Source organism: Sylvia atricapilla, chromosome 5, assembly GCF_009819655.1.
Source record: "Sylvia atricapilla isolate bSylAtr1 chromosome 5, bSylAtr1.pri, whole genome shotgun sequence".
NCBI lineage: Eukaryota > Metazoa > Chordata > Aves > Passeriformes > Sylviidae > Sylvia > Sylvia atricapilla.
This window is the reverse complement of record NC_089144.1, coordinates 1,983,578-2,047,085: the sequence shown is the minus strand read 5'-3', so window position 1 is coordinate 2,047,085 and position 63,508 is coordinate 1,983,578. Positions and strand designations below refer to the sequence as shown.

The window sequence follows — 63,508 nt, the reverse complement described above, 5'->3', positions numbered from 1 at the left end:
AAGCTGGTTGATATTCAATCATTGACCAGCACCTCCATTTCCTTTTCCACTGGGCAGTTTCCAGCCAGTGGAGCTGCCTGGAGCTGTTGTGACAAAAGGAGTTGTTGTGACAAAAGAGCAAGACTCAGCACTTTCCCTTACTGAACCTCATACCACAAGTATGAGGAATGAAAATGTTCTCTGTATCAGACAGTGGAGAATACTGGGAAAGCTGACTGAAAATATCACAGTCAGAGTAAAGATACTGCATTTCTAGGAGAAGTCACTGCATTTTATCAGGAAAAGAAAACTGTCCAGCCAAAGGGTCAGTTTTTAATAGAAGTGAGTATATTCCTTAAAAGCACAGCTTGTATTTCAGAGAATTACTCAAAAGATGGTTTTAGAATCTGTTAGTAAAAAAGGCCTTTTGGGGCATAGATCCTTCTACAATAATCAGAAAAAAATGACTGCAAAGTGGCAGTACCTCTTCAAATAATAAAATGGGAGGTGAAATTCTAATCTTCATTCACTTCTGGTAAGTGGCTGAAGTGAGGAGTTTATCAGGTCTCTAAAATCGTAGCTTAGAGGTTGAGATCATGAGGAATCCACACTCCTGAAACATTCCTGAAGGGCTGATGAGAGCTGCTGGGATTGGCTCAGTTCTTTCCCAAAAACTCTCACTCCATGGTTCCTTCTGTCCTAGCAGAGACACAAAGCAAATCAACTCTTATTCTCTTATCTCACATTATTCTCTTATTCTCTTATCTCTTATATCGTGTCTCAAAGGAAGAAGAACTCAGAGTAATTGTTTTCTCCGATTCCCTGACCCCAAAAAGGTGTCCCAATGAGCAAAATATTAGGTTTCTTCTTAGATTATAAAATTATTGTGAACAGTGATAAAGCAGGATTCTAAATTAAATACATGATGGCAGCAAAGTAGTTGCTGACTCCCATTTGGAATATGGAAAATACTTTTCAATAAGAAATTATACTAGTAATGACTGAGATAAAACCCCAAATCATCCACATTTTGGGTTCTTTAAATTATTATTTACTTTTAAAGAGCCTAAATTTAAATATGTCTATTAGCTAAGTTTGGAAAAGTGCTTTAAAACGCTGCTGTAGTACCATGTTACTATGTTATAAACATGTTGCCTAAGGATGAAATTTGTGTGCCAAATGGATGGGAGTTGTTTTTGTTGTCTCTACACAGATAGTTCTCCTAGCTTATCTTGTACTGTCAATTGTCCTTATTACAACACTCATCCCTGGCATGTCTTGCAGGCCTAAAAATGCACCTTTATCATTCCCACTTAATTTGAATCCAAATGTTTTACATCAGGAATGTAGAATTCTGAAGCTGAGAGGCTTTGAGGGTTGGTTGGTTTGTTTAAAAGCAGTTCATTAGCAAAAGACATTAGGGTTCCTGGTACCTACTACATAGGTAGTCTTGGTTCTTTTTTCTCCAATTATTTTTTTTATGACTCCCATTTTTCAACTTCAGCAGGATAAGAAATACAGATGATGGGTGATAGGCATACAATTGTAAAAGAAAGCATGTAAAAATGCAGAGAAATGGATTGAAGAATGTATATACAGAGTAATATATCTGTTAATAAGATTATTTTACTTAAGTGGGGACACATGGTAATGGAAATATTTCCCTCTTTGTTGCCATTTTATGATGATTTCACGGTAGTTTGATTTTTAGTATTTCAAATCTATGTTGCATTTAAAAATATCTTCATGATAAAGTAGTTCTAAACCTGGACTCAGGATTTTATATGAATTTTCAAGGAAAAAGCCCCGTGGAAATGCAACAGTAAACTGTGTGTGCTTTTGTGTATACTGACACACATTAATAACAACTGGGTTTAGGTTCCTGCTTGCAGATAAAAAAAAAACCCCACTTTGATCTTGCCTAGTCTTAATTAAATTAAAGAAAATAATAATTTTGTTAAAAGCTCTTTGCAGTAAGTATAATTTTTTCTCATCATTTGGCAAAACCCCACTATTTTTAGGAGTGAAGACAAAAAAAAGGAGAAAATATATGCAGATATATTTGTGAGCGAAATTTACTAAGTGAATCAAATTAAAATCCCACTCAATAGGTTCTCCTCGTTCCTTTTTCTCAAAGCTTTCTTCACTTCAGTTGTTCCCAGAGCGTGCTTTGTGGAGAAATAATAAAAAAAGGAAAAGCCAGTTTGTTTTCAGCTAAAAGTTTGCTCCTAAGTGATATGATAATCTGAGAGAAAACCATCTGCTTGTGTTTCAAGGAGGTTTAAGGCAGAATACAGAGTATACCCAGCAGCTGTGCATCTCAGTTTTGTGTGTTGGAAGCTAGAGCTGTGAAGGGAAGGCAAAGCTCAGGATGTGGTGACAGGGCAGACACAGCTCCTGGGAGGAGTCCTGTGGTTCTGTGGCCATGGGGAGGAGCAGGATGTGAGCATATAAACCACGTGTTCTACTTGTATTGCCCAGAAATGTTCTGTACAAAGCAATACAGGAAATATTCCACACAGTGCAACTGCACCCAGTGGAAGGTCTGACCACAGTGCCACCAACAACACTCTGCATAATAGTGCTTAATAAGGTATAAAATGTACCTCCAGTTTGTACCTCAGTGGGGGATGAGAGTCTGACACAGAATTTTAAGGGACAAATTGACAGGCTTGTCTTTCTCGTGCCACCACAAAAAGGATGTCTTTGGTAAGTCTTGGGTCAGTGATGCTGAGTATTGACCCGGGAAATTGAAGTTGTGATCGCAGTTATATTGTTAATGTTATGTGTTCTGCAGTGACTGCATTTGTCACCAGCAATCCCAAAGAGATATATTCAATAAACCAGTGATTTGTGAACCAGCTGGCTCTTCTGAATGCCACCAGACACCTGCAGACTACTTTTGCGTCTGACCTAGGGCCTAGGGTGATGTTTTTGCAACAGCGTGTGAATTGGTTAGTCTATAAAATATTGTCCTTCTGCAAAATTGAGAATTCTTGGAAATTCTGCAATTCCTATATTATGTCCAGGGCCTTTTGTTTCTACTTCTGTTTTTGAGGTCTGGTTTGCTGTTTTACCTACGCACACCCTTAAATAGACAAACAAACACTGTTAAAGGGAGCAGATGGTATTTCTAATTATCTTTGAGAAGAGAAAAAAGTACAGTTAAAGGGTTAAATTTTGTGTCATGTAAAGGGAACATGGAGAAGAAAAGCAACATGACAGTGTTTTATTGCTACCCTTAAAATTATTTTTTTTCTTGACAAATCAGATTTCACATTGAGTTGATGAACAAATTGCCTTACATTAGGCACACTATAACAATATATTGTGATTCAAGGCAAATGGATTTAGCTGCTCTGGCTACATGTGCTCGTCTTCTGACCTCTATTTGTGTCTTCTGGTACAATTGTCACTGTGCTTCCTTATTTTTCCCCTTCTCGCAGCTCAGTTTAAAGCAGCTCACAACTTCTTTTCTATATGATCTCACACATCCTGCTCTGATGGGGAGGAGGCATTTGTGCCCAGAGCCAAACACAAAAAAAAAACTGTGCCAGAGCAATTTGCTTCCGGGCATGAAGGAATTCTCTAAAGATTGTTTCGATCTTACATGAGACTTGTGAAATCTTTGAAGTCTTGCCACGTTCTGAAGTGATTATAATTTGCCCCCGATTTCTGATATATTTTTTATTTTTTGATTTCTGGGATGGCATTGCTCCACGCAAAAGAGAGTTTTGAAACAACTCCGTGTTTCAGAGGCTCTGAACGTGCCATTTTCTCTCTCTCTCTCTCTCTCTCTCTTCCTTCTTGCTGAAATCCGCAGTTTGTTGCCGATTTCAAACCTGTCAACACCCAAATGAGCGACACCACATCTCAAAACACGCGAAAAAAAAAAAAAAAAACCAACCTAAACCGAGGGACGTGTTAATATGTAGCAAGGAGAAGAAGTTCGCAATTCTACAGAACATTCCGTGCAGAACGAGAAAACTTTTTCCGCGAACTCCATTTTGAAGTTCTGTAAGCGTTATCAGGGCAGGAGTTTGAACTTCACGACTCTCCCTTGCGCTCGGAGGTCAGAGAAAACGCTTTTACGAGCCGCTCAAACCCCAACCCTCCAAATCTTTTAAACACCGAATCCAAGCGAAGGGAGTCGATGTTTGAAGCATTCCCCCTGCTGTCGGAGGGCAGGGTGACTGGCTGGGAGCAGCAGAGGGAAGTGCAGCAGCGCACATTTGGCACATTCCCCGTGAGCCATGGTCCGGAGCTGCGCTCCCCGAGCGGCCGCGCTGCTCTGCGCTCTCACTGCGCTGCTCCATCACTCCTCTCCATCCCCTGCTCATGTGCCCGTGCTGCTCTGGTCAACTCACAGGTAAGGGATAGAATCAAAAAGTATCCCCTTGTTTGTGTTCTGCTCCATGCGTGTGTATCCTGCTATGGAATATGGCAACGCAGCTCCCGGTGATGAAAATTATCCCGGCAAAGAAATTGGCGCTTTGGGTATCGAGCAAGCTAACAGGTGATTTTTTTACCCGGTTTTTATTTGTGATTTTAGTGTTCTAAGCTGAGCAGGAAAAAGTTAATGGGTTTTGTAAATTAATCATCTGAAGTAGGTGTGTTTTATTCACCCTAAAGCATCTTTGAACTCGCTGTCGGAGATGTTGCAACTTAAAGCCACAACATAAGGCGGGGACACAAAAAGGAGCTGAGCAAAAACTCTGTGCCACTTTTTTTTTAAGCCTAACTTCTAAATTTTCACTTTAATGTTCTTTTTCATACAGGATCTTAAGTACACTGCTGCATGTATATGCAGCAGTTGTTAGAAAAAACCCTGCAGATCCATAGACACATGAAATTCAGGGGTTTGCACATGCTTATGAAATAAGACTTCGAAGCTGTTTTGAAAGAACCAGGGATAGACCTCTTCCTTTCCAACCAGGAATCTTAATTATGCTCACTTTAAGGATTTTGTACCATTCCTTGGGGTTTCCAGAAATACAGCAGGTTGGGCAATGTAGCTTCATGTAGGTACTGGATATGTAAAGTTGTGAGAAAAATAGGGTTTGCTTATTTACCACCTTTGCCATATGTTTCCTTTTCTTTTACTGATTTCCAAAACTGAAACTCTGTATATAGAAATCTGCAAGTTTTGAAAAAGCTTGATTTTATGGCTTTTCCTTTTTTATATTTTTTTTTTTGTTTCAACAACTAGGCAATTTTATATTCAAAATACTTAGTGATTCACCTCTATATGACAGGCACTCGTATGAGTATTAACCCATGTATTTAAAAGTAAATGAAACATTGGAAAGCACTGGTTTTAGTTTCAAAGTGATCCTAAGTATCTAAGAAAAGGCCAGGGCTTCCTTTGTCCTACATCCTGGTTTATATCAAAAACATACCCTCTGTATATATAAACAAGACCTTAGCACTTAATCCCATGTGGCCATAAAAGCAAACTTGCCATCAACATGCAATTAGAACCTTGTTCTACTGCAGATTTTTCTGGTTTATACAAATCTAGACCAAGAAAATCAGGATCCTGGTCTGAGTAAAGAGGTTCATGTCTCCAGGAGCAGAACCTTTTGTTGAGGAAGTGCTTCTCCAACCATGACATTTGCATTTTGAAAGGGGAAGTTCTTGTGGGGTCAAAATTAGTTCTGGTGAAGGTCTGTGAAACAACTGAAAAGAAGTTTTTCCTTATTTTATAAAATAAAGTAACACTAAAAACAACTTTCTATTGCTAACCCTTAACTCTGCTTTACATCTTGGTGCTTCACAGTGATGTGAGGTTTGCAATGAGTGATCCACAGGCCTATGAAATTTGGAAATAACTATTAAGAGTCTTAGGAAAGTTAACTGCAGAATTGCAGTAATTATGGATATTTTGGGGTACCTGTTCACTCTGTAGGAACATGTCCCACCAGTAAAAAAGTTTAATGATTCATTAATCAACAGAAGTTGGTATTCACTGATCCATTCCATCATCCTTCCCCAGGTTACCTGTTAGAATTTGGTATTGAATAATTGAAGCATACTACATTTTGTTCTGGTTTAGAACTGGCCAGTGTTTGCCATATGTCAGGGCAGCTGTATTCAAGAATATAACACTTTGGAGTATCTTTTATGCATTATTACTCTACTATAATCATGCTATTAAAATAATGTTAGAGGCCAGATAGAGGTGAAACCTTCAGCTGACACATACAGTGCACAAAGCAAAGGGAAGTGTGATATTAGTTCTCACAGAGACATTAGTAAATCAAATACCTCTTTCCTCTACAAAGAGAAATACAGAAAAGAAAAATACTTAGAGAAAAGTGGTGTTTTTTTTTTTTTAAACAACATTCTTTCTCACTTCAACTAGGGAACAGCTCAGTGTGCCACACTGTTTTTCACAAAAGAATATATCACTGGATATTCTTCAGATAACTTTGGCGTGGAAAATTTGGCCTTTATTTTAAATCAGCCTTTAAACTAATATTTTCTGGTTGAGTTTTTGAAGCAGGGAAGGTTTAGAGGCTCTTCTTGCATATGATACACAGAAAAAAAATTGATTTGGCCATTTTGAACCAGTATTCAGAAGAATTTCTTCTCCACAGATAAAGAAAAGGAGTTTGAGCAAATAAATTCATTAAAATTAGCTTTTGTGATTGCCCCCTCATGTGTTTGTTTTAGGAATGACTTTTTCCTACACTCTTGAAATATATTACTTCCTTTTTTTAACGGTATGCTTATATAGGGAAAATAATCCTTTTCTAGCAAACCCTAACATGAGAAGGGATTTTTTTAAGCTGTAATTTTATTGGATGCCTGTGGAGACACCATGTGCCAGCATGAATGCTATTTTACTGCCTCTGAGCAAGGGAACACATGATTTCTTAGATGGTAATCACAAGGTGACTGATGGAGACAACTGATAAGAATAACTTGTAGGAAAGAGTTCTGAAGCCAGCTACAAAGCAGAAAATGCAAGATCAGGAGTTAGACTGCTGGAAGTCTTGTTACCTTCCCATCAGCCTTTCTCGTTATTCCAGATGCAGGAAATCTTGAAATCTTCGCTTCCATCAACCTAACAGCTCAAATTCCAGAAAGAATACTCTTCAGGAAAGAACATAGTGTTGTCATGTCAGAGCAGTGAGGTATAAGAAAGAGGCAAAATACCAAGCTAAGCTTGTTTTAGGACATTGTTCGACTGTTGGAGGAAAGGGAGAACAGTTGAGTTTTAAGTTTCCTGCGGGGTTCAGTGGATGAGCTGCTCGGTTGTGTCCAGGGGAGCACATTGTCCATGTATCCCCCACCCCTTGGCACTCACAGGTCTCCATTTCCCCCCAGTTCACAGCAAAGCACCCAGTAAAAGGTGCTGCCCAGGCTGGAAATCTGGTGGGGGGCTGGAGCATGAGTCTTGTGAGGAGTGGCTGAGGGACCTGGGGGTGTTTAGCCTGGAGAAAAGGGGCAGAGGGGACACCACATGGCTCTCTACAACTCCCTGGAAAGAGGCTGTGGCCAGGTCTCAGGGAGGGTTTCCTCACCTGAGATTGAGGTGGTTTAAAGTCCTTGGCCCTCTAAAAACCCCGTTGGTATAAAAAAGCAGAGTCCTCAAGGTCTGTTTTCAGGTTTCTCGTGGTGTTTATTATTTGGTATCTCAGAATTTTCTCTGCTCCCAGCCGAGGTCTGGACAGCAGCTGGGACACGAGGTGACAGCCCACTGATGGGATGTTCCCTTACATTTATACAGATAACTACATATTGGTTATTTACTATTTTGTGCCAATGCCCAGTGGCCACACTAAAAGTGTCATTCCTACTTTGACCCAATCCACTCTAACTCCTTTGTGCCATCACCACCCCAAAAGATGGAGGACGAGGAAGAAGGAGAAGTACATGAGGTACCACCCAAATTCCACCATCTTGTCCCCGTTTACCTCTATTCTATAAACCCTAAAACTACTGAATTTTGTATCATCTACTGTGCTAAACTACTGTTTTCACATCCCAGTGGTTTATTATTCCTCTCTCTGTGTCAGAAAACCTCTCTCATGGACTAAAATCAAACCCAGTGTTTTCCTGGGCTCTGTGCCAAGGTCTCTGAGCCCCCTGGACCAGCTCCACACCCCCCTGTCCAGGGCTCAAATTCCCTTCCTCGGGTCCCAGGCCATCCAAGGGGATGTCCTGGACTCCAGCAGCCAGGTGGGGGTTCGGTCTCTTCTCCCAACTAGTGAGTGGTTGGATAAGAGGAAACATCCTCACGTTGCACCAGGGCAAGTTTGGTTTGTATATCAGGAAAAAATTCTTCACTGCAAATGTGGTCAGGCGTTGGAACAGGGAAGTGGTTGAGTCAGCTGGAAATGTTCTAAAAACAAGTGGATGTTGCACTTAGACACACGGTGGTGGACATGGCAGTGCTGGATTGACGCTTGGGCTTGATTTTAGAGGTCTTCTGCTGCCTAAATGTTTCTCTGAACCATGTTTCATGTCTGAACCATGCTGAGAATGTTGTACCAAGCAGACAGCATCAGCCCCCTCAGTGAAGGACACAGCCTTCCCTACTGCCATGCACAGTGCTCAGCAAAGTGTCAAAAAGAAGCAAAATAAAAGCATTCTTCTGTGTGAATATAAGTATTAGGCAAATGCTGCATTTTATTAGAATTATTACCAACTGATGTAGATTTTTTTTTTTTTTTTTTTTTATTTTTTTTTTTTTTTGGTGATGATGAAGTTACTAAAGTTGACTGTTTGAAAGTGAAAAAGTCTCACAAAAGGTGTTTTCAAGGTTAGGTAGCTAACAAGAACTGCTTCAAGGAATGGGGAATTTCTTAGAAGCAAGTATGCTTTAAAAGAGGATCATTAAACTTCTGAGGTTTTGAGTTCACAGCAAAAGCCTTTACCATTGTGCTGCTGCGAATAATTTTGTTTTGTTTGATGTGCTTTCTGTTACCTTTTATTCTTAATTGCAAGTCCCCAAAGTTCTCAAAAGCTTCAATTTTTTTTCAAAGATTAAGTATGAAATGGATTTTAGTTATTTTTAAAATAAATATACCAAGATATTCAGTGTCACTTTCTTTCACGCAAGCCAATTTTTATCATCTCTTAATTTAATTCTATCTGCTTTTTCTTTAGTATCATTAGTATTTTAATATGGCCGTACAAGGCACAATGTCAGTATGAAAGTCAGTTCCTGAAGAGTCATTAAGAATCTTTGGGACTTTCTGTGTTTTCAAATATATTCATTTAAAAGATTATACTTAATTTTTTGAAATGATGAGGTTTGTCTTCTCTGAAAAGTTGAGGCATGCCTGTTACCGTTTTTATAAATATAAGTTAATGTGGATTTCCAAGCACAAATTAACAAAAAAGTGAAGATGCTGAGTAAAACTAAGAAAATATCAGATAATTTCAACAAGTATAAACCACTTCCTTTATCTCAGCAAGATTTAATTCAAAAACATGTAAAGTGAGAGGCAAAAGTTCTACTGGAATTTAATTTTCACACCTCTGGGACATTGTCCTGAAGGAGTCTTCCACACAGGAATTTTGCTCTAACAATTTTCCAAACCCCAGTCTGAAGTGAGGTAGGTGTCATCTCATGCTGCAGGACTGAGCTGGTTTTATCTCTGCCATGGGTGCAGTTTGACACTTCCAATTTGCTTTCAGCAATCTTCTTTGGAATTGCAGGGAAGAGTGCAATTTAGATTTTCTTTATCCAAAAAACACATTGAACCCCACCTATGTGTTCCTTAGGCCTGTTCTGCCTCCATCCTAAAGGACTGCAAAGGTTGTCCTCATTCATAAAAGCTGTGCAATGGTCATTTGCAAATTGCTTTGGGTTAGAAAATTCAACTTTTATCTCCACTTGGTCAGATTGCAATCATATAAAAACTGATGCTAGAGCACCCAAAACCTGCCTATATTCGAGTATTTGTAATTAGAACCAGTTAGAGTGTCTGGAATACCTGTTTTCTCAGGTTTTAGCAATTGATGTTTACCTGGGTAAAGATGGAAAGTTATGCATCAAGTGCATGGTTTCCCACAGTTTTCATTAGTCAAAACACATAGGAGAAAAATGTTCATAAAACATTTCTTCCCTCTAGACCCGTGCTGCATACTGTTAAAATCCTAATGAGGCGCTGAAAGAATAATGCCACCTCTTGTTTTGCCTGTTTTCTGCGGCAGCAAAACGAAATGGATGAGTTATTTCTCTGTCCAGTCCTCATAATGACAGGCTGCCAAAAGAGTTGTGAGCTGAGTGCCTTGGGTCATTGCATTCAGAAGAGCTGCTGCTGCTGGAAGGGTGGGTTTTCTGAGCAGCTTCTGCAGAATGGCTCCTTCATCATGGAAACCTTAGGAGAGAACCTGATTACAATAACCCTAAAAGACAGTTCTACTAACAAAAGTTTTATCAAAAATATACTAGTTTGTGACAACTTGTAATCTAGCCTGAGTTATACTCCTCCTGACCTCCATCTGTCAGCACTGCAAAGTGTTTTGGGAGTTGGGATTCTGTCTGGGAATTCTCTCGGAAGGTTTCCAAAGTGTTCTTCTTTATTGCATTTAGTGGGTAACTTTCTTTTGGAAAGATGCAGCTCCGCTGCTGTACACAAACAAGAAAACAGAGAGAGACGTTATCCTTATTTATTCTTGCTTTAATACAGCCAATTTGATAGAGGCATGGATGAGCGAGTTCATTTTCTCTTGAGTAGAATGAAGGTAAGCTGAACTGCAGAGCTGATTTTAAGCTAAAGATGATGATTTCGTTACCTGCCGCTGGGTATTTAAAGAGAGAAGAGGTGCCATCCTTGGCAGCAAATCTTACAGAAAAAGGAGTTTTTCCTTTGTAGATCACAGTGGAATCCAGACACTGCTGTGCATGAAGGACAAGTTGTCTCAGCACAGGAGCTGAAGGTCCTCTTGCAACCTCTTTTTACCCAGAACTCCAGAACTCTCGTCTTATTCCTGCAAGATAGGGTATGTAAATCATTTTTTTTCTCACCAATATTGAGTCTTTAACTTAAATGAGATGCCATAGCTCCTTCTCACCAACCTACTCTCTTTGTTTTTCAGCTCAGCATAGATGATTTCACATACTTCAGTGAATCCTATGGCAACAGGAATCCGTTTCAAAATGTTCAGGCAAGCATTTATCTCTTTTATTTCTTTATGTGCAGTATTGAAAAAGAAAAATAAAGATGTAAGAAAGATGCAAAGAGACAATTACTGGGAAAAGGGCACTGAGTCGCAGAAGTTTTCCTATTTAAATTATTGAGATTATTCCAGTTTAAGAAGACATGTTAAAGGAAATAAACTAAATTTCCAGATACTTGATTTGTAGCTATTATGTTTTTAAAGACTGAGTTTTCACAATTCATCATAACTGACAAAATTGTTCTTTAATATGCTGCAATTTTCTGTTGCAAAAAACAATATAAACTTCAGGACAACATCCCAAAAAATTGTTTTGAAGCCATAGGAAGAAAAGAGCTTATAGGAACCAATAATTTTTTTCTTATTTTTTAGATTTTGATACCTATTTTGTTTTTTTACAGAAATCGAAGCTCATTCAGGGAGTTGACTGGTTTATATTTGTGTTAATATATCACTAGGTGCTGAATTACCTTAATCTTCATGAAAAAAATAATGCTAGTTGATTGGCTTGAAATAAACTCTAGGCACAGAACTTAAGATGGAATCCTCCTGAGTGAGGCAACAGCTTCAAATTCTGTCCTCACTGAGAAGATTTACAGATTTTGTGCAGAGCAGCTCTGCTTGTACTTACATGACAGTTTATTGAAATGTAATTAGACAAAACGTTCACTTGTGGAAATCATAAAAACATTCCTGGAGGCAGTGCAGGATGAATGTAATATTAGTATGTAAATGGTATCAGGGCACACAAGGAAGTGTAAATTCCCAAGCAGCACACAGCAAGCACTATATGTAATTAAATACATAAATATTCACATAATACTTGTCTCTACATCTGCACTGAGAATATTACATCTTCCTTGTGCAACTGGAAATATTCATCTCGTTGTCAGATAACAGAATTTCAACACTGATGCTGGAGGAGGAACAATTATTCAGAGTATCTACATGGGTTTTCTGAGGCATGAATGGGAATCAAAATCATCTGGGCTGTAAGGATCAGTGGTTGTGTCTGCACACAGATGCACTGGCTCTTCCCTGCTGTGCCTTATCTTCTCAGGGTTTAACATCTCTGCAAGACTGTGTCTGGAGCAAATTTCTGTTGCTGCCTGACTGCAAAACTGGTTTAATTTCAGCTCTTTGACGTGCATTGCAGTGCATCACATTGCAACTTCCTAATAATGTCTTATTTATAATGTCTTATTTAAGTAGGCCCTGGAGGTATAAGAGGCATACCAAAGTATTTAAAACATTTTTCTTTTGCCTTGTAACCAGGACTCCATCTAGGTAGAGATTGGAGGCTTTGAAGTGGAGAGAGAAGGTCAGAGATTGATGAGTTTAGAAATCAGGTGATATACAAGAGGATTGAGGACCTAGTGAGGGATGGGAAGGACACTCTGAGCTAAACAAAAGGTCATGTTTAAGTACATCTTTGTATCTGGCAAGTCAAAGACTTACACCCGAGTGTTTAACAATCTATATAAATGTCAGCAACTGGGGGTTTTTTCTGACCTTGCCTCTTTTCTCTCTCTGTCTTGGAGCTGAGAAATGTTTCTGTATTATGGCTTCTTTAAAAATGGAAAGTTTATTTTTATAAATTGCTCACCTTAACTCCAGCACTTCTTACATTTATTCTGTTGGATTTAGCAATCTTCATGCTTTTCTAGTGTAGTTTAATGGAGGTGAGGTGTGTAATGAGAAAATGAGATATATAAACTACATACTTCTTTTTCACCTTGGTGCCCATAGAGAGAGTTTTGTCAATATCTATTGCATAAGTTTTAGTTCTTAGGGCCAGAAAAGGAACTTTATGGTCATCCATATTGGACATAACAGAGTCTACAAAAATTTACTCAGTTGCTATCGTATTACTTGAACTTCACTTGAGATCCTTTGGGTGAGAAATCAGTTCTTAATCATGCTGTGAAAGGCTGCAGTAATATTCACACAACACAGGATAAAGTGAAGGTCAGGTCTGAATTTTTTCACTGGGGAAATGAGGATCCTTGATGTTGCATAATCACAAGTTTTTACCTACGCAGTCTATGTTATACAAGTGATTAGTGAAGCTGTAACAAATGTTCCATTGCTCTCAAGCATCCTCCTTTATGAACTTCAGAAATGCAAACTTATTCATAAACCTAAGCTGGAGATTTCATTTAGAATGTATAAGTGCAAGTAACAGCATGTGTACTACAAGAAGAAAATGTTATTTGAAAAAGAGTTACAGGCTTGTAAATCCCAGAAACATTTGCAGATATTCGATTTGTTCAGCTGCATTAGCAGCTGCTCTGAGCCTTTGGTGTCAATGGGTTTGCATGCAATAAAAGAATCTTATTCCAGTTAATACAAAGGCAATCCTATAGGTAGATCATTTATCTTGAACTTTCAGACAACTTCTGAATTAGATAATAAAATACCAAGATTAGCATTTGGGAAACTTCTTTGTCAAGCAGTTACCTACCCTAGAAACTATTTTTTTTTTTTTTTTTAATATTAGCTTTGGCTTTCCCCAGACAGTGCTCAGCTCCTTAGAACTGCAGTGTATATTAACACACTCCAATTAGTGGCCAACTGTGCAGCTACATAATTGTGACTGTAAGTCATTGCCACTTGTGGTCTGATAAATCCACCTATCCTCATTCAGTGGACACAGACTGAGCAGTCCTATTTAGTCACGTGTGACACACAGGTACTAATAAAGTTTTGATTGTCTTTATTTCCTTTCTTTTAGTTACATTCTATTCTATTCTATTCTACTATATTATGTTATATTATATTGTATTATTTTATTTTTATATTATATTATTTAGGGAACATGCACAGAGCAGCATTATAATCAAGATAAAAGTTCATCATAGTGAACTTTTATTCGGTGACATGATGATGTTTTGTTCTCCAGCCTTTTCTAAAATACTATTAATATTTGATCTTTTTCAATACTGATCATTATCAGCCTCTGAATTACCATTTTCAAAGAGCTGTTATAACTCACAAGGTTTCATTACTGAAGGGTAACACTCAGTTGAGTCTATTACCTATTATCTGTTTGTTTTTCTGTCACCCTGTGCTGTGCTAAAATCAATCCACGTTGAACCTTCTCAGTTACTGAGTTGCCCCAGAGGTTGTACCAGAAGCTGCCCCTGTAGTTCAGCAGTCAGCCACTGCCTTTGCTAACCTGAAAAATTCCACATAATGAGCAAGTTTCGTTCTCTCATTATTTATCATTTTATCAGATGGTTTAGGAACACATGGAACAGAACAGACCCTGGTGCAGTAACTTTTTAATACCCTTTGCTTGCTAAATTATGTGGGTCCAAGTAGATTATACCATCTGGAGCTCCCCAGAGTACATCCCTATTGTCTCCTTCAGATATCTTCAGCAGAATTTTTAGGCAAAACTTTTTTTGTGAAAGCTGCATCAATCTTTTCCCCGGTACAGTCCTTTCTTATTGCTACAGTCTGTATTTTATGCTTTGGAATGCTTCCTCCCAGTCTTGGAGTTCAAATTTTCTTCTTGACAGTCTCTTGGATCTGTCTGTAACCCTCAGAAAAAAGAAAAAAAATTTGTGTCATGTTTCCACAGTACAGCATGGAGGTATTTTCAACAATATTTCTTGCAGCTGCAATACACTCTGTCAGTAAATTACATCAGATCTATTTTCATTTAAGTTATAACATAAGTTATAACTTATGCTTTATGCATTTGAAGGGCATGACTACAGTGTAAAACTTCGTGGGATAGATAATAATTGGAAAGTTAAAATTAAACCTTCTTCTTTTTCCCTTTCTCTCTCTCCTTGTCCCTCTCCTGTTCCTAGCTACTATGTGGTTTTCTTCAGCAGAGTGCAAAATCAAGTATTTCTCAATATCCTCTTCACTCTCCACCCCTTTTGGAGTTTTCATGTCTTGAACAAGCATGGCAGCTGAAAATCCTAAAGTGTGCAAAGCAACAGTTGGGTACCGTAAAGAAAAGTGCACAAGTGCCAAATAAAAGTGCACAACTGCCAAATAAAAATGCACAAGTGCCAAATAAAAGTGCACAAGTGCCAAATAAAAGTGCACAAGTGCCAAAAGGCAAGAAGGACAAGGAGGCATGGGGTCAGGTTGCCTGCCTGAGGCTGTGGAGGTGACATCCAGCCGTGTCTACCCTTCAGAGGAAAAGCAGCTGAATGCCAGTGGCTGGAAGCTGAGACAAATGTCAGTGCAGCACTGGTTAGGAGCAGAGGCACAATTAAGATATTACTCAGTAATTATATATTTTATATATTATTCTACATTAAATGAGTGATCTGCTTAATATATATCCTTGGATGAAGTGGCTGTTGCCACTCTGGCTGCTGCTATGGGACAAGGGATTAAACTATTGGAAATAAAACAGAACCATCAAATTGCTTAGGATTTGAGGTCTAAATTCAAATCTGTGAACAAATCAAAATGCAATGTTTCATCTTTTTCTTCCAGGAAGTGCTAAGAACACTACTCAAGGACCTGTATATACCAGATCAGTGCTTTCTGCTCTATTTTAATTTCTGCAGTTATTTTTCTATCAGTCTGGTAAATCAGACAATGCTGCATATTTCTCCCTTATGAGCATCTATAGAAATGTGAAAATACCTATAGCCTTTGCCTAGGAAGGAAGATGTGAGCAATTAGAAATTACCACTCCACTTTTAGCTGAAGAACTTCTGTATCATCTGTCTCTCCTCTTCCACCACACATGGAAAAGAGAGCAAAAGTTTGCTGTTACTGAATGCTTTAAGCTTGCTGCAAGAAAGTTCAGGAGCATCTTCAAACCATCAGGCTGCTGAGAATTCATGTGCTGTTTACTGTGAAGGTTCCTCACTGTAAATATTAAATTAAGGATACATTAAAAAAAAAAAAAAAAAAAGCAACTAAATATTAAGCGAGTAAATAAACTTCTCATTATTTAATTACAGGAAATTCTGCAGTCTTCTCCTTCATCTTTAGTTTTGCCAGCTGTTGACTGCAAAGCTACCAGGGATCTCCTAAGTGTTCTTCAAGAATCAGGAGATTGGAAGTTAACAAATGTGACCAATCTCAACATCTCTCATCTGGAAGTGAATCCATCTAACCCAAATTTACTGGTGGTTCAGCTACAACCCCTTTCCAGGTAGGAGCTTATCACAAGCAGAACTGACCCACTGGGTGCACGATTTTTTGAGCTTTTGAAAATGCCAGTTGTCTTCAGGAAATTCAAAAAGTGAAACCTTGTAGGGCTATCAAAATTGTTTCTCTTACAAGGATGAGTTCAGTGTTTTTCCAGAGTCCCCTGATGAGCTTACCAGGTACAATAGATGAATTCTGTTGAGAAAGGCAGTCAGGCATTCCTATTTTATCTGCCTCATTATATGAGAACAAAGGGGCAGCTAATAAAACTCAATGGCAACACACTTTTTAGCAGAAAGGCTCAATTATTTTACTGGGCACGTGATTAACCTGCAGAATTAATTGCTGGAAGGCATTCCAAAGGTCAAAAATACTGGCAGGATAAATAAGCAAGCAAATAACCATACAGAGAAACCTGAAGCTAATAAAGAGCCTGATTTTCCATCAGTATGGAAGGAAGAGAAGGGCTATAATTCTTCATGTTTCCAGCTCTGTAAGGGCTGGGATCTAACAGAAGTAGGGAGAGTTCCTGCAGGAGAATGTGCATTTAGAAAATATAAGGCAAGGCTGCTGAGCTGCTTCTGCTCACTCTTCTTCCCAGCTTTTTACTTGGTATATTAGTATAAGGTGCAGATATCCTAGACAAATGCAATTCTAGCTGTCATGGCACTGCACCAAAAGAGACATGATAACTATTTTAAAGAGCTCCTGCACGAATGTTAGACAAGGGGCCAATGCCAAATGAACAAAAGCTTCCCAGAGACTGATCAAAATACTGTCAGCAGTATGGCAATTTGAAGGGTTTAAGAATTAGCAGAAGATGTGGTCCTTACATTTTTAATGGCTTTGCAGAAGAAAAGGGTCATTAGGAGGAGATGAAAGAGTAACAGAGGGACTGACAGTAAAATCCTTTTATCACTCAGTCTTTTCATACATTTCTGATTCACATCGTTCTTGCCTAGGAAAGATTTTTAATTATTTTTCTCCCTCTTTTTCTCTAGTGATTTAAAAGAGATTTCCACCCTGGAAGCAATTGCTGAAAATGGTAAGTGATATCACCTAGACAAAACTAACATTACATCATTTATGTTTTCAATCGGGCAGGTTGTATTCTCTAGTTTCCAGAATACAACTACTACTATTTAAAGGCTTTTATCCCACTCCTCTTCTACACTTTTTTATAAGCTGTGGTTGTCTTAGTTTTGATCAGACACTAAGCACCTGATTAAAAAACCACCTGGATACAGTTCTGTGACATGAAAATAAGCTGGATAAATTCACCTCTGCCTCAGGCATGGCCCTTTGCACATGCTCTGAGCCCAAGCCCTGCATATCTGTGCAGCTTGAGCTGCTTTTTTTGATCTCCCCTTGCACACTGGCAGCTGCAGGTGCCAGGCTCAGCAAAGGTCTCAACAAAGGGTGTCTGCACAAGCAGGAAATGTTTTTCTAATCTTTATCAAACAGCCTTCTTTGCCTTTGATATCGGCATTTTGTTGGTTTTGCGGTGTGTTAAATGCTAGTTGGGAAAGTCGTGAAAAGAATCTCTCACTATAACACTCAATATAATTATAATACTTATAATAATAATATTTTATTTTTTAATAAAAAATAAATGTTTTTTTCTTGCTTAGCATCTGGTTGAAAGAGTGGTGCCACGCATGAAAGTGGCAGTGAGAGGCATCTCATTGCAGGGTTTTCACTTACTACTCTAAATCAGAAAACAAATTATAAAGTGTGCAAATCAATGCAATGGTAGTTTTGGGGGTTTACAGTGCAATGGGGCTGATAATTAAACAGTGTTCTTAGTGGCTGTGCCTGTTTCTGCTCAGAACTGGGGCTGTAAAATCAGAAGCAGATTTGAAACTCAGAGGAAAATACCTTAGTACTGAAATCAGTTGTGTCTCCTTTTCTGTTTGCTTTTGCACATAATGAGTAGGTTTTATACTAAAATAAGCAGTTGCACTTTGGTCTCTGAATTGTGGAGGAGTCATTTTGTGCTCTTTTCTTGTCCTCAGAGTGTTGGCTTGATGTTGGTCTTGGTTAAACAGTGGCTTTTTCATTATGGGACATTTCTTTCATCAGCTGCATGGATTTAAGAATAAATTAAATTAGGGCTTCCCAAGCCCTGGAATCATAGTTTTGTAGAATATGCTGAGTTGGAAAGGACCCACTGGGATCACTGAGTCCATCCTCAGTGATGGACACCCCAAGAATCACATCAGGTGCCTGACAGTGTTCTCCAAATGCATCTTGAGCTCTGTCAGGTTTGATGCTCTCTCACTTCTCTGGGCAGCCTGTTGCAGTGCTCTAGGTAAAAACCTTTTCCTGATATGCAGTCTAAACCTCCAGTGACTCAGTTTCATGCCATTTCCTGGAGCCCTGTCACTGGTCACGAGTGGTGAAATCAGCCCCTTCTCTTCCCCTCGTGAGGAAGCTGCAGCTGCAGTGAGATCTCCTCTCAGTCTCCTCCAGGCTGAGCAGAACAAGTGACCTCAGCTGCTCCTCATAAGCTGCTTCAGACCCTTCACCACCCTCATTCCCCTCCTTTCCACACCCTCTAATAGCTTTATCCTTATTTTGTGGTGCCCAGAACTGCCCCCAGCACTGGAGGTGAGGCTTCCCCAGAGCAGACTGGGATAATTCTCTCCAGTGTCCTCCTTGCTCTCCTTTTGACACTCTCTAAAAGTTCTTTCTCATTCTTGTGTCACCCAGAACTGCCCCAGCTCTGGAGGTGAGGCTGCCCCAGAGCAGAGCAGACTGGGACAATTCTCTCCAGTGTCCTCCTTGCTCTCCTTCAGACACTCTCTAAAAGTTCTTTCTCATTCTTGTGGCACCCAGAACTGCCCCCAGCACTGGAGGTGAGGCTCAGAGCAAAGCAGGACAATCCCCTCCCTTGCCCAGCTGGGATGCTGTTCCTGATGTCCCCAGGATACTCACACCCCTCCTGGCTGCAGGGCACACTCTAGACTCATGTAACTGCTCTCTCAGACCACTTTGTCTTGGGAGAGCAAAGTTAAGAGGTGATCTGTGTGAGGATGGAGGAAAAGGCTATTAAAACCTGAATAAACTTTTTTGGTTAGTATCCTCTAGATGCTAATTGGGAAGAAGGTGTGTGGATTAGGGAAGATGTGCCCCTTTGCTTGGCCAAGTACAGTATCTGCACTATTGTTCTCATGTAATTTAGATACTCTAAATCATAGTGGCCAGTCTGAGTTCTTTTCTTCGGAGAATTTGAAAATATTTCTTAAGAAATCTAGAGTTCTTCTGATCACAGGCAAACAAGAGATATGTATCAGCTCTGTTGTCACGACCATGTTCACAGCAGCTTCTCCAGGTAAAGGAGTTACCTCTAGAATCCTCCAGAAGGGAAGAGTTATAGATGAAACTGGTAACTATAGTTACATGTAGCTCCTTTCTGAAGGGAAATACAAATAACATGTTATTTCAAAGAGCTATTGGTTGCTTTAATGAAAGAAAACCCGAAGTTAATCTCTGCATTTTTATATGGTTTTTTTTTGTTTTTTTTTTTTTTTTTTTGTTCTGCAAATTTTTTGCTTGGGCTAAAGACAATTTCCAAAATCTATGTATCCAGAATACAAAATCTAAGTTATCTAATGCCTTGGATCTCCACAACCAATATGATTATGGCGGTAGTTTTTAGACAGTTGTTTTTCTGAGTAAGTACATTTCTTGTAGTAGATTCTCTTAGCAATAATTTTAGAAGGAAAATTTACATAGCTGTGATTCTTGACAGATATGAAGAAATCAGTTCAGTTGAAACCCTGAAGAAAAAGCAATGCTTGAATTCTTGTAAAATCCAAATATTTTACTCAGCCAGGACACCATAGTTACAGTAAATAGAAGTGGTTAAAGAGGACAATAATATCAACTCCTAATTTCAGCAAAAGCAAATAAAATACAATTTCTGTAACGTATAACCTAAAAATCTAAGAAGTTTGTATGTCCAGGTTATAAAATATCCATCCACCAGGCTGGAACATGAATAAGAAGTGGGAAGACACTGAAAACACTAAATGTGACTCTGATTGCTTGCTTCTCAAGCAGCCCCAATAGCAACACTAATAATGAGTCACAACTATTGTGCTCCTTATAAAGCAGATGTTTGTGTTTCTGTATAAATATTGAAAACATTTATCAGTTGTAAGAATTTATTACAGGTGCCTGTGGTTTTCAGAACTAGGGGAGGATCTTTTGTGGCGGTGTATTTGGACCTCTTTGAAAGGCCCTCTCTTCCTTATTTGACTTTTTCTTCCTTTTTCAGAAATATTCCAGAATATTTGGGCTTCCAATGTAATGAACAGGAAAATTTTCTGCCTCTTTTGGGGGTGCAGAAGCAGGTTTTAAATCCACAGAAGGGAAAAGAAATATTGATACCCCTATTACACCTCTCATGCCTCATGTTAAACACCATGTTTTGAGTGTTGTTTCTCAGTGGTAGTTACGTGTATTTTGTAATTCACTGAACAATACTGCTTAAATTTTATTATTTATTTGTTAACTGGTCACTAGAATGACATTTGACTGACAGAGCATCCTGCTCTCCTCTCTTAAGTGATTTCTTCTGCTCCTGCTCTTATTTGCCCAAAGTTCAAACTTTTGATTATATTTTCTGTGATTTTACTTTTCAGTTTCAAAATATCCCCTTTTTCTAAACAGTGGTAATTTTTTATATTTTCTCATTGAAATTGTGTATTTTTCAAGACACACTGAGTGTGTCTTATCCTATTTATACCTAGGTGGAATGAGCACTTAAGTTGCTTTAAATAAACTTAGACATCTAGCTCATTAGTTCTCAACTACATTACTTCTAGGATTTCAGTTTTTGCAGCTTACAAGATTTCTTGAATTATACATGATTCTATTTACAGACAAAATAATTGGAAGAGTGACCATGGATCTGCAGGAACGGGGGATTCATTTTTCAGTAATTTATACTGCACTGAGACCTTCAAGGGTGAGTAATCTTCAGTGCCTGGAACTGTCAGATTTTTATCATCCAATAACTCAATGTTTACAGAAGAAACTCTGTAGATGATTTTCAAGATTTTACAGACAAGAAATCTGTATTCTATGAGGTTTTGACCAGAAATGATGGCATGAATTTTCATATATGATAGCTATATCAAAGAACTATTGAAGTTTTACTGTCCTAGGAGACTATAAATCTGCCTTTGTATGTAGAACTTATTGCTATTTTTAAGAACTTTAAGTTCATTTTTTTTTTTTTTCAGTTTAACTCTAGTGGTTTTGTAGTGAGTTCTGTGTGGAACATTTCCAAGATTCCTGGCTGGTTAGTGTGGACAGAGTGTTATTAATTAACTGAAGGCTACTAAAGTATCCATTTAAAAATTAATTAGTTTAATTTCTTTTAATCAATACTTGCTCTTTACAACTGCAGGGTAAAGATTTCAGCCTTGCTGATAGTCAAAATATAATTTATAGATCACATCATATCACATTACAGGAAGTAACAATGCAGGATAGTTATTTATGTAGTTATCTTTTTGTAAGACATACACGAGGTTGCACTCAAAACTATTAATTTTTTAATTTTAATGTGAATAAATGGAAGACAGTCTTGCCTTGAGGAAAAAAAAAAGAGTTCCCATTAAGAAAAGAAACATTAGAAGGATGGGCTGAATCCTAAAAAATGCAATTTGAAATGAACATTTTCTGTTTCAAATGTAACACAATCTGAGCTCCTAATATGATAATGGAATCACAGAATCATTAAGGTTGGAAAAGACCTCCAGGATCATTGAACCTTTCATCACCATCCTGTCAACTAACCCATAGCACCGAGTGCCACATGCAGAATTTCTTCAGCACCTCCAGGGATGGTGACTCCACCACCTTCCTGGGCAGTCTGTTTCAACTCTTGACAGCCCTTTCAGGGAAAAAATTCCTACTGATGTCCCACCTGAGCCACCTCTGGTGCAGCTTGGGGCTGTTTCCTCTTGTCCTGTTGTCTGGAAGAAGAGGCTGATCACTCTGCACACCCTTCCCCAGCTCCCTGCCCTTCTCTGGACACTGCCACTGGCCTCACCAGTGGTCCCTGCCCTGGCATCAAACACAATCTATTGCTGACCCAGCCCAGGATGTCCCTTGGGCACAGCCTGGGGTCCTGTTCAGCACCAGCAGGGCTTTGTGCCCACACAGGGAGTGTCCAAGTGGCACAGTGGGTCACTAGCTGCTCCTTCTTGGGTGGCAGGAGTTCTGCTCTGCTCCCAGACCCTGAATACCAGCTCAGGGGACATGGTGCTGTTAAAGGCTGAGACAAAGAAAGTACAAGTACTTCAGCCTTTTCCTGGTCCTTGGTTACAATATTCCCCCCTTCCCCACATTCAAGGATAGAGAATTTCCTTAGCTCTCCTTTAGCTGTTAATTTATTTATAAAAACACTTTTTATTGTCTCTCACAGCAGTTGCCAGTTTGAGTTCTAACTGAGTTTTCAACCTTTCTAATTTGTACTCTCCCTGAGTTCCCTGCCCCTTCTTGAAAGGTCTTAACAGAGTTTATGAAAGGTCATCAACTTTTTTTTTTTTTTTTTTTTTTTTTTTTTTTTTTTTTTTTTTTTTTTTTTAGTGTCTGATTTCCAGTGAGAGTTCCCTGTTCAGCCAAGCTGGTCTTTGTGTTTTTCCCCCATCAGCTCATCTTCTGGCACATGGAGATGAGCTTTTAAGATTTGTTTCTTGACATATGTCTAGCTCTCCTGGACTCCTTTGTTATTAAGGACTGTCCAAGGTAGAGAATCCCTTCCTCACTTCCCTGAGAGCTATAAACTCTAATATTTTGGGATTGCTGTGCCCAAGACAGCCTCTGACCACCACGTTTCCCACCAGCCCTTCTCTGCTCATGAACATCAGCTCTGGCAGTCTCTGGTGGGCTGAGATGTGTCAGGAATTTATCTTCCTCACACCCCAGCAACCTCTCACACTCCCTCTTCACTGTGCTGAGCTGCCAGCAGACATCTGGCAAGTTAAAGTCTCCCTCAAGAACAAGGGCTAGAGAACATGAAACATCAGCCAGTTGCTTGTAGAACATCTCACCTGCCTTTCCTTGGTTTAGGCAACCTGAAGGACATTTGTGGGATTGTCTAGATCTGGGGTGAGAAATGCCAACAGGATCCTGAGAGGCTGGAAGGTGTTCAGGAAGTAACACAATCCAAAATGCACTTGTAATAAAACCAAATTCTTGGTTTTATTACAAGAATAAAACCATGAAAACCTGTGTTCAGTGGGTGTGGAGGGAAATTCCTCTCTTGTTATCCAAAAGAAGAGTTAGAGGCCATTTACAGGGACTTCATAAATGTTCTTTAAGCCAGTAGTGGATGAGCCCCTCAAAGGTGTTCTGTGTTCATCCCAAAGTACTGTGGTTTTTTGCACAGAGGGATGATCTTGAGCCTCAGACTAATCCAACAAGGTGATTACAATTGTCCCTTCAGGCTCTGGGCAAATGCTAATTCCACTGAAGAAAAATGAGAACTTCCTCTTCACCCTGTGAAATTAAGTTCCAGAGATTGGATTTTGGAGACCAAACTCAAAAAAAAAAAAAAAATGCAGTAGCATGAGGAGGCAAGCTCACATTGATATTCTGTGTAGTGTGTTTGTGGCAAAGGAGAGAATATTAGTCCAGACCTTGTGGTCTGCCTTTTTTTCTCTTTTTTTTAACAAAGATTTTAACAAAATAAAAATAAAATTTATTTTGTTATTATGGCTTCTTATTGCTTGAAATCAAAAACATGTGGGCATTCTTAGCTGAAAATTGCATTTAGAACAATTGGAATGAAAAATATTTTTAATTAATGAAAAATTGGAACTAAAAGAAGGAATTTTTTTTTATCAATTTAAAAAAGATTTTAAATCTACGCATATTTCAACAAATGGCTTTCCAAATTAAAGTAAGTTAGTTTGAGCCGCTGAAGCCCTTTTAAATAATTAAAGCAATGTATTTTAAGATATTCTACATGTTTAAAATATAAGCAATTTTAACTTTTCTCGATTGTATAAATTTAATGCTTTATAAAACCATTTGAAGCATTTTTTTTGGCCCCTCACAATAACTTGAAGTTATTTCAGTGCATTCAAGGTCCTTAGCTTCTGTACAGAGCTAGAAGAGCCAGAGCAGAACGTACTTTTGAGGATTCATCACATTGTATTTGCATATAACCTCTCCTTGGTATGTGTTGCATATCTTTGGCTGTGCTTGAACTGTTCCATAACCATAAGTGAAAATACTAACTCCCTTTTCTTAAACTATAAAGCCTATATTGCATGATCTAGATGTTACAGGATAGCCAAGACAAGAAGTAAAATGCTTTAATAATTTTGAGGATTATTTCCAAATGCACTATGTAAACTGTATAGCTGTCATTCACTATAGAAGATTTTGCATTCACGAGTGGCCTTATTCTCAGTGATGAAGAAATTAACTTTAGGTATTACACTTTGAAAAATAAAAAGGTAATCTCTTTCTACTTAAGTTAATTTTATACAATAAAGCTTCCCAAAAATGGTGATTTTGAGATGCTTCTCTTCTGAAAGCTCTGCCTCCTTGTTCTTTGGCTATTTATGGCTTAATAACATCCCTGTGTTATATTCCTTTGTTCTCCCATTGCCACAAGCAGAGAAAAAGAGATGTGAGAAATTCATTTATTAGAAAAGGTTCCAGACTGGTATTGGCTTCACAGGAAAGTGAATTAATGAGCAAAACTCACCTATGATTGAGCATATTTTCTGATTTGATGGGCAAGAGCTATTTAGTTTAGTCAATGCAGGCACATGCCTTTAGGTCATTATAATTATCAGATTTGTTCAGACTGGTTCTTGCTCTGTTCCAGTTTCAGCATGATTGGAGGGCTATAGAGCACCTCTCCTATGAGGAAAGGCTTAGGGAGCTGGGATTGTCCAGCCTAGGGAAGGGAAAGCTCCAAGGTGGACTAAGTGCTGACCTTCCAGGACCTGAAGGGAACCTACAGCAAAGCTGGAGAAAGGCCTTTTTAAAAAGAACACGTAGTTCTTTTTACAGACCCTTAGCAACCTGCTCTAGTGGAAGGTGTCCCTGCCCATGGCAAGGGGCTTGGAACTAGATGGTCTTTAATGTGCCCTTTAATTCAAGGCATTCTAAGTCTATGATTTGAAGCTGGAAGACAGAATTAAAGAGAATGAAAGAGACACTACTTGGCGACCTATTTGAAAAGGTTTCTCTTACCAGTGGATGATTCCTCCCACCATCTCATAAAGGAGCTGCCTTCCTTCAGCAAGGCAACTGCTCAGTCTTGTGGTTCATGCTTTGAAATGCTTTGCCTTGTAGGTCTGGCTGAGTTGGGATAAGATGGGATCTCTCTGGCTGAGAGAGTGATTTGTTTCACCTAATTCTGGGCAAGTGAAATCCGAATGTTTACATCTGAAGTCAGCCAGAGCTCTCTTTACAATCAAAGGGTTTTTAGGGTATGATCCTTCTGACTGTTTTGTAAGAGGCTGCTGCTGGATGAAATGAAACTCACCCTTAAAGGCAGTCATCATGCTTAGGTTAGGTCTTGACATCTACATGTAGTCAGACAACTCTTACTCAACATTTCTTATATTTTTTCCATGAAAACCCAGAAACTTACCTTAAGATATGCTGAGTGTCTGGCCAAGATTTCCCTTCCTTTTGAAAATCATTTGATAGCTTATTTTTCTTCATGAGAACCAAACCTCTCTGCAGTCATCATTCTTCTCATTAATCAGGAGTTCCCATGAATATATAAATTCCTGTGTTCTTGAGGAGTTTGATCATGGTTGGTTTGCCTTTTTCTGGTTAGCTTTTTGCCTTAGGGCTGTAATCCACACTTTTACCTTGCTGTTGTAATTGGAGAGGTTAAAAAGGCTGCAAGGATTTAAAGACAGATATGCTCCAAAGCATAAATCTCATCAAGGTCCCCATCCTTCTTATACTCATAGGTGTCCCTGTAACATTTTTACTAGTTTTCTTCTGAAACTGCAAGACAGTTTTATAGTTCTTATCTTTTCTCAGTGAGATTGGATGCTGAGGGACCACATATTGCTAAAAGGAGATTTATGGCTACATTTTGTTGACTCCACTTTTTACAGATGCATTGTGAAACGCTGTTTAAATTTTCTGTACCGCATCCACATTTTTCAGAGAGCTTCATTTACCATCAGCTTTGGGCTCCTTCATTCTGCAAGCTGCCTGCTCTAGTTGCTGTTTCTGTGTGTAGTCTTTGATAGCACTCAGAGCCAAGCAGGATGAGTTATAGGAAATTTTCACAGCCAGAAGTAACATTGGAATCTGTCACATGAGTTGTTACTTTTGACACTTAAAAAGCATCTCTTGGAGATATCTTCAGGTGAATTGTTGTGCACCCAAGCTGAAAGGAGTATAAAAAGTTTTAATCTGCTTTGTCAAGTGCTTGTGGTTGTGTTTTCTTTGTTTCTGCCTTTTATCTAACACATTTTTTTAAAATGCATCGTGTTTTACTCTGCTGCATCTTCCACTTCTATCCAGCTCTCCTCTGCTTTGTTGGCTCTTCAGTTTGCCTCTCTGAGGAGACTAAATGCTGCAGCAGCCACCCCACTGACTTCACAGCTTCTGGCTAGTGGAATGCTTTTGACCATTTAATATACTCAAACATTACCTAACATGAGCTTTCCCATGAACAGGCATGAGAAAAATGCCATTTCAGGAGCTGGGGTGTAGATTAAATATCCTCACATATCCTTGAGTACAGGAATTTCCTCATTCAGTTAGTATTCTATTTTTACATTTGAAGGAGCAACTGTAGTATGACACAGTATAATAAATTGGTGTTTCCAGCATAAAAGAAGAAAACAAAAGGAATTCCTTATCCTTTGATCCTCTCCCCACTGAATGAATGCCATTACAATAAAACATAAACTTCAATTTGTAGATGAAACATGTACATTTGATTATTTCCTAGCAAACACAATTTTGAGATTTTTTTTTTCTGACACAGGTAGAGTATTTTTAAATAACTGCAAAAAAACTTCTTGAGGTGGATTGAAGCCAGTCAGTTGTCACTCTAGATGAACAAACATTTAGCCAGATTAGTTTCAAATTTGAGTGCTGAGAATGTGAGAGATTCTTGTTAGCAATCCTGTATGATTCATTCCATGTGTTAGTGAGGAATTCAGAGAAATAACTAGTGGTTTTACCTTTAACTCTAGACTTTGCACCAGAGCAAGTTAAGATTCACTTACTTTAAACATTTTTACAACTTTAGCTTACATTCTACATTATATTTATATAATATAATATATATTTATGCACTTCACTGCTAAATGAAGGGCATTATGGAACTAAGCTATAATTTTTATCTGATCAGTTTTGTTATTTTCAGATGCTAAGTTTTTAAGGCATAGATGAAACCTGAACAGATGCTCCATATAGATCAAATCACAAAGTTATATTTATTTTGCCTTTAAAACCAAGGACCAAGAAAACTGGGGTAGAGAAGGACACAGGTAAGGATGAATTGTGTCTTAGGACTATAATTTACCAGAAATTGGTCAAGTGCAGGGATAAAAATTGCAATGAGTATTCTAAAAGATACAGTCATATATAAGCAGAAGTCATAAACATAATAATGCAGAATGAAATTAAGGTATAAGGGTAAAATAGGATAGATTAAATGGAATGTGTGACTGTAAACAAGCATATTTATAGGGCATGTTGGTAAGCACACTGAACACTTTCTAGAAGGAAAATGCCTGGATAAAAAAAGTATTGGAGTGGCAGAATAAAGCTGTAAAAGATTGATGTTGTATTTTAAAGGAATTTTGGATTCCAGGAGACAAAGATAAATATTCTGAGAATCCTGGAGACCTATTCTAAGAAGAGTCTTTGAAGACTGAGGCTGAATGCAATATCCAAGTGACATGTCTTTAACATACGGATTAAAATAATCCATCTATCTGTGATTTGATAAATTGCCCAATAATCTCCACTAATTATGTTGGCTGACATAGCTTATATCAGGAATACAAACTGCTTCAACACAACATATTAAAAAGTTAAACCATGTGTCAAAAAAAGCATTTTTCTGCTCACCCTCCTCCCCACATGGAAATATCCCAAACTGTGTCATAATCAACATAGTGAAAGAGGTGAGGCTGTTAAAAGGAGTAGTTAAGCTTCAAAAAGCATGGTCTTGTATGGTACATAAAATTAAAAGAAATATAAATTCTTGCAAATTTAGTTCAGTATCATATGGCAGACCTGAAGATATTCAGAGGAATAATGTGCAACAGAACCAAAAACTATTCATAAAAACACATTAGACAGGAATTTTTTCAGAGAATACTGAATCTCATAAAAAAAGAGGAATGCGGAAAATGAACTTGAAGGTCTTTTCCAGCCTACACATTCTGTGATTCTGTGACTGGCAATGCAAAGCCAAATGGGCTGTGTGTTGTTCATTGCTGTGCTAGAAGATAAAGAAGTTCTCACTTCAAACACTTTTTCATTGAGCCTCAAAACACTTTGCTGCTACTCCATTAGTAATAGAAGAGATTTTAGAATAAATCAGTAAAATTAATTGTGTTATGTCATCGAGGTCAAATATTATTCACCTAAGTTTAAACTAAAATAAGAAACTGCCAAACTGTCGTCATGATTTCTAATTTACAATTTTTGAATTACAATTTTTGTCATCTATATGAAAATTTAAAAAATAGTTTAGCCTTCATTGCAGAGGAGCAAGATGTTTCATATGTTACATGGGGCTTGCAAAGAGGCTCCATATGTCTGGAGAAATACTTCCAGGAAACCCACCTTCCATACTGTCAAAAAACAGTTGAAGCAGTAGTCATAAATATGTGTCTCTATGAAGAAAATACAATGTGGTTTCAGTGTTCTCTAAGATGTGTAAGTAAAAGTGACTGTGTTGCTAAAGTGAAAAGGGTAAAAAAGTGGAATTATTCGGTAGCAGAAGTAAAATCTTTAAAGACAGGAAACAAAGGATAAAAGGAAAGGATTCATGTTCACAGTGGGGAGTATTTGCCAGTGGGACTCATTGATGCTGGTGCCTGTGCTGTTGAGCAGCCCTTGGGATGAAAAGGGGGCTGAAATCCAAAGGTGCCAGAGTTTCCTGCTGTACTGAGAGGTAGGAGAAACCACTCACAGCGCTGCATTACTGAGTGATAAAAAGACAGATACAATCCAGTCTGAAGAAAAGTAACACACAGGGAAAACAAATATGCAGATTGCACTGTAGTGAGTGGCTGCTGTTTCTCAGAACAGGAATTGCAGTACAAACGTGGGTAGATCTCTTGGAACATTGCAGCAGCCAGCAGCAGGATGAGTAGCAAGTATTATGTTACCCAGCATTTGGAAAAGAGGAGGGCAAAGCAGAAAGTGTGAGTTCACTGAGCCCTTACTGAGTACAAGTGTGCCAGTGGAATGGTGCATGTGGTTCTGGCCACCTCATCTCCAAAAGACACAGCAAAAGATTCAAATATTGCAGCTAGGAAAAGTGAGGGAAATTCAAGAGGAAAATAATAAATAAAACCATCAATTATGTAGAGAAGCTGAACAGAAAATATTACTTTTCTTCTCTGGAAAATGTTCATTATGATCACCACTCAGCCCATAACACGGGAATTCAGGGGCAGCAAAACCCTTTAAAGAAAAAAAAAGCGAACAACTTTGGATGACAAAAGCACTCAGATTTCAACGATTATATAAACGAATTGAAGAAAGATGAGTGGAAAGGAGGTCCTATTACATCTGTTGATCTGAATGCAACCTTTAGCCCTGAAGGTTTCTAACCCAAAGATTACAGAAATCAAAGAGTGCATCCTAGGACAAGTATTGTTTGTATTTACCCTTTTCCTTGTTTCAGCTGCCAGTTACTATCAGGAGCTCTGGCTGTGAGCTGGGTGGACCTTTGCCCTCACACAGTTCAGCTGGTCTCATGTCTTGGCAGTGGAAGCTTGGAATATTGACATAGCATTTCTCTGGAACAGGAGTGTGAAAAGTAATATGTGACTTATTTAACTAAAGGCCAAGAGCCGGAAGAGGCAGCCAAAAGAATAAGCAAAGCTCCACTACAAGAAGCTCACGGACTTTCCTCCTGCTGCTCTCCTATTAGGTTGTTGTAGAACTGCCACCTCTGAAAATGAGAATAATTGCCACATCATAAAAAAAAAAAGAAAAAAAGCCTGCTGGATGCAAATCATTGTTCTGCTGGCAGCCAGGAAATCCATAAGGAGAAGTGACTGTGTCAGGGGAAAATTGGGTAGGTGGCAGCTCAAGCTTGGTGCAGTCTTCTCTACTTTCAGTGCAGTGAAATAGGTTGGATTCTCAAGATCCTTGTGATTAGGCATCTGTGAATTGTCCCTGGGATCTCTGAATCCTTTCCCTGTTCATTTTCAGTGGTGAGCACAGAGACTTGTGTCTTCAGTGCCTTCTCCTGACACCAAAGCCCATTGGCATGATCTTTTTCACAAGGAGATACACATTCCCATTTTGGGGAAGCATAGGATTAAAAGTGGGAAACAATTACATCTGCCCAGAGGATGAGCACATATGTGAGTCCCCCCATGAGATACCTGGGGCTGAAAAGCCAGGAGCTGAGAGATGTGTGGCTGGGTGGCCTCTGCATGTGGTCAGAACAAGCCTTATCCTAAAAATCTACCTGCAGTGCTTCTTGTCTTCCTTCCCTCCATGGGAAATTAAGCCAAAGCTTGTAGAAGAACAAGCTTGTGCAATCACAGGGATGCTCTGTGCACTGAAAAAGCATTTGTACCCTGTATCATTTGGTTTTTTGCTGCAGCCTCTGTTGTCTGTGCTCAAGAAATAGCTGTTAGAGGAACAAAGACACACTTTACTAACACAGGACGTAAAAATTTGCTCTTAATCACTGAAATGCAGATTACATACCCTGGGAGGTGTGAGATCTGATGGCAGAATAACAAAGCCCTAAGTTTTAATGCATCCAGTCTGTAATAATATTAGGACTAGTTAGAAGAAACCTGGATTATTTAATTTTGGTTTCAAGTGAAATTTCATCTTCTGTCTTTCTTTTCACTTTAGAAAAATTTCTGAAAGAAATTATTTTCTTTATGTAGTGCCACAGAAAGTTTTGATTTTGGAACTTCAGTGTTTTGTGGTAGGATTTTGTTGTGCTGTTTTAGATCTCCTATATTTATCTATGTAGCAGCTGTGTTTTCCTCTCATTTTTAACTCTTGCCCTGGATGTGATTCCCTGAAGTATTAAACTGTTCAAAGCCATCAGCAAGTGATTTTCTGCCATTTGAAAAAGTAAAGATGGGACATCATTATTTGTAGAGAAACATTGTGAATACAAAACCATAGAATCATTAAGACTGGAAAAGGCCTCTGAGATCACTGACTCCAGCTGTTAAATTATGCAGCCATTTGAACACCAAAGTGCAGCGTGCATTCTTCTAAAGTTAGGATAAAGTATGGTAATTTTTAACAGATTTTCAAACATATTTATGATTTTAGCAGAGGAATATACCTTTCCTTTAGGGATGGATATTGAAATGTTTTCTCTAGAAGTTACTTTTATTCTATCCTAAAGGCTTTTCCATAAAAATCTGTAAACCTGGAATTGCATGTGAGTCTCTAAAGTTTGTACATCAGACCACTAACCATACAAAGCTAAGAAGCAGCCAGGGTGTTAAGAAAAGGTTAACAGAATGTTAATGCAATGTTTTGGTATTGAAACACAGAGCTTATTTCTTTCTGAGGACCCTATTATCCATTCCTGCTAGCTTACAGCTTTAAATTGAAATGAATTTCAGTCAACTAAGACATTATATCCTTCCTTTTAGAAAGCTGTCCGACTAGAAAATCGATCGATTAAAGAAAGTGGTATTAATATCCTTTGAGGTAATAGTCCTCAATTAAGAATAGTCTTTAATTAAGAATACAGCAGAGCTAGAGGCAGTGGTGGGAGAGCTCTGGGACTTGCCAGTGGCCCCTGGACTGTTAGCTGGGGATGCTGAGAGAGGGAAATTTGCCCCGTGTGAGGTTGATAAGTGTAGGGGCATCTGTGGAGGGCAGGGAGAAGGAGCTCTGCAGCCCTGAGATATTCCAGAAACACGTGGGTTTATTGCAGGGGTGGTGGGTAAAGAGGGGCTGCTTTCAGCCCCCAGCCTGGGCTGGAGGGGAGCCCCAAAGGGAGAGGGAGAGAGAGAGGGGGGATGAGGTGAGGGAGGTGAAAAAGCTGAGAGGGGTCAGAGAGGTGAGAAGAGTGCAGGGGTCAGGGTGGGAGGAGAGAGGGAGGGAGAAGAGGAAGAGGAAAAAGAAGAAGAAGAGTGAGGACTTTGTTCCAACACATTTTATCTCCTTTTGTGTTGAATATTCTAATTTACAGTGATCAACCGGCACAAGATACAAAACCTACAAACTTTGTGTGCAACCTCTGAGAACTACTAAATTACCATATCATCCTACATTCTAAACTCTAAAAACTGCTTTTCTTATATACTTTTTCCTTGCTGCCTTGGCAGGGTGGAGAGGGGCTGCATTCTTGGGTCCTTTTGTTTTCTGTCCTTCAACCCATCTCCAGTTAATCCCCATCCTCCTGCCTGCCATGCCCACATCTCAAACCTTCATTCCTATTTCACTCACAGGTTTTACATCTCCAGGATTTCTCACCAATCATATCCATAAGCCCTTCCTGCCCCATCTTTCCCAACAGACAAGTCATTATTTCTTCCAGGATCCCACCTACTCATGCAGCCCTGCTCTGACCCATGCAGGCTCAACAACTCGCTCCAGCCTCACACAGCAATCTTTGTTATTGAGTTGATGTCTTACATATGTCCTTAGTGTCACTGGTAGACCAGAAAAAAGGCAAGAAACCAATCCCTTTCCTGACAAAATGCCACAGATATATTTTTTACTTTGTTGATGGAAGCGTTACTTTGAAAGCTGTACATAAAGTGATGCCTGATACCAAATTTGATATTACACAGTATATTTTGTTCTTGTTCTGTCGTTTCTGTTTTGTGAAAACCTCAGTACTTACAATTTTATTGAAACACTGCAACTATTATTGTGATTTGGTTTCTGATTTAGACCAAGTAATTAAGTGATTTCCTCGATTGATATTTAATGAATCAGAAGAAGTGCATTCTACTTTTTAGCGCATTACAGTACGAAAGTCAAACCTCAGTTATTTTAACAGCTAGATATCTCTTCTTCTGGGGCTTTCAGCCAAATCATTTGCAAAATTCTGCAACAGAACAGGGAGGGCTCCTTGCCTTATGTTGAGCAGAACTATTGGAACGTGAATGTTGGATTCTGCTGTGCCTTCTCCCTGTTAAAAACTCCTTCCTTCTCCCCAATACATGGTTTCCTTATGACCCTAAAAATATTCCTTCCTCCTGATCCTCAGTTCTCAGGATCTGAACTTCCAGCAGGAGTGACTGACTGTGGTTGAACCCAATCCCCAGCCAGGTTTGCTATTACCTGGTCCTGAAGCTTGGATGTGGTGTAAGAGCAGCAGCAGGGATCAGGCTGCTAAAGCAACCCCACAAGAATGCTGGAAGGAAGGTGGTGTTTGTTTTCTAATGAGACGTTCTGATTTCTCACCTTATAAATTTCCATTATCCACAGTTTTATATCACAGCATCCTGACAAGGATCCATAACTAGCAGACACAGGGGAGGAGTTGCACCTAGCTGCTGGGAAAGAATGCATGCTTTGGGCTCTTGTAAGTTTAGTTGATGGGCTAGAGATAGGTAGGAGATAAAGGAAATTATAAAATTGTGGTTGATGACGTTGGCTGAGGTGTGTTAACTGAAAGACTTAAATAGGTTTTGGTGGAAACTTGCCTATTTTGAGAAAAACTTGGAAGATGAAGAAAGATTCATCAAGAGAAACTAAAGCATGGAAATCTTAAAAGAAAATCCATGGATATTATTTCCAAGGTTAGATTTGTCTAGATTTTCTGATGTGGATTTTATTTATATATATGCACCTTTTAGCTTACATACCCTATTAGAAAAAAGATATGGATATTAAGTGCAAGAAAGCAGAGTAGAAGTTACAAACCTTTTAATAGATTTTCTGTGAAAAAAAACCCTCTCATTTTAACTTTCCTATCGAAAGATCCAATTGGATAGATTTATCGGCTAGTTTTGCAGATTAGTCCTCCAAAGTCCTGCAGGATACAAATATTAAGAAGAGAAAGGGAAAATTTTTAGGCTTTTCAGATTTTTGATTTCCCTGTGATGAGCCTACATCTGGAACAGAGCTGGCAACTCTCCCAGCACTATGAATAACACTTTGGCTCCTGTCTGCATTTTTCAATTAAGTAACCCACCAGACCCCTGTGTAACCTCTGCCCAACTCTCACTGTGTATCTGTTCCATTTTATTGCAGCAGACACTCCTCCATCCTTTTTCACGTCTCCCATAGCAACCTGAATTTTACATATGGACAGAAAAAAAGGGGGGAAAAAAACCAACTGGAAGCGGGTATTCCCCTAGCAGTCTAAAAATTATGCAAAATCTGTAGCTTCTTTTATATCTAAGGCAGAATTGCCTGAAACAGGGCCCAAAATCTAATGCTTAGCCTGGAGACATTGGCATCAGCAAATACTTCTTGAATGTTACATCTGGTAGATTCCTTTCAGGATTAATTTTGTTTTACAAGGCAAGTTCTTAATGTATTTTTTTTTCTCTCTTTTGTATATTACTTGTAAAATCTGATCTACTAAAAAGCTTCAAGCAAGTTGAGCAACACTGTTGAATTTGATGAATACATTGTTTTCATTGAAATAATTGTGGTTGGGTTATTTGTCCTAACTGAAATTTAAGTGTAGTAGCTCCTTCCAGCTTCTACTTGAGCTTATCCTTATTCTAGTTTACTTTCTAAAATCAGGATATTTTTATAGGCAAATTCCTTCTCTTTCTTAGGTTAGATGAAAAAGTTCAGTACAAAAATCCATTGAAATTTGTAGCAAGAAAATAACAGGACATACACATTTCTTCAGGAAATGGGGACTGCATTTACAGATGTTGTTGAATGTGCCATACATTGTCTTATTTTAAAGCCTGTCAAGTGGATTTTTTTTTTTTCACAAGTGCTGCATCACAACACCTTGCTCTTCTCTGGGTTCTGTTGCTGGCATGGTTCCTGCTGTCTCTCCACATCCAGCCATGGATATGTGAGCTGATAATGCAGATTGTGTTTATGCAGGCCATTGAACTGAGCAGAGTGGTAAATACTGGGGTTTTACTGCCTCTTCTAACAGAAGATCTTGAAGTGCTTGCTCATGACTTGGTAATCTCCACAAGCCACAGCAGTTCTGATAGTTATAAAAGAGAACATTATGTTTTACAGTGAGATCATTATCTCTAACTGTAAAAACGTGCGTTTTGACTTCAACATTCATGTCCCAGCCTTGTTTTTGTGAAAAACCCTGAGTGATGCAGAACACCAGGTACAAGCTGAGTGTCGCAGTTGTTCAACAGGGAAGCCATCAGATACTAATGTGAGACAGTAAAATTGGTCATATATCCTGTGAGGCACTAAAATGATAGCAATCATCGTTAATAAATCAATGCTCATTTCTTTTTTACCTGCTTCATCAGAGTAATGATAGAGATGGGAATTAGAGGTCAAGAATTCATCTGGGAAAAATATCAATATGCTATTAAAATTTGTTCTGATGTCCTGTTTAGGCTCTAAAGATCATCCAGTTCCAATCCCCATGCCATGAGCAGAGACTCCTTCAAGCAGACCAGGTTGCTCTAAGCCCTGTGCAACCTGGCCTCAAACACTTCCAGGTCTGAGGCAGCCACAAGTCAGCCTACAGAGGAATTAAAAAAACAAAATCCCAGACCATTAGAAATCGTAAAAAATGTAAACAGTTAAAACTTTCAGAAATGGAGATAATTGGTAACTGCTTAATGTTCTAGATTTTGACAGCTTAAAATACTGTTATGCTGCAGTCTTCCACTGACAAGTGAATAAGTCCAATCAAACATATTTCTCTTTGCTTCGTGTGTGATTTTGTAAACTTGACACCACAAAGACCATTTTTACTGCTCTACCAAATTCTAATGCCTGCCTTTCAAACGGATGACCTTTAGCAGTGAGATTGCCTGCATCACAGAGTCGTGATACACTGTCCTTAAGGAAAATGGATGTATTAGCAGGGAGGGTGGTGATGCTATCCATAGAGAGACCATGATGCCATATCAAATGGAAAACATGGAGGAAAACTGATCTGCTTGTGTGGGAAGGAATATGAAATGATAATTTCAGAAATAAAAAGCATTTGAAATGTGCTGATACTTGGCTGGGATGGGAATGCTGAGTGGCCTGTGATATGTCACAGCCAAACCCCAGAAAGAAGCATGATCTGCCATCTGCAGAACCCCTGCACTGAGCACATGGCAGCCTCCCAGTGTCATTTTTTTAAAGGGTGTCTTGCAAAAAAAAAAATAAAATTTTTGATGGTGCCTATTAAAGCAAATTGAGAAAATACAAGCATACAGTTCTTTTGGTACCCTGTGGAAAGAATTACACTTGGTACATGATATGTAGATGCAGTTCCATCTACAAAATACAGTTCAGATAAAAGGTGTTTGTCTTTGTGGTGTTATTGTAGCAGTTGCAGTGTCTGCCCTCCCTCCCTTGGACCTTGCACTTCATGATTTAGGCCATCCTATGTGATCCAAAAAGATTCTTTGTCCTCATTTTTGCAATGTCTCAGATTAGGTCCTTTCAGCCAGGATTCAGATGGTTTAGAGTCTTTTTCCCTCTGAAGGCCCTGAGCCAGATGTGAGAATGAAACAGAGTCTCCAAGGTCTTGTTTTTCAAGGTTTCTCGTGTTGTTTATTGTTTGTTATGTTACAGTTTTCTCTGTGTCTGGCTGAGTTCTGATCTGCTGCTGGGACACAGGATGGCTCCCCTCGATGGGAGGACACTGTCCTCTTCTACAGATAATTCTGTGTCTGTAATTTATACAGATAATTCTGTGTCTGTTATTTATACAGATAATTCCGTGTCTGTTATTGACAGTGATGTGCCAATACCTGTCACCTGTACTAACAGGGTCACCTCTGCTCTGACCCAATCCCCTAAACTACTTTGTGTCACCGTCACAGCAGGAGATGGAGGCCAGGGGAGAAGAAGAAGAACCCAGAGAACCATCCTGATTCCTTCACCTTGTCCCCCACGCACCTATATTCTAAAAACCCAAAACTGCACCATTTTCCACACTGTGCTAGGATAAACTACTGTTTTCACACCTTTTGGTTTGTAATCCTTCTCTCAATGTTGGAAGCCATCTCCATGGGCTGAAGTCAAAGCCAGTGTCCTCCTGGGCTCTGTGCCAGGGTCTGCAGCCCTCTGTACAGATCCCAGAGCCCCTGTGCAGATCCCAGAGCCCCTGTGCAGATCTCAAACCCCCTTCTTGGGCTCCAGTCCTCTCTGACAAGGTCTGTGACCTTCCAGGGCACCCAAAGGAATGCCCTGGACTCCAACAGCAATGTGTTTTGAACTTGTCTCTACATACATTCCCAAAATATTTTCAGGGTATTTTCTTCATTTTTGCTATGCTGTGCAATGCCAATAAGCAATATCTGGCTCTGATACTGCCCTTTTTTTTTTTTTTTTTTCAATTTTTTTTTGGTAGAAGCTAGGATTCTTATGTAGTTTTACAATGCTAACTGGCTTAATAAGATTATGCCTAAAATTGGAAGAATTGCCATTGAAGTCAGGTGTATACAGAGAACACACTGTAGTGCACAATGTAGAACTGATATATGGACTAAACTAAGATACAGCCCAAAAAGAGAAAGGGAATGGACCCTTCTGCCTTCTCACCGCCCACCTTGAAAGGGCAGAAATACCTTTTCAATAAGAGCAGCAATCCCCCAGAGAGTATGTGGTTGCAAATCTATGCTGTTAAAAATTAAAAGGAGCAGGAAGCATCACCAGGACAGTTTTCTTATTCTTGGTGTGCACACCTTAACACAGCAATGAGAAGTCAAGAAACAAAAGATTGAAACAGAAGACACAATTACGAACTGAGCTGATATTCAAAAATCTCATGTTGTAAATGCAGTCTGTTTCTGCTGTTCATTACCATTCATCATTTCAGCAAATGGAAGTTTCATTTTCACGGTATTTTGTATGGTTCTCATATGTGTTTACAGCTATTCGATTTATATTTGTTTTCAACTGTAATTTCAAATGTATGAAATGGCCCCAAATCTTTCTTCTTGTCTCTAGCCACTCAGTGTTGGAAGAGCCAACAAAATTGTGGCAACAACAACAAAATGAGTGTTTTTGGATGTAAGGTCTGTTTGCTTTGAAAAAGATTTGTATGTTTTGTATCAAAATGTTGCCAGATCTGCTTCCTTTCTCATTTCCAAGAGAAATGATTCTCAATTAGGAGGCTTGAAAAACAGATCAAAGGGAAGAAGTTTGTTCAGACCACCTCTATTGCAGGTCCAGTGAGTAATTAGAACATCCTGCTGTGGTCTAGGAAAATGTAAATGGCACCCTTTCTTTTTCTTTTCTGTGCATTATTTAATCAGGTCTTGCTGTTGTTCCCTGCATGACTGAGATCAAAAATGCCATTGAAAAATTCAGAGAATAAGACAGTGAATCCCATATCCTTCATTTCAGATTAGGTGAAGTGCACACTGAACAAACAACTTTAAATATGGTTTAATGATTGGCAACATTTCCACAATGTAATGTTCCTAAATAATCTGATTTGATTTACAGTAATTCAGTGTAAATATAATACATTTGTCAAGGAAGTGTCTTGTAATTCATAGTTTGGCATGAAATATAGGACAGCAGAGAATGATTTTGGTTTGGTAAGCTCATGTTTGTGCAGCAACAAAAACAAAAGGAAATATTTCTTAAACAGATAAACAGGGGCATAGTGGGGCAGCTCTCAGCTTCCCACTGCATAACCTGGAAGGAGCAGCTGCTGTCCTCAGGTCTCCAGTGGGTCCCAGGCTGTGCTGTTTCAGAGATCCTCCTTCCAGCCTAAAGACTACATTTTTTAAAGTCTCTCTTTGATTTCCAGCATGCTTAATTCCCATAATCACAGAATAGGCTGAGTTGGAAGCAGATTTTGGGATCCTGTTAATGCTCATTTCCCCAAGTTTTGGCACACCATCTCATTGCTCATCCCTGGGCAGCCTGGTTTTGTTCCTTTCCCCTTCCAAGCTCATTTAAAAGTTTACCATCAAGCCCCTCTAGCTCATGGGCCAGAGTTCTCTTCTCTTCTCTTCTCTTCTCTTCTCTTCTCTTCTCTTCTCTTCTCTTCTCTTCTCTTCTCTTCTCTTCTCTTCTCTTCTCTTCTCTTCTCTTCTCTTCTCTTCTCTTCTCTTCTCTTCTCTTCTCTTCTCTTTTCTTTTCTTTTCTTTTCTCTTCTCTTCTCTTCTCTTCTCTTCTCTTCTCTTCTCTTCTCTTCTCTTCTCTTTTCTTTTCTCTTCTCTTCTCTTCTCTTCTCTTCTTTTCTCTTCTCTTCTCTTCTCTTCTCTTCTCTTCTCTTCTCTTCTCTTCTCTTCTCTTCTCTTCTCTTCTCTTCTCTCCTCTCCTCTCCTCTCCTCTCCTCTCCTCTCCTCTCCTCTCCTCTCCTCTCCTCTCCTCTCCTCTCCTCTCCTCTCCTCTCCTTCCTCTCCTCTCCTCTCCTCTCCTCTCCTCTCCTCTCCTCTCTCTCCTCCTCTCCTCTCCTCTCCTCTCCTCTCCTCTCCTCTCCTCTCCTCTCCATGTTGAGTAGATTATCCCATGGTCAACAAATGCAATTTTTTTCCACTGGCACCAGCCTTGGAGCTGATAGATCTGCCTATTCCTATCAAACCAGTGGATTTCTTTGCCTCTGAAAGCCCTTCTTTCCAGGTTTACACTCTTCTGGTTCATGTGCTTTCTGAGAAAGCCAAGGGAATCTGTATGTAAGAGCCTCATGGCAAAGTACTGCTCTGAGAGCAATAGAAATAAAGCTGTAGTCTTATGATTATATTTAATGGCTTTCTTTTTACTTTAAGGTAGTTTGACTTAATCCCCTGAGTTATCCTGATCACAATATCCCATGTAGCATTGTTTTCAGCTCTTAGCAGGTGGTTTTTAAAGCCCTCTTTAGATGATACATGGGGCCCACATAGTGAAGTCAATAGCTAGACAGGATATAATTTAGACTTCAGCTTTTCCTCTCAGTTTGAAATAAAATCATTACATTTCAGGAAAGTTCTAAGGAAAGATTTAAAGTTTTATATCAAAACTTGAATATTTTCTTTTGTTGTACCTTCCTCTTTTAAAGAAAATGGTATTCATTTAAAATAATGCTTGTTCTGATGTATTTGAAAAGGCACTATTCTGAATTAAAAAGAAATTCATAAAATATGCATCTTTGGGAGTGGAAGATTGCATTCTTCACTGGAGCATTTAGTGGATGTGTTTTAATGCAGCCCATTCTGCTTAACTGATAGAATGAGGTACCTGCAAAGACAAGCTGTAAATGACAGATGGCCAACAGTGTTTACAGGGCAGCTGTTCTGGTGACCAAAATCTGGGGCTCCTCTCCACAGGCAGGTTATAAAGCAATATTATACTCTCTGTTTCAGACTGGAAAATGGTCCTGGACTGTCTTTAAAGCCGTGAAAAGTAGCTCTAGGCAATAGCTCCACATAATTACAGTTCTGGTAACTCTTGTGACCCTCGTGATGCCTTTCATTGCTGGTACCCTGGAGTTATACAAGGTTAGAGGCCACTTGTAGCATGCAAAGTTGTAAAGCTGACGTGGGACTCAAAAATAGGTGGAATATTCCAGATGTGAGTGGAGTAAGAAGTGAGGAGTAAGATAAGAACAGAATAAATTTGTTGCCTGATAAAGTAAGATTGCTTTGACTATTGATATCTGTGGGTCTGCTTTACCAAGGATGCCCTGGGCACATTTTTTAAAAAGCATTACCTACTAAATAGAATTCCTGGAAATGTCCTAAAAGCAGACGTGTCTCTTGTAGGAGTTCACCACATCAGCCAAATGGGCAAAGGTCTTCTTTTTCCAGAAGCCATCAGAAGAGCCTAAAAATAAGCTTTTGCTGTAGCTAAGTAGACTGCTCTCATTCTTGTTAAAATGAAGACTCTGAAAACTGGTGCTGTTAGTTAAGGAGAGAGTATCACTGTACTAGCAAGTTGGAATTTTCTTTCTTTGATTTTACTGCAGAAAAAAAGAAAAGCTTATGTCTTTTGGTATATTCTTTTGGGGAAAAAAATACTCTTTTTCCTGTTAGCACAAATGAATACTACTATCTTAAGGCAACACTACTAACTTTATTTTACATTCATTTGCCTAATATGAGTGGTGTTTATTTTCACATGTGGACTCCTAGCCATGGGAACCTTGGTTAAAATTGCCTCATTAGCCTCCACACCACCAAATAAATAGACAGACAGTGACAAATATTGAGGTTGATTGAAGATTTAACAAGAACCAGAATGGTGAAGGTCTGTTTTCAGCTGAAATGACTCCTACAAAGGGATGAACTGTTAATGTGTTGTTATTCCAGGTTTCTAGAAGAGCTGATGTGGTGGCAGGTTTAAGACGACAATTAATGGCTGCTGAGGAAGAAGACAGTTTATCATATCCTCCTCTGAATGTGACCACAGGAAATTCTACATGCATCCTGTTTTATGCTAGTAATTTCAGCCTCAAAGCCAACCGTTCGGTGTTAATAGATCTGACAAATGCCACATTTCTAACACAGAATGTGGATTTTTCTGCCTCTGAGTGCTCAGACAGCAACACAACGTGAGTAGCATAAGAAATTTCATACCATAATACATGCAATTCTGAAAACTTTCAGAAATATTGCAACGTAAAATCAGTGCTGTTTTAATTTTCTTCTTCTAAAGCATCCAACATTTTTTTTAAAAAATTATATTCTTAGAAGAAAAAATTTAAGTCAAGGCCACAAAAACTGTTCAGCTGAGGCCTCTTATTTTCACCATTTTTTTTCTTATGTTCCCTACTTCCTTGTTTGTTTGTATTTGGCCCAAGCAGGTTTCCCTGTGCCTGATCTCACAATCACAAAAATCTCCACTGGCATTAATGAGATCATCATTTCATGCCCTTGGAGGGGAATATTGCTAGTTACGAGGTAGTAACTCAGCTAGAAGTACATTAATTAAACATGATCTCTGTTTTCCTTTACTTTGAAGTACCTGCCCTTGGGTAAATAAACCCCTAGAAATATTTAGTCATATTTTTCTGTGTACTGAGCCTTTGCTATATGACTTTTGTAATTGCCTGCTGATTTACAATATATCTCTCAAATTGAAATGTCACAATGATCTAATTAAAGCTGACTACTCTAACATTAAAAATCTGTTTCTTATTCTTAGACTGTCATTAAAATACACAAACCCAGTGAATGGAATCAGCAGCCTAGAGATAAGGTAACTTCTGATTTATTTTAAATAGATATTTTGTGGTTTACCATACCTGTTAGTAAATTAAGAACAAAGAAATAGAGGAGAAGTTAAATGAAAATATTTTTAATGTATTATTTGCTTTTTCTTTCGAGAAGTCATGATGCAGGAAAACAATAATACAGAAAATATATTAATATGCTCAGGTAAAATTCTGAAAAATATTGTAGGCAAGCATCCATACTGTCAGGTACTGGTATATGCAGCTTCCTGTTTTATTCATAGCATTGGTCCTCAGTCCTCTCAGGTAAATCTACTCCATGATTTGTAGCACTTTGAAGGGTTGAAGTCTACCTGCATGGCCAAGGCTCTACTGAGTCCTAATGTGAGCTGTCAGTGCACTCTGTCAGTGCTAGCTTGCAGTAAATGAGGGCTGCCAAGGTTTTAAAAGGTCTTTGCTACTCCACGGATGGTGACAAGACCATATTTCTCCTATCACGACAAGAGGGAGGAAAAACTATGGAATTGCAAAACCTGGGACGAAAAATCAAAGGGAGAATCATGGAATTGTTTACATTGAAAAATATCTCTTTGATCATTGGATCCAACCTTTAACTCAGTGCTGGATGCCAAATCCTTCCACTAAACCATGTCCTAAGCACGACATCTTCTAGATATCTTCAGGATGGAGACTCAGCCACTTGCCTGGAGAACTTCTTCCGAGGCCTGGCTAACTAAATAAATTTTCCCTAATATCCAACCTAAACCTCCCCAATGCAATTTGAGGCCATTTCCTCTTGTTCTATGTCTTGGGAGAGGAAACTAACCCCTACCTCACTACAACCTCCTGTCCCTTTGCTGTGGAGAGTGATAACGTCCCCCTTGAGCTCACTCACCTCCAGGCTGAATACCTCCAGCTCCTTCAGCATCTTCTCCTCCCAGCATCTTTGCAGCCCCTCTGTCCCAGCCTGTGGTGCTGCCTGGGGTTGTTATGACCTAAGTGAAGGACCTGGAATTGTTGAACTTCATGCCATTGTCCCTGGCACATCAATCCAGTCTGTCCAGATGGATACTCAAATGAATAAATATCATCCTTTACACTGAGACAAAAAGGCATTGTGTATACAGGTAAAAGGACCCCAGAAGAACTTGCCTTGAGGAGAGTCAGTGATGTGTTTGGAGTGATATTCAGAGTGCATAGAGACACTTGTAGTCAGTATCAGGGATCATGACAGGTGGCTAAAAAACAGACATACTTTGTTATTTAGCATCTTCCTTCTCCCTCAGCCAGCTAGAGCTTTGTAAGAGAATGTAGTGTACAGGTAAGATTGCTGTTAATATAGTATCTTTGGGGTTTTGGCTATTGAATGTAGCTCTATATAGGATCCCTGGGACTTGTTCTTGGTGATGGTGTCAAAGCATGCCTTGGTCTTAATAATGTAAATTATCAGAGAGACATGTATTTCCCTAAACATCATGGAGAATTAAGAAAATATTTTCCTTGGATCCCATTCAAAAGGTACTGATCTCAAACCAAGAGTCTAATGAAGTTGTATTTTTCCTTTTACTACAAGTCTCAAAACATCACTTTCTCCGGTGCTGTTCTGATGCTCTTCAGTGCTCCTATCCCACTCTGATAGAGACAGGCCCCCTAAAACACTCCTCTGCTTCTCATTCTTCATCTTTGCACATCCTAGCACAAGTCTTAGCTGCTCTGCTGTTAGCTCTTTCTGTATGAATGAATGTGGTTGTTTCCTACATTTGTCCTGAATATGGCTAACCTCAGCGTAATATCCTTTCTAGTGAAATTACAGTTCTGAGGAAATAGTACAAATCACAAAGCATCCTATGGAGCATGGCACTGTGCTTCAGAACCAGTTAATAGCTGGATCTTAAAGGTGGTGTTTTCTTTAGTAGTCAACAGGCTTCACTTAACTGGATAATGGCAAATTGCAGACCTTGAGACAGTACTATACAAACAAGATCCTTTGGCAGTGGAAACATTTATCTTAGATTTTGTTTTCTGCAGCTGGCAAAAGATCAAATGTGATGTTAATGCACACATAGATTTAGTGAAGAATATTTAGATTTATGTTTAATAATGTTTGTTAAAAACTTATAATTTTTAATTATTATTGGATAAAAATTTAATGTGGTCATGAATCTGAGTTGCATCTGGAGAGAAGAAATTTGAAGCAACTCTGCAGACAAACTGTAATTCAAATGAAAATGCCAGTACAAAAGGTGAATGGTTCATGTTTTCTTTCTTTTTCAGGAAAAAAAAAATTATATCCTTTGAGCCTGTTGTAGTAGAGGCAGAAATATTCACAAAGTCTTTCTTGACTTGTGCTTCTACTTGAACACATAGCTAAATACCAAAATGCATAAACAGCCCTTGAAGGTGGAATAAGAAACTCCACAATAGGTGAGGACTTGAAAAGAGAGCTCAGGTAAGGTCCTGAGGATGCCAAGCAAATAAGAGTAACATTATCTGGCTCTGTTTTGCAGGAGAATTTGATTTATTCCTTTGGGCCATATGTGATCCAGGTTTTTAATAGACCTTCAGGGCAAATGAACACAAATATGTCTAAATTGATCAATTTTTATTTATGACACAGGTGCTTAGAAATATAAAATAGAATAGAGGAAGAATGTTGGGATTGGCTTCCAGGGTAACCATTTCTTGGACCTTCACTATGCATTGGCGTGTGTGTGGGAGATTGACTGCTTCTGTATTTCTTTTTTCCCCTCTTCCCTTAACTTATTAAGCTGTCTTTATCTTGACCCACAAGTTTCCTCGTTTTTGCTCTTTTTATTCTCCCCCCTGTCCAACACAGGGAGTGAGCAAACAGCTAAATGTGTGTTTGGCTGCTGGCTGGTATCAACCCATAATGCCTCAGAACCTTTATAAATTAATAGTTCTGAAGACTCACCTGCTTATTTGTAGTTTTCTGTTGGACTGTCACTTGCTGGGACGGTGGTGTCATTTTAGGCCTCTGTTAGCTCCCATAATACAGTGTTGCATGCTGTATAATGCAAATAAAAAGATGCATGGAACAGAACCAGAACAAGCCATTGACTCTTTCCATGACTTGCTCACACTTTATTCACCGTGTGTGTCTCAGCATGTGTCTTGCCAAGAGCTCCTAAAATCCATACAGATACATAACAACCCCTGGTTTCCCTTTCTGGTTCATTTTGACTAGATTTCCTTTGCCAGATTACACCTTGGTAAGATCTGCCCTACCAAACAGGACACAAGCAGGGCAAAGAGTTGGAAGCAGCAGAGCTGAGAGCCACGACTGCACTTTTTGCTTCTGTAAAAGCCCTTTACTTAAGTGTAGGATATCATCTCTTGAAGGCAGAAAGTGACTCCAGAGAGGATCATGTTGAAGTAGCTCAGTTTGTTCAATAGAAGAGGTTCTGACTTCAGCAGCCTGAGCAGGATCCAGAGGCTGCCCCCTTCTCAACAGCAGTGTATGCCCACGTACAGAGCAGCTGGTCACATCCCACCTCCCACTGACAGCTGCAGCTCCATCCTGTGCACACACAGCTCTCACCTCCCTCTCCCTCTCTCTGGCAAGGGCTGCAGTCTCACTCATCCTCCTGCATCTGCCCTGGGAGATGAGCTGTAAGGAGGTGGCTGTAGAGCATCATTGTGATGGTGTTAGAAAAGTAAGCTTCTGCTGCAGCAGGAGTGGGAGCAGTAGGCAGTAGTCCTTTGCTGGAAGAAGCATCATCTCAGCTCTCTCACAAACTGATCCAGCTGTTCAAGCACTTGTTTGTCATTCTCTCTGGGAAAAAGTGTCAAAGTGAATGGAAGAGCTGAGTATTAGTATTCCAAACTTACACTGGCACATACTTGACTGCTGTTGTTGCTCGGTGTATAGAACAGAATAGAGTTGACCCAAAAAAATGTTTTTGTCTTGTGCTTAACAGCTGTGTTCCTCTTTGAATAGTTGAAATAGTAATTCTAGCTCTCTTCCACTTCAGAAATACCTCTGCTTTTAATGATTAGCCACATGAGACATGATCGGTGGTGGTGGCATTCAGAGTTCATACAGTTATGTGGCACAAAGGGAGCCTGGCCCATGACCAGGAATTTTTGTGTCACCATACATAAAGTACATAATGTCTGTAATGTAAATAATTGCCTCTAATGTTTAACATGAGCATAACATTTCCTTAAGAAGCCAAGATACTTTCAGTTCTGCAGCTAAAACCTTTGTTCTCTCTGCTCTGCATCATTAATTTGCCATAATGTGCTCTATTTGCTATCTACTCATCTGAGAAAATGTTAAACTAAATGAAGTAATTCTATATATTTTTGTTGTCTGAATTTAATGAACTTGTAATTTAATGAACTATAGTTACATCTGTTATCAGTTAAGTGTGTGCTTGTTGGAGGCAATTCACTGTTGGTTGTTTGGAGAAATGCTAAAGATTTATTACTAAGTTATTACTAAGTTAACTGTGCCAACTAGGTAACCAATTAGAATGTTAATTCTCATAAGTCTGCAGGTAACATAACATTTTAGTCTTTGGTGTAATGTGAAGAGACAGCATTCCTTTCAAAGTCAATTTAGGCTGTACTCACATATATGGCCTTATAAAACTTTTTGCTGATATGGTCAGTCTACAAGGAATTTCCTTCTTTCTCACTTTTCTCATCCTCCCAGCAAAAGTACAGACCACACCCAGCCTCTGTGGTTGTCACATACATTTAAGTAAGCTTCTCTGAGTTTATAACTGGCTTTCAGCTAGTGCCTAGAGCATTGCTTCTGGGACACCATGGAAATTTTCTTCAGATTGTACTGTACATCAGGAAAAGGTTCCTTTCTTCTAACAATAATATCAGGGTTTTAATTTTGTGACTGTGTAAGAATAGAATATTTTCTACATATGTATTTGTAAATGTGGACTGGATGGAATTTTTTTTTTTTTTAATTTTTCACTGGTGCTTGCTGCTCAATGTTTTATGGATAGAATTGTTCAAACTTAAAACATAAAGCATGCCATAAGAAAAAGCATCCTATTTTCACTTCAATGACACTGTGTTCTGGAATTCCTTCTGAACATTTTGAAACTCTTGAGGTTTCTGAACTTCCGTGAATCAAAAGCCACCAATTATTAATAAATATTTTTAAAAGCATAATTTGTGGTTAGATTCTATGCTGTGTGGATGAAAAGATATTGAAAGTAACTAATTTGAACAAACAAGCAATATTCTACAGAGAGAATATTCTCTCTCTCTATTTATATGCACACCACAGAATAAAAAATAGTCTATATTGTGCCTCATTTAAGATGACTATCCTTCTTTTTCAAAGCAATCATAATTGCATCTACCCTATTTCTTCATAATTTAAAGTCAACATACAGTGTGACCCATTGAGGATAGACAGAATATTTCATTTTGTAGCAAGTCTTATTGCTATTTAAACTTCTAAATCTTTTGTGGTTACCAATAATCAAAAGAAATAATCAGCAAACTATGTAGATATACACATGAATAGACCAAGTTGGGTTAAAGTATTAAACAATGTACACTAAGGAGAAAGGTTTATAATTTCCTTGTGGATTAGCTTAAACACCTAAAAGTAACTGTATAAAAAGTGGTAAAGATTAATGCATAGTCCTGACCTGTATAGGATCAGAATGTACTTCTGGATGTTCTCAATTATTTCTTTTGGGAGCATAATTTCTGTCCAGACTGCATTGGTAGTAACATAAATTCCATAATTATAATCTGCTGCAATACCACACATACACAGATGCTTTCAAAATAAGAAAATACTTTTTTTTGTGCCTAGCCTACTTCAAATTGTGAAACTTGACAATTCCTCCTGATCCACGAGTGAGTGAAAGCTCTGTCTTCTATGCCAAATTCAGACCTTTGCAAAGGAAATTGCCATTAGGCATTTGAGTCAAGAAAGAATTGCAATGATAAATTAGAATGGCTATCATGCCTGCACCTATCATAAAAGCAGTTTTCCAAAAAATCCCATAAAATGTTTATTCAGAGCCACTACAGTCTTCCTGACATTTTCTCAACTTCTCCTTCACTGATTATAAACTGTAGGTAGCTGATGAAATACAGCACTGGCAGAGGCCCTTGAAGAAGGAAATTGCATCTGATTCTTGCCTGCCACAGCTACAGAAAGCTGGTGAGGTGAAACTCTAAGTAGTAAACACATCCACAAAACCTCTTCACCTGTGAACAATCTCAACGACATGCGAGACCATGTCATCAGCAGCTGTCATGTTTGCAGCCAGCTATAATGAACCTTTATCTGCTGCTGGCACTTTGTCAAATGTATATTAATGTTTTCCCTTCTAATCTTTTGACTTTTTCTTTTTTGTCCTCTGTTTTGTTCCTAGGTTTATAATGACCAACAAGTTCTATGCAGCCTCGGCTCGGAAATGGTTCACTTTAGATTCAGTCGAGATTGTACAAGATGGAGAAAAGTCTTCTAAATTTAATGTTTCTAGCATCTCTGCCCCTGCAGAGTATTCATTTCATTGTCAGCTGGTGGGAACAAGCAATCTCTATCCTGCAAGGCTGGTTCCATTCAACAATGAGGAAAAAAATTGGGATGTTTTCATTTCCGAGTTGCAAGTGAGTATGCATTGCCATTTCAGAGATAACTCCAAGAGCTATTTACTTGCTGGTGTAGGTGGTGAGTGACACACATTCGTAATGCCCTGACTTTCCTTCCAGCCTGAGGGAAAATGTAAAAGAAAAGCTGTTCCCCGAGGTGAGCTATTCAGTAGAGGGGTAAAAAAGATTTGTTCGGCCAGTTGCTGAACAAGGAAAACATGAAAGCACAGCTTTGAAAAACAAGACTATGGATTTGCCCACAGAAAGAAAACCCAATTAAACCAAATGTGCTTAATCAGGCAAAGAATGACTAAGTCCTCATGCCTGTTTAATGAATTGGGCTGCTCTTGGAAACAGGAGCCTCTTAGGTGGGTGGCTTTATTCTGTTTGCCTTGTTTTTATTTGATTTCTTGGTGCTTTGTTTACCTAGGAAACAAAACTAAAACTTTGTTTTAGGAAACTACAGCTTAGTGTGGCTGCTGGTTTTGGTGACATGGGCTATCTGTGCTCCTGCAGATAGAAACAAAGCCCAGTGCAATTAGATTTCATGGGAAGTTTGCCATGGACTTCAGTCAGGAATGGTACTAGTTCCTGCATGACCCAGAAGGAAAGCAGCTTGCTTTTTTTGAATGACACATAGCTTTTCTGCAGATTTAATAGTTGTTCAGATTTCATATGTGAGGTATACATATGAAATGTGATGATTACACCCTTTCTACTTTGAGCTTTGTTCTTGAGAGAAGCATAATATTTATATCTTAAAACAATGCTGCACTAAAGGATCTCTTCGATGAAAGAGATAATGAATATAATAGGAATGATTCCAATTTGACAATTCTATTTGTCAAACATGAGCTAACACATGACAAATGGATACAAATGCTGATATAATTGTATTTATAATTTTGATAACAAACCAAATCTCAACAATCTGACTCCAGACTTGACACTTCTGCTTAAGCAATGGAAATCTTGCAGAAAGAGCGTTGACACTTCAATTTATTTTCCGCCAATTCCACTATCAAGTCTCACTATTTATTGAGAAACAATGTTGCAATACATACCAATGTTGTGAATGTTCCTTATGATGTTATTTTTACATAAGGCCTGAAAATACCATAGTTCACACAACTGTACTTTGCCTTGTCAACTCTCTGGAGTTAGGCTTTCACAACACTGAGATATGAAAGGACATGACCTGTGAAATTAAAAAGCAATCACCTCCTTGGTAATTACTCCCTTTTGTAAGTATACAAAGTATGCTTACCACCTACCTTTTCTTTCAGTTTCTCTATGCACTGATATTACTGCCTTCTTAAAGCTTGAATAAGCCTTGCTCCAATCTTGGTAGCATAATTTCAATGTGGTCTTAACCAAGAGCAGAAGTAGTGGTTTCCCACCTTCCAGATTGATTTGGAAGCAGCTGCTTCCACTGTTCAGACAGTAGAATCTCCAGTTCCTCTTAAGAAAGGGTTTTTTCTCTGATCAGGTCCTAAACACGGAACACAACCTGAAAATTCCCAGTGCTATATTTTTCTGTTGTGGGAGAAAACAGAAGGTCACCATTCTGTGCTCATTTCCAAGTTCCACCTTACCTAGCTCATACTTTTCCAGTTATCTTCCACTGATACATACTGAAAGGTGATCTCAGCATCAGTCTTATTGCATAAGGCTTAGAAACCCCCAAACTCTGCTGCGTGGTGAAAAATGCATGTGGGATGTGCTCAGGAGTTGCAGCCAGCACAGAATCGTGTTGCTGAAACTGAGGAGCGTGATTTTCATGTCAATGTTAGGCAGTGAATTAAAACCAGGCTCCAGTGCCAATCAAACTGGCACAATTGCACTTTGCTGGCAGCTGAGTCACAGTAATAGAGGGACAAAGGCAGCTGCACAGCTTGGAAGCCTTGCACAGCTTGTTCCTAGGCGAGTTTCAACCAGTGTAGCCTTTTTACTTCTGTTCTGGAGCTGCTTCACTCAGAATCTCTGTGGGATGCTGGCTTGGCGTGCTGGCAGCCTGGGATGTCACCACTCCTGTGTCACCACACCTCTGCAGAGCACCAGAACTGCTCTGGGCTTGGTGCTCATTGCTGTTGCTACAGGAATGGTTCTACCATGATACCTTTTGTCCTTTTGAGGATCTCATATTTTGTCAATGAAGTTAAAGAGGAGGCTGCCACCAAAACTGTTTTACTTTAGTATGTGTGGTTCAGAAGTACTTTGAAGCTTATGAAAAACTGCTAAAAACTTCAAAATCAGGAACATTTTGATTCTTTGTAGCTAAAACATCTCAAAGTTCAGAAATTAGGAGTTTGGTGTGCACTTAAGAACCATAAAACCAGCATATTTTACTTAAAGTTTTTGTCAAAGGCCATATGATGAGAAATCTGCATTCAAAATATTTAAAAATTAACAGACTTGTGTAATCAAGACAAGTTACTGGTCTAAACACCAATATCAAGACTTCCACTGGACAGAGGCCTATATACAGAAGACTTTTGCATTCATAAATATTAGAGAACCATACATAAGTGTTTTTAACTTTTCTACATATGTTGCTAAGATTCTCATTTTCTGCCTGGTATTTAACACCTCCACAGAAATGATAAAGCTTCATAAAAACAACAACATAACCTGGCATATTCTTAATATCCTTCCTAAAAGTAGACGTGGCATTTTAGGAATGTACAATTGAATCTTTCACCTAGATGGTTCAATAAGTATAATGCTGCTTAAAAAAAATAAGACTGCTAGAACTGAAATAATAAATTTCAGTATTTCTGGCTCTAAATCAGAAGTGGCAAAGCCCTTCTAAACTGAATAGACCTGTTAAGTACTTCAGAGAATCCTTGTGAATGTGGTAAGAAATGTGTATTTTTTTTTCCCAGAATTTTAATCCATTTTTTTGAACACAAATGACGTAAATCATCACATTCTCTCTGTTTTTCTGTCAGTGAGTCTTTCAGGGTCCATTTCACGACTCCTGTTCACCTTCTCACTTGTGGCCAAAGCAGTGGCTTAACAAGCAAAGGCTTTTGCAGTCATGTATTCTCTAAAATTGTGCAAATAGTTGTCCAGCCCTGCAGTTTATTTTCACTAATCCTGCTTTAATCAGAAGTCTGAGCACCTTTGGTGAAAGCACACCTTCTTTGTGACTTAGCTACCGTGATTTGGCTTGGAAAGATTCTTCTAAAAGGTTGAATTGCTAAAATTGTCTTCACCTCCACATTATCTAAAGAGCCTTTAGCCTCACATAATGTTAGTTTTATTAATCTGGAAGGTAAAGACATTGCTCAAGACACACATATTACATAAAGATTAACTTTAAGGACCTGAGCTGTGACTGAAGGCAAACCCAGAGTGTTTTTATTTTACTGGTGTAATTGTTGCGTGGTAGATTTGTTCAGTTTGTAACAACACCTTTCCTAGGAAGTACAAACTCTTTCATGACCACAAATAGACTCAGGCATTCGATTTATTTTATTGGAAATCATAGAATAATCATAGTGTAGGAGCACATAAAAGTAGAAATCCATGATCTTCTGCTTTCTTGCTTATTTCCAGCAATGATTTAAATAAAATAATCCTTTCTAGATTTTATTTTATAATATTTTAATGGAAAACGGTAATTTTTTAACATGTCATTTCTCTACCAGTGGGTTTATGATATCTGGTGCTTTCCTTACACACCCATTTCAAAGATTCTGTAAATGCACAAAATCTTCATTTTTCTTTATAAAATTATTTAAGAATTAATCAAAATGTGGTCAGATTAATACTTTCCATCCTCTTCTTCCACCAGTTTTGTTCCCTTCCCACTAGAGGAATCAGTGCTTATGACATTATGTGGGAGTTCGTAGAGTGGGGATTGTTTTCCCTTTCTTTATAGTTTTCTAATCCTCTGGTTGGTTTGAACAAAATTTCTAGAAGGTTAGTGGTCTCAAAGGCATTCAGCTTGTTGATATTTTTGTACAATTGAAATTGTACAAATCGTACAATTGCAATTTTAGGCAGAGAATATATCTCCAAATTTGTTGATTTTTCTGAGGAAAAGAATATGGTTGGAGGACAATCTGTAGCAGACACTGCAAATTCAGTCAAATCAGAGATATTACAAACTTTTCTAACTGCTGGAAAACTTTATATAGGTTTTTTAAGTTCATAGACAACACATATCCCATACCTCAATAAAACAAGTCTTTCCTTCTGTTTTGAGTCTTTGATGTTTAAGGAGGAAAGAAGAAAGATTTCAGAACTTTTTTCTCCTTGAACTTTCACTAAAACTCAGCCAGAAAGGTCACCTTTATTAGATGTGTTTTAAAGTAGATTCTAGGAATTTTGTTTGTCATGGAGCTATTAGCTAAAACTCTCAGACTATTCCAACAAATCTTGTGATCTGAGAGCCTTAACTCTCATGCCTTTGAGTGCTCTGAGTTTCCTGATTCTGAAGTGGTCATAGAGCTGATGATGAATGAATGTACTGATTATGTGAATACTGATCACATGTCCCCACTGTGACTTTATTTCTAAAAGTAATATAAATTTCTGAAGTGGGGGAACCTACTTTTTACCAAGGAAACGGATGCTACATCTTTAATTTCCTAGGTGAAGAAAAGGAGATCTGGAAATTTGCTTTGCAAAGGATTTTGTTCCCACTCTTTTTTTTTTTTTTTTTAATGGGCAGAGTATGATTGATAGTTGAAAGGTGTGGGTTTTTGTAATTACCTCATATATCCTGAAAGTAAGAGCTATGCCTGATTGCACTCATCTCTCTACCTTTCCTCATTTTCAGATTCAAGGCTTCAACATTGTGAACAACCAGTTTTCCTATGCAAGTGACTGCACTGGTTTCTTCACTCCTGGAATTTGGATGGGCTTGGTGACATCAATAATTTTACTGTGGATCCTGACCTATGGAATCCATATGATCATGCAGCTTACAACAAACAGTCGATTTGATGATCCCAAAGGTCCAGCTCTTTCAGTTCCTCAGACAGAATAGCTGTGGATTGACTTAATGCCACTGGCTTTTCCCTATCTGATGTTTATGATTTTTAAAAACTTTCTACTTCATGTATTTAACTTAAAAAGATAAAATAGAAAACCAGATGATTAAGCTATGTATAAAAATGATTCTTAGGCTTGGCAGCAATAATAATTCTGTTAATTTGATCATTTTTTAACAGCTTTTTGTATTAAGGTTGGGAAGTGAGACTGTAGAAATTATTACACTCTCTGGCTATTGGAAAGACCATTAAAAGCTCCCTTCAGATTAACTTTTATTGGCAAAGAAAACATACCAAAATGTAGATAATTGGGAAGGATAAAATATGTGATGAGAAACTGTATATTGAAAATACTGGTCTCTCTAAAGGCTCTTTAGTGTCATCATGATGCTACCTCTTAAGAAATTTTAACCGTGTTTTGAATTTTTTTTTTCTCTTGAGTAAAACATCCAGAAGTGTACAGAACTAATAAAGTCCAAATCACTAAATAAATGGTCCTGAGAAGTCTTTTCAAAATGAATCACTTTGTTGAGATGTGGCATCACAAAGGAGAATGGGTAGATTATGGTTTAGGGTCCATCTCATGCTGTCTTACTCTTGTGAGAGTTATGTTGTGTGAACACTGACCCGTGTTTGCTTTAGCCATGGACTGCTGATGGGAGCTCAGTCAGTGGCAGATAGCTCCTGGTCCAAACTGATCACAAAACCTTCATTTTTCGTTAAAAATTTCGTTTCATGTCGTGGCAATGAATGCAAATTTTCAAATTCAAGACCTATTATGATACAATGTGCTGGTGCAGTCAGCATCTTAACAGAGATAAGGTAGTTGTCTTAGCCTTCTCCATTTGCCAGGCATCTTTGGAAAAGTCATGAAGTTTAAAGAAAAAGGAAAAAAAAAATTATATATGATCATTAGAAGCACTGTGCCAATGCACTGTTTAAGTCTGAGCATTTTATGGTCATCTCAGTGCTCCAAGAAGCCTGAAAACATTCACAGTGTGGTATATTCTGCAATTAAGAGACACAACTACATCTCCTAATTGGATAATCTGATTATGGAGTGAATTACTAAATTTTATGTACAGCTAGAATATAGTAGAAGAGCAATGGTAAAAAAAGCTAAAAATAAGACTTCTATTCTTTCTTCTAGAATGCTTTTTTATGGCTGTTCATGTTCAATTAGTAGTTTAAACAGCCAAAAATATAGTTTTGACGAAATTACATTCATGAAATGCAAAAAATTCTGATTTTTCTGATCTTGAGCCATGTCATAGTACAACGATACAGAGGAAAGACAGAATCAACTATTTAACTAGACAGACAATAGTTTCTATCCATCATTTTTGGGTGTCACACTTTTATTATGGGGTCCAAAGAGAAGATTAAATGATGTCTGAAGCTATTTCTTCTGAATCATTCAATGCTGACCTGGAAAACAAAAGGAAAGTGTCATATAACCAGCAGAGGTGTCTCCTGTGTTGTAATATTTTTTCCCAAATGCTTTTCAGAACCTCAGAAAATGCATTTGATCTACACAGAACCTCTGTGTTAGAAAGGCATCTTTTCTTTGCACAAATTAGTTGCCAGGAGACAACTGGACTTGTTTTATTAATTCTCCCTTTGAAGCTAGTTGTATGAATGTGACAACATTGACATAATAGTCATGTAACTATTGCTAGAAGAGTGAAAGGCTATGCAAAGGACTTGATAGGTAGAAAACAGCTTTCTTAGGACTTTCATCTAGCTTTAGTAAAATTTGGAAAAGATTTTGTTCAACAGTGGTGATAAAGAGATCTGAAGAAGAGTTTTACCTAGCTTAGGATTCTATCTCCAGTAGTGGTGTGAGTATGGACAGCATCTCTTAGGGCTCCCTGCAGATGTTCTCCACTCTCCACCATTTAGCTCAGGCACTTCCTCAACCAGAAATGTTGCCTTTGTATTGAATAACTGTGGGTATAGCTACAGCTCATGAATTTGTCCAGCCTGTGGGCTCTCATATGGCTCAGTGTCCCCATTGTAGTATGGCACTGGGAATTCTTATGTCCTCTCTTGCTTGCCTAGGATAGACTCTGGAGAAGAGAGCAAGGAAACAGTATTGATTCTGCCATGAGGAAAAGATAAGCCTCTTTCAGAAGAGCTGTTTGATGTGTTTGGTGTTACACATTCCAAGGTGAAGGTGAAGGCATTTTTAATGGAGAAAAGCTTTTTCTTTCTACCTTCTCTCACAGCAAGGATAACCATGTTTTGGCATGTAGGGCCTGTGGGGGCAGATAGTCTGTTTCTGCAGTGATTTGGTGTCTTGGGTTGTAGTTTAGGATGTATTCTATCACCATTTTCAGTTCATGGCCCATCAATGCCTTGCCATGACTCACAGATAACTCCCTCTGGAGTTATCTCTCTTTAATGGGCCATCAAGGAGCCCCTGGATGACTCATCATCCCATTGGGAGATGCTCCGCCCAGGGGGAGGAGCCAAGCATTCTCACCTGGATATAAACTGGGATTTGGGACAGTAGAAGCAGCCCTCACCCACTGGATTCCCAGAGGACCAGAGCTACCAGACCTTTCTATGGGATCACTGCTTCAGGAAGACACCTCACCTGGACTGCTTCCATCACCCTGCTCAGGCTGTATTCTGACTCTGTCAGTGGTTTTCCTTTTTGTATTGTTGCATTTATTTTATTTTAATTTGTTTTTTTCATTAAATTTTATTTCTGACTTAGAGCCTCTCACTTGGTTTGTTTTCAAATCACAACACTTGGGATGTCTTTTTAATGGAAAGGTGAAACCAGAGGCTTATCCTTGTGACATCTGTGCTGGAAAACACATCAGGAAAAGAAAGGAACTATCTACAGCTCTAGCTGTCCTGTGGGCCAGCTGGACTGGGCTTTGAGGGCAATGGATTGTCTGTCATGGAGAGGAGCTGCTCTCTGTCCACATGGGATGGGTTCACCTTGGCTGGATGGCAAACACCCACACTGCTGCCTCTGCTCACAGGGGCCACCCCTGCTGGCAGCACCCTGACACAGACATCCAAAACCTCACCTGAGAGGGCTGCTGAGGTCCCCATCCCTCTGAACCCCCTGCAGCTGCACACCACACTCCCTGTGGATGGAGACAAAGACAACTGATCACTCAGTTCAACAGGACTGGCTTCCTCCTTTGTAAATAGGACTGTGCTCAGGAGATTACAGGAGGGTTTTGCACCTGTCTGTGCAATTTCCCTTTCTGAATAAAGTGGAAAACCTGTCAGGAGCCTTCCAGTTCTGCATACTTCTGATTTCACCATTCAGCTTAATCATAAACGTACTTGTTAAAACATGCCTGTTTTGGGAGCTGTTCCAGACAGAATATTAGCTCCGTCTGGAAAAGTGTGAGCCTTTAGGACTTCTACCAGAATTTGCTGAATTTATCAGAAGAACTGGCTTTGGTGTGTGCTAGCTCATTTCTCTACCAATTTAAAAATATATATATTAAAGACAAAGGGGATGACAGGTAAGAGTATGAGTTAGAAAAGTAAAGTTTTTTTTTCATTTACATATATATATATAAATTAAATTTTATGCAAGAAAAATCAGGAACTTTAAAAACTATGGCAAATCTTGAAAAAAAAATCAATTTAACTTGAATTGAGAATAAAGCAGAGAAAACACCCAGAACTAAACACAAGAATCCTGAAGAAATAAGGTATTTCATCACAAAATTTAGCAATAATCATTTGTTGAAAAGGATAGATGAGATGGAGCTAGACTCTGAACCTCCTGATTTGTGTCCTGGTCTGTTGGTTTCTCTGCCTGTGAAATTACTCATTTCAGAAATCAGGCAGAAACCCATTAATGACTTGTAATTAACAGAATTATAACAAAAACAGCCCAGGAATAGTATTTTTATGTGGGCAATAAAGGAAGATGTGTTATTCCATCTGCAAGGGAAAACTCAATGAAGTACTTAGCTCCACCTTTCTTTCTGTGTGACTAATAAATTATATACAAATCTAAGTCAGCTGAATTATTAGGCAGTGCCCTGGCATTATTTGTGCCCTGGCATAAACTGAAGTCAAACAGGAGAAGTTATTGAGGCTGAAAACAAGGAATGACCTTGAAAATCTAGTTCCTAAGATAATCAGAGGCATAAGAAGTCTGAATGTCAAATACTGGTCACTGATGGCAAAAAAAAAAAATACAAAAACAGTAGTGGTGATGATTTTTGGGGCAAGTAGAGTGACAATCTTGTGACACTGAATAAGAGAAAGAGACAATGCACACAAGGGGGGCAGGGGACTCCTTTTCCTGAAGGCTGTTTTTCAGTCTTGCATTCAATCTTGCATTTCAATCTTGCTTGGCTGCCAGATGCCCACTTGGCTTCTCTCTCCCTCCTCCTCAACAGGACAAGGGAAGGAAACAAGATAGAGAATCTCGTGGGTCAGAATAAAGACAGTGACACCATTTAGCGGTTACCACTATGGGCTAAACAGATTTATGGAACATTACTTTATTGCCAATTAAAATAGGTTGGGAAGCAAGAAACCGAAGCAAGGATAAAACAATGCCTTCAGTCTGCACAAATGCCAAAAATCCCATGGTGTCTAATATCTTCAGTAAAAAACCCTGATCTTCAGTTTGCTAATAAAGTTTCTGTTCTCAGGTTGGCTCATTACTTATCAAAAATAAAGGAGAAAAGAACAGTTTCTTCAGAACTCAGATTTCTAAAGGCTTAAAAACATTTGAAGTACAAGGAGGTGGGGCAAGGAAAAAAAATAAAAGGGACCTTACCAAGGGGTGGTTCCTTAAACAAGTAGTCTGTCCTGGGCAGAATGTGGGTCAATGTCTTTCTTAACCTTCCTCCTTGTGTAGGTGGAAAGGGGACTTACAAGAGTGACTGAGCCCAAGAGAAAATCAGCTGCTGTTGATGTCCCACAAATGAAGTGGCTTCCTTCTCTCCACCACAACTTGTTGTGTGCCTCGTGTGGAAACACAGGTTTCCTGCTCCAGATTATCTGGATTTCTGTATAACCTCTGGAGCTGGTATGTTCTTGAATTATTATAGTTGAGCTTCAGTTTAAACTGTTGTGGTTTTTTTATTTATTTCATTCATTATTGTCGTAATAGAAGATAGTTTACTGAATGATTGTGTACTTTCTGCTTTGCAGAGAGAAATGTAAGTGGAAGACTGAAAACCCAATTTTTTTGTCTTTCTTAGTATTTCTTTAACTAGTTGTGTAAAAGTAACATAAAATGAGTGATGTACAGTCACCGGGACATCGTATGCAACTAACTTTAGTTTATGAAAACTGAAAACCTAATGTTTTTAATGTAAAAGAAACCTAACAAATGTTTTCATAAAAGTAATTTAGGAAGGTGGATAAGTTAAGGACTTTCTGATGTAATGTTTGAACTATAAATTTGTGTATCCTATTTACTTAGGGTAAATATGGATGCATATGGACAGCAGAGTGATGAGTTTAGTTATTTAACAGATATATTTCACTGAAGAGGACTGGCATGATTTAAGATATTGCTGTTCCTGCCTACCCCACCTTTCATTCACATATATCTGTGCCTCAGCTGCCTGTTAATGTCACCCTGCTGCACTCTCCTGTTCCCCCAAAGATGTATCACATTTTGCACTGGAGCAGCAGAGATGCATGTTCTTGTCTGGATCTGCCATTCCTGCTGCTGAGTAACAAAACCCTGGCAGAAGAGAAAAGCAGACAGCTGCAAACACTGATGTCTTAGCACATCACAGCAATGCTGGGGAAAGATCTTTTTGCTGTAGCTGTTGAAAGGGGAAATATAAAGGATGCAAATAGCCAAGTGCCTTGGCAGGATCAACATTAGCGATAGCCTGAGAGGCAGGAGCAGCTCCAGTTCAGGAAATGTGTTTTCATGCCTCAACACACTTCAGCTAATAACCTGTGTCAGGGCAAGTTCAGGAGTGCCCTGTTATTTATCCTGCTGTGAAACCCCCTAAAGGCTCTCTGATGGCAGGAGATAGCTAGAGAGCATCAAGATCCACTGTGGACACCTTTCATTTTGTGTCTTCAGACTGCAACTGAGCAGGCGTGGCCCTGGCCCCCAACAAGTCTCAACCCTTCTCTTCAGTGAAAAAGAGGAGAAACAAATGTGGAAGAGGAAAGGCAGAGCAGATCATCATCTTTTCCTCAACAGCAAGGATCCTTGACCTTCTGGGTAGTTTCCAGGGTTCTTGCCTGGAAAAGTAAGACTGAAAACAAAGGACCCAGCCACTTTCAGTAGAAGTGTGCACATCTGTGTGATGCTGGGCTGTCTTGGAACATTGTTCAAATCTCTTTCTCTCCCAGAGCCACTTTTGGGGCTTTTGCAGGAGTCAGTGTTTTGGCTGCCGCCCAGAAACCCTGAGGTAGCTGAAAGGGAGTGTAAGGAGGGTAGTACCATGCAGCTATTTCACATTTATCTTATCACCTGCATGAAGCATCAGAATTGGACTCCAGAGTGCTTGAAATAGAAAGCTGACTTCTAAGCAGAAAAATCTGAGGTTTCCTCTGCCTTTTTATAACTAATTAATAATAGAAAAATGAAGTAGTCTGTTTTACTTGTAGAGCTTTCATGGATATGAACTTATACAGCAAGAGTGGACCAGCTCCATCAGTTTTTATTGATTTAGATTTCCACAGGAGTTTTTTGCCAGTGTACTGATTAGTTTTGACATCAATATTTACACCTTAATGGCTTAGTGCTACCAATTTCTGTGCTCTAACAGTGATTAATAGACACTTAAATGGAGATACATTAATATGGTGAGGATTTTTCTGTTGTTTTGGGTTTTTTTTTCTCTTAAATAGCACAAAAAATCCTTTACTGGATATACCAGGGAATTTATCATTCACTCATATTTTGACATAATTTGAACCCATTTCTGCTATAATTGCTTTTATAGCACTCTGAAGTTCAAGGGGGCAGAAAGGGTTTATTGGGCTAAACGTGCTTCTGGAAATGGATAAATGAGCTAAAGGTTAATGCTGATGTTTCTGAATTGTAATATCTGAAAACTCTAAAAACTGGTGTCTGAGAATTAAGAAAGACATAGCTTTTAGCCTAATGCTTCTGTTTGTTGTGAAACTCTTGGTTAACACTTGATCTAGTTACTTTTACCAACTTACCTTATCAGAAACTTACCCTCCTACAGTGGGGTGATTGTTTTCATCTGGATGGGTGGTGGTTTCGCTTCAAAGATTCAGTCATTACTCATTAAGTAATTCTGCCCCTTGTCTAATCAGGAGTGTGTGTGTCTGCTGCAAATCCAAGGTCAGACTCATCTGCTCTGCAATGGGACTCTCCTTCCAGAAGCTCTTTATGTGATATCTGGAAGTTACACAGTGATCAGAATTATAGCTTGTGTGCTTCTGTGACAGTGTCTCAGGGCCTCCTGTCTCAAAGTGCCAGCACACTTCAGCTGCAATAGAATCTGTGCTCCAGCACTTTGCACCCTGAAGGGCACTTGCAACAGAGGAGATAATTCTTGCCATTTGTGTTCTAAGTGAAATAATTTCATTATTGTGATTATATATTACTGTTTCAGTGTATCTGGCAGGAGGATGATCTTTCCTGTTTGAACACTAAGGTCAATGTTAAAAAATTTCAATGTTAAAACAGTTAAAAGAATCATTGGACATTTCCTTGTATCTTCACTCTACTGATGGTGCTGTGGTGGTAGTCATTTCATAGCAGATACTAATATAAGTTTCTGGTGCAGAAAGAGTCTCTGAATCTTGATGTATTAATGAAAATCAGTTGATGTATAGGTAAAAACTGCAGCTTTCTGTCAGAATACAGCCTTTTTTTTTTTTTTTTTTTTTTTTATTCTGGTGTGGTCCAGCATGCTGTCGTATATGAAGTATGTATAAGCTACAGCTTACACCTGACATAGCCCTGGTTGTGTAAGCCATATGGCTTCTTCAGGATCATTAATAAAATTAGCAGTTCTCCCTGTTGGGAAAGATGGGGCAGGAAGGGCTTATGGATATGATTGGTGAGAAATCCTGGAGATGTAAAATCTGTGAGTGAAATAGAAATGAAGCTTTAAGATGTCGTCATGGCAGGCAAAAAGACAGTGATTAGCTGGAGATAGGGTAAAGGACAGAAAACAAAAGGACCCCAGAATGTAGCCCTTCCCCACCCTGCCAAGGCAGCAAGGAAAAAGTTGATGAGAAGAGCAGTCTTTAGAGTTTAGAATATAGGATGATGTGGTAATTTAGTAGTTCTCAGAGGCTGCATGCAAAGTTTCTAGGTTTTGTATCTTGTGCTGCTTGGTCACTGTAAATTAGAATATTCAACACAAAAGGAGATAAAATGTGTTGGAACAAGGTCCTTGGTCTCTTCTTCTTTTTCCTCTTCCTCTTCTCCCTCCCTCTCTCCTCCCACCCTGACCCCTGCACTCCTCTCACCTCTCTGACCCCTCTCAGCTTTTTTACCCCCCTCACCTCATTCCCCCTCTCTCTCTCCCTCTCTCTTTGGTGCTCCCCTCCAGCCCAGGCTGGGGGCTGAAAGCAGCCCCTCTTTACCCACCACCCCTGCAATAAACCCACGTGTTTCTGGAATATCTCAGGGCTGCAGAGCTCCTTCTCCCTGCCCTCCACGGATGTCCCTACACTCCCCCAAAACTTGAGGGGTTAATTGGAAGATTATATAGATTTAGCTCTCTCTCCTCTGCAGTGTGGTGGTCCCACCACGCCTTCTCCAAACAGACAAAGCTTTATCACGTTCCTATCACACAGGAAAAAGTGGTTTGCCATTTGAATATTGAGCCTTCTTTTGCTTCATCATTTTTGTTCACGGCCATCCATCTGGACTTCTGGATTCAAGCTCGGCCTGAGTTGAAACTCAAATGATGTCTCCACTTCTCGATGTTTGCAATGAACCTGCTTTGCCAGCAGGCAGCAGAAGTGAGGGTTGACCTGATGTGATTTGGAAATACTGTCAAGTGTGAAACCTGAGGTCCCTTCTGCCCACAGAAAGCAACACCTTCTACCTGGTCCTTCCTGCTGGGTGAGCTGCTTGCTTAGAGCTGGGCTTGAAAGCCTTTGGCAAGAGCAATGCACACACCTGAGAGTAGCACTTACAGCCCTCTGCAGAAGGGAGCTGCTTATTTGGTTAGAAAAGAGAGGCTATTGCTTAACTAGAAATATTTCAGTCACTTCCATGGCAACAGGCTCTGAGAGACAAAGCAGGTCTTCACCAGAACACCCAGCAGCTTGA

At 38.9% G+C, this 63,508-nt stretch overlaps 1 protein-coding gene across 1 annotated transcript; it reads left to right on the top strand.

Moving 5' to 3' along the window:
• Positions 1 to 4,232: 4,232 nt before the first annotated feature.
• Positions 4,233 to 54,768, top strand: ATP6AP1 (ATPase H+ transporting accessory protein 1). Its single transcript, XM_066318572.1, has 10 exons — positions 4,233 to 4,348; positions 10,815 to 10,941; positions 11,038 to 11,106; positions 16,059 to 16,252; positions 17,250 to 17,293; positions 21,138 to 21,223; positions 41,811 to 42,052; positions 42,646 to 42,699; positions 49,054 to 49,291; positions 54,063 to 54,768. Exons 1-10 carry the CDS (start codon positions 4,233 to 4,235, stop codon positions 54,270 to 54,272), a joined length of 1,380 nt encoding a protein of 459 aa, XP_066174669.1. The 3' UTR covers positions 54,273 to 54,768.
• The last annotated feature ends 8,740 nt before the right edge of the window (positions 54,769 to 63,508 follow it).

Bases quoted from the DNA above. Each gene is read 5' to 3' on its own strand.
- ATP6AP1 (XM_066318572.1), top strand. From the start codon at position 4,233: ATGGTCCGGAGCTGCGCTCCCCGAGCGGCCGCGCTGCTCTGCGCTCTC. The intron at 16,253-17,249 runs GTAGGAGCTTAT...CTTTTTCTCTAG, and splicing joins CAGCTACAACCCCTTTCCAG to TGATTTAAAAGAGATTTCCA. The intron at 49,292-54,062 runs GTGAGTATGCAT...CCTCATTTTCAG, and splicing joins TTTTCATTTCCGAGTTGCAA to ATTCAAGGCTTCAACATTGT.